At 59.0% G+C, this 64,412-nt stretch overlaps 4 protein-coding genes across 5 annotated transcripts; 2 read left to right on the top strand and 2 right to left on the bottom strand.

Annotated features, from left to right (window-relative positions):
• The first annotated feature begins 10,238 nt into the window (after positions 1-10,238).
• Positions 10,239-34,059, top strand: MMP28 (matrix metallopeptidase 28). 2 transcript variants are annotated; one of them, XR_006785408.1, is made up of 9 exons: positions 10,239-10,611; positions 20,037-20,113; positions 20,358-20,542; positions 26,175-26,399; positions 28,616-28,861; positions 30,523-30,672; positions 31,094-31,261; positions 32,136-33,180; positions 33,988-34,059. XR_006785408.1 is itself a non-coding variant. In XM_045837053.1 (8 exons), the coding sequence occupies exons 1-8, from the start codon at positions 10,501-10,503 to the stop codon at positions 32,528-32,530; spliced, it is 1,557 nt and encodes a 518-aa protein (XP_045693009.1). In that variant the 5' UTR covers positions 10,239-10,500; the 3' UTR covers positions 32,531-33,604. The 2 variants fall into 2 exon arrangements, 1 of the variants encoding a protein (XP_045693009.1); XM_045837053.1 differs by lacking the exon at positions 33,988-34,059 and having other exon boundaries at positions 32,136-33,604.
• On the bottom strand, positions 33,977-37,777 carry CUNH17orf50 (chromosome unknown C17orf50 homolog). Its single transcript, XM_045837054.1, has 3 exons — positions 36,925-37,777; positions 34,472-35,023; positions 33,977-34,091 (listed from the first exon to the last, which is right to left on the bottom strand). Exons 1-2 carry the CDS (start codon positions 36,935-36,937, stop codon positions 34,713-34,715), a joined length of 324 nt encoding a protein of 107 aa, XP_045693010.1. The 5' UTR covers positions 36,938-37,777; the 3' UTR covers positions 33,977-34,091; positions 34,472-34,712.
• A 1,639-nt stretch (positions 37,778-39,416) lies between these two features.
• On the top strand, positions 39,417-46,914 carry GAS2L2 (growth arrest specific 2 like 2). The gene is made up of 6 exons (XM_045837052.1): positions 39,417-39,888; positions 41,392-41,633; positions 42,677-42,784; positions 43,836-43,932; positions 44,545-44,794; positions 45,360-46,914. The coding sequence occupies exons 1-6, from the start codon at positions 39,471-39,473 to the stop codon at positions 46,912-46,914; spliced, it is 2,670 nt and encodes an 889-aa protein (XP_045693008.1). The 5' UTR covers positions 39,417-39,470.
• A 2,237-nt stretch (positions 46,915-49,151) lies between these two features.
• On the bottom strand, positions 49,152-59,127 carry RASL10B (RAS like family 10 member B). The gene is made up of 4 exons (XM_045836973.1): positions 58,990-59,127; positions 55,771-56,132; positions 50,744-50,868; positions 49,152-50,285 (listed from the first exon to the last, which is right to left on the bottom strand). The coding sequence occupies exons 2-4, from the start codon at positions 55,984-55,986 to the stop codon at positions 50,015-50,017; spliced, it is 612 nt and encodes a 203-aa protein (XP_045692929.1). The 5' UTR covers positions 55,987-56,132; positions 58,990-59,127; the 3' UTR covers positions 49,152-50,014.
• Positions 59,128-64,412: the final 5,285 nt, after the last annotated feature.

Below are 64,412 nucleotides of genomic sequence, written 5' to 3' on the forward strand. Positions count from 1 at the left end.
GTGCGGCGGGTTAGGGCGCAGAGCTTTAGTTTTTAGCGCTATCATGATATCTTAATTGTCAGGCACCCCACATCATCTCATTCAGTGCTCCCAGCAGGTTGATGAACCGTGTTCCCCGTGTTCAGAGGAGAAGGCAGAATTTGCTCGCTCTAGGTCACACAGCCAGTAAATGGCCAACGTGGAACTCGAGTCCTAGTAACCAGATGCCACTCTCTATGGGTTTAACCATTCGACCGGGAACTAGAACTCCAGTGTGAGACAAAGCTGTGACCGCCGAGAGAGAGCACACAAGGACGCTTTAGCCGAGGGCAAGGTGACATCTGAAGCAAACGACAGGTGGCGAGCAGAAGTTAAACAAGTTGGGGAAAGTGCTCTGGACTCGTTGCAAAACAAGTAATTCAGTAGGTCTGGAGTTGACCAGTGAGGGGAGAATGGTAGAAGAGGCCACAAAAGTAGCCGAGACCTTGCATATAGTACAGGAGAGCCTGCGCTTTACCTTGAAGGCAGTGGGAACCCCTCACTGGAGGATTTTTAAAGAAGATCAGATTTTCCTTTGGGGGCTGCAGTACAAAAAACGTATAGAGATGAAAAGTGCCTAAAAGCAGGAAGCCCAATTAGCTAGCCAGTACAATCACTCTGGAGGGAGTGGGCTCAGGTTGCATCTGGGGAGATGGAGGTAAGTGAAGAGACCCCTGAGGGACGGCCAGACCTAGTGACCGTTGTGGGTGGGAGGGTTTGGCACAGAGGAGGAAGTCTGGGCTGAGCTCTGGGTTCCCCACTTCGACAGGTGGACAGGTGGGGGTGTATCCACGGGAACGGGAAGCAGAGGGGCAGGTTGGGCGGAGGTGGAACAGCACCTTCAGAATGAATGCCTTCAGGTCAGAGAAAAGGTATGAGGTCATCTCTCCATGATACCAGTAGTACTTGTGCCTGCGGCTCTGGAGGTAGTGGGTCACGGAGCTCTCCAGACAGGTCCGAACAAGCAAGGCTGAGGGAACAGAAATTCTCGCATGACTGAAAACAATCTAGCTGTCCAGCTTGAATACCGAGGAGGGCAACCCGGACGAGGAGATGGGCTTGTGCAATAAACAGCATGAGGGAATTGGGTTATGGGGGATGGTGGGGGGGAGAGACTTCTAGATTGTTCTTTTTAATATTTTTAGAATTGGGATTTTTAAAAAGATTTTATTTATTTATTTTCAGAGAGAGGGGAAGGGAGAGAGAAAGAGAAGGAGAGAAACATCAATGTGTGGTTGCCTCTCACACGGCCCCCACAGGGGACCTAGCCCGCAACCCAGGCATGTGCCCTGACTGGGAATCGAACCGGCGACATTCTGGCCCACAGACTGGCACTCAGTCCACTGAGCCACACCAGCCAGGGCAGAATTGGGATTTTTGAAAGCACGGGAATACAGAAAGTGTTGCTCATCACCAATTCCCTAAGTTTATACCACCACTCATCGGTTCATTTACTTTTTTCCTTCATGCACATGTGTATTCTTCATTCAACTGTCATCCCCTGATGTCTACTAGGTGTCAGGTCCTGGAAGGCCCTGGACAAAGACAAATAGGAAGCACCAAGGCCCCTGCCCTTCAGGAACTGCAATCACATAACAGGGACAGTATAGACCTGTGATTCCAAGCAGCTACTAAATGTGCTCAAACTGGAGGATGCTAAGGGTGCTCTGCACACAGAGATGAAGAGCATCTAGCTGATGTGAAGGGTGGAGGGGGTTTCCTACAGGAGATACCTCCTCAACTGAGCTTTGAAGAAAGAACAGGAATTCCCCAGGGGGGTTGTACATCAGGAAAAGTGTGCTCCAAAGAGAAAGGGCTCTATTTGCAAAGACAGAGAGAGAACCAAGTTCCGGGAATTGCAAGTGGATTCGTCCGGCTGGTCTGTGGGGTCGCAGGGGAGGGGAGTGATGGTAAACGAACTGAAAGAAGTAGGCAGAAGCCTCAGCTTGAAAAGCCTTAAGTGCCTCACGGAGGAGTTTAGATATTAAATTTTAAAACATTGGGGAACTTCTAATTCATCTAATCCATGAAGTGAAATTTAATTTTCTATATCTGTTATCTCTTTTAATCTTCAGGATGCCCCGTGAAATATAGGTATTGCCGTTTCCCACATTTTGTGGACGAGAACACTGAAGGTGAAAGTCTTCACCACGTTTACACAGCCGGCTCAGGACAGAAGCAGAGCTCAGACCCAGGCCCTTGGACCACGCCCAGTGTTCTTTTTGCAGTGTCCCTGGTCTCCCAGACTTGAGACAGGGAACTCCTCCCAGGCCTGCACTGCCCTGGGGTTTCCTTCCCAGGGTCCCTGCTCTACCACAAAGGGACTCGCAGATTGAGTCCTGTGCTCTCCTGCCTTCCAGGATTTTGCCTGGGGATGATTATCTGCAACAGACTTGACCCAGTCATTCTTCACGCCACGAGACCCTGCTCCCTCCGCGACCCCAGCCTCGGCCTGCATATTTAGGGAAGACAGCAGGTGCATTTCACACACCAGCTTTAGCAGAATGTATCTGGGAATGTCTTGGTACTGGGCCTGTTAGTTAGCCCCTGGTCTACTCCCCCTACAGGGGGTGGGGAGCTGACCCCTGCAGGCTGCATTTCAGTCTCAGAGATTCCTTCAGGCCGCACCTTCCAACTAGAATCAGCCACTGGGTGTCCTCTTTTGAAAGTGGACGGTGGAAGAAAGAAAGGATCTAGGATTACTTCTCCCTGTCCCTCCCTGGAAGAGGGGCAGGGTGGGGTCTCAGGCAACACTGTCTTCTCCAGAGCTCCAGTTCCCATCCTTGACTTTGATCTTGGGCTCCAGAAACCCCACTCCCCCCCCACTCCTCCAGCCTAGGACTGGTAGAGGCATCTATTTATTGCAGAAAGAGGGAAGGATAGAAGGAAGGAGAAAAGGCCAATATAAAGTCACTTTTGCTAAACCAAGGCACCAAAGGAAACCTAATGACAAACCTAACTGCAATTTCAGCCCCTCCCAGGAGTGGAATTTTGAACCAATCAGCCTGGAATTTCCTGATCCATGTTAGTGAGGTAATCTGCCTGATAAACCACCCCCACCTTCCTCTAGGGCAGCAATTTTCAACCAGTGTGACCTATGAAAGAATTTTTAAAACATGCAGCACCTGACTACCATATTTTGCCGTGTATAATACCCACCCATGGTTTTGTGTGCATTATACATGCCATAGTATGTGATCATTGTACCCATGTATAATGCACATCCTTATTTTTCCCCCAAGATTTTGGGCAAAACAGTGCTCATGATACATGGCAAAATACGGTTTTTAGGAGCACGGCTTCTTTTCCCTTAGATTATCTAATTTAAAAAAATGACAACAGCCAGAACAACAATAGCCACCCAGTGTGAATGAGTGAAATTATACCTAATGTTCTGATGTGCCGCAGAATTTCAGCAATGCGCTTATGTTCGCCACCAGATGAAAAAGGTAGAAAATCCCTGCCCCTGGGGAAGGTGTTTTGCCTGAAACAATCCACCCTTAACTTAGTCCCACCGTCCTTGTTCCTATACGAGCCTTCTATTTTGTACAGTTCATCCGAGCACCCTTCTAGCGATTCACGAATTGCTTAATAAAGCCAATTAGATCTTCAGATTTGCTCAGTTACGTTTTGCTGTCTAACAGGAAGCATCACTTCTGACTTGCCTTCTTTCCCCGTTTGGCGTCTCAACCCCTCCACCACTGGTGTCAGGGCCTTGCAGGACGTTCCAAGGACTGACTTGACGCAGAGTGAGAAGCGAAGCCATTAGGGGGAGCCATCCAGCAGAGAGACGCCTCGCAGCAACTGACCTATTTCACCGGGATTGCTAGGGCTGCTGTCCTGAGAATAGACTGTAGGGGGCAGGAGAGGAAGCAGGGAGAGGTCCCGGTCATTGGTCCCAGCAGAGGGAAACCCCGCGCGCAGTGATTTCGCCTCGCACGCGAAAGCCAATGGAATTCACAGTTGTATCGCGTAATTCAAGGCTTGCCTACCTGATTAGAGGCCGATCTGTTCTCTAGCTGGGTTGCATAGTTCATCTCTGAACCCCTCCTCGGTGCTTCACACGGTGCCTGGAACAGTAGGCATTAAAAAAAAAAAAGGAAAAAGAAAAATCTTGTATTTAATCAATGAGTAAATAAATAGGGCGGTGAAGGGGGTGGAAAGGCATGACCTGTCTCTCTCATTTGTCTGTAAACTCCTCAGGTTCAAAGACCTTATCTAGGACTTCCCTAGTGCCCCAAGTGTTTGGCGAGTGTTTGCTGAAAGATTAGACAGCCCGCTCTGTGCCGGGTGCCACAGGCAGTAGTGGCCAACACCAACCCCCTCCCCCACGCACTGGGAGCTGCCCCTCCCTGCTGCTCCAGCCGTGCTAGAAAGCGAGCCTCCCACGAAGAATACCACTTTGGCAGGGGAAGGCTCCTTGTAAATGACCAGGCTACCCCGTCCTCAGGACAGGGGCAGGCACTTCCTGTTTGGGGTGGAAAGGAAGCAGACAGCTTCCTGTTAGCAGGTCTTTTGAGCAGAGCAGCAGATTCCTAGCAGGGACCGGCCGGGCCTTTGAGGCCAGATGCCTGGCAGTCAGATAGCCTTTATGCGGAAGGGAAGTGGGGCACAGCGCCAGACTGCCAGGCTTTTATTTTATTGTACTCCTCGCCGGTCCCCTGGGACCCGGTGTGAGTAGAAAACAGACCAGAAGAGGCTGACACCCTGCAAACCTTACTTCGCGAGGGTTGGGGGAGATGGGACCCATCTGAGCCAACGAGCACTGCCTGGTGAGGAGATGCGCATGTGACTGCCCGCGGACGTGAGCACACTCGAATACCTGTGGACGTCCTTGTTTCTGTGCCCCCGATACCCAGCATTTGATAGGATTTAACATTTATTAATTGTCCAGCTTGCTCCCCATAGCAAACCAGGGTCCCATTTTAAGATGGCAGAAACTGCTGGCTGGTGTAGCTCAGTGGATTGAGTGTGGGCTGCGAACCAAAGCATCGCAAGTTCGATTCCCAGTCAGGGCACATGCCTGGGTTGCAGGCCATGGCCTCCAGCAACTGCACATTGATGTTTCTCTCTCTCTCTCTTTCTAAATAAATAAAATCTTTTTAAAAAAAAGGCAGAAACTTAGAGACATTACCCATATGTGGCCATGTATAATGTGCACTTTTTTTGCCCAGATGTTTGAGAGGAAAATAAGGATGTGCGTTATATATACATGGGTATAACGATTACATACCACAGGTATAATAATGGGCAAAATAATGCCGTGTAGAATACACACAAAATGTGAGTGTGCATCACACACAGCCAAATGTGATCGTTGACTTGCAAGTGTCAACAGAGTGCAGAAAAGCCAAGATTCGAACCCAGGTCTCTCTTGCTGCAAATGTCTTGATTTTCTAGTCCCACACAAAGATGTGCGTGTGTACGTATGTCCAGGGAGGCGGGTGGGTGGGTGGGTATACTTGTGAATGCGACCCAGGCTGATGAAATCACATCCACATGGGCTGGAGAGGGGAAACTACTGTTTCAGAGGCAGAAGTGATTGCTAGAAAATCAGGAATCACAGCTGAAAATGCAGAGATGAGGGTCAATAATGAATCCAAATGATCAAAGCTAAACTCAGAGCTCTGGGGAGGGCCTCCTGTCAGCTCTCCCGAGCTAATCTCGTGGCCTTATCTTCTTATTCCTACTATTGTGGATTTTGGAGGTTGATCATTCTGTCAGTGCCTTTCTCTGGAGCCCAGAATTCCTTCTGATAAAAATCTGCTTTGTGCTCTGCACACTTCCTGGGGAGGAGGAAGGGGCAGAGACAAAGCTGATTGTTTCTTGCGTTAGGAAGAGAGAAACTGAGGCCCAGAGGGGCCTTGTGCAGGTCCACACATCCTGTCCGATTCAAGAGGTCCTGGTCAGGGAAACCGCTCACTGGCCAACTGGCGTCCTCTGTCAGAGAAGAAGGAATGGCCCGGGCAGCTGCCAGCCTGGGCAGGCAGCATGTTCAAGCCCCGGCTTGAGTCCCACAGAAGTCCCGTCCACTGTGGGAAGGCCAAGAGGCACTGTGGGTCTGAAGCAAGCCCAGCAGGGAGAGGGAGGGGAGGCACGCAGCTCTCTTTGAAGAGGAGGGACGGAGAGGGCAGACAGCCTGGCTGGGTCGGGAACCTGCATAGCCAAGACAGAGAGAGGAGGACAGAGCCAGATCCTTGAGAAACCCGGTACTGCCTCCCTCTGGAGCACTAGTATCTGGTAGTTGGTGATTAAGCGAGTCTGGAGTAGGGTTCCGGAAGCAGAATCTTTAAAATGTGCCTCCAAGTGACTCAGTGCAGGTGATCTAAGAATCACATTTTATAAATTTGACTTGAGGCAAGATAGTAGAGTGCTAAGGGCGCAAGGTCTAGACTTATACTCCAGGTTTGAACCCTGACTCCATCCCCAGAGTTGTGACTTTGGACAAGTGATATCTCCCTGTGCTTCAGTTTCCTCATCTTTCAGATAAGGATGCTTACAACAGTAGCTGCAAAGATTCGATGATACGATTTAGGTCAAGCACACAACACAGTCATGGCTCCTGCTCATTTCTCAACAAGTACTTACCATTGTTACTTTGTTCCCGCTCCTCACTCCCACCCCCACCCCCCTCCCACCAGAGGGAGAAACAGTGGGACGGGATGGACATAGCTGTCGGTCACCACAGTACAGTTCCAGATGTGGGCGCCCTTTGGGCTGTGCCTTGAGAATCCCCGCTCCAAAGCCATCCTCCCTCCATCACTCTTCTGATCCCCTAGCTGTGGACTGAGCCTCCTCCAGTAAACGACCCCGCCCGTCCCATCTTCCTTTCCTCCCGGGTCCCTCTCACACAGCAGGCCGCCTTCCTTCTCCACCCCATCGAAAGCTACTCGGCTCAGCGCGTGTCCTGGGTGATAAAACCAAACAGCAAGCCAGTTGTGGACCTGCGTAGACCCCTGGATTCCGGAAGAAGATCACAGAACGGGTTGCTCCGGGATTGTGAGTAAACTGCAGAGGCAGAAGGGAACAGAAACTGCTGCTACCCGGATTCCAACCATGGAAACGCGCTGTCTTCCTGGGAACCAGAGACATCCTGTGCAGAGGCCTGGTCGAAGCCCGTGGCGAGTGCGTGGGCAAAGGAAACGTTCTGCACACAGTCGTGCGGGCACTTCCAAGTCTCAATGGCATTGCCAAGTGACCAGAAGCAGAGGTGGAATGGGAAGGGGAAAGGATGGAGGGAAGTCACCCAGCCAAGGACACACAAGGAAAACAGGGGAAGTCAGCTTTCAAACACAGTAGCGTGCTCGTTTATTGAGGACCAGGGACCAGGGCTCACCTGGGACCCAGAGGAAGGCAGGGGCAGCTCTCCGAGTGGCCGAGCCTGTCTCCTCCCAGCCACTCAGCCCCCCAGAGACCCTCTGCCTCCCAGTCTCCTGCCAGCGCAGCGGAAACAGAGAATCCCTGCAATGCGCCAAAGGAAAGGGATGTTGAAATCCTTCCTGAGGGAAAAATGGGCCAATCTAGGGTCGACTCCAGCTTGGCCCACAGTGTGCTTACCAACTGCTTCTCCTCAGAACTCTCTGCCCCAAAGCAGAGTTGTATCTGGCCTATCAAAATCCACCCCTTGGGCCTGACCGGTGTGGCTCAGTTGGGCGACATCCCGCAAAGTAAAAGGTTGCTAGTTCAATTCCTGGTCAGGGCACATGCCTAGGTTGCCGGTTCAGTATCTTCTCCCAAATTGGGGCACATACGACAGGCAACCGATGTTTTTCTCCCTTTCTCCTTCCCTTCCCCTCTCTCAAAATAAATAAATAAATTTTAAAAATCCACCTATTGGTCAAAAGCACCATATATCATGCCTACTTGCAACCTTCTGACATTCCCCCCCCACACACACACAGATTGCCAGATAAAATAAAGGACACCAAGTTAAACTTGAATTTCAGATTAATAATGAATAATTCTTTGGTTTACGTATGTCCTGAATATTGCATTGACACCTACTTATTCTAAACAAATCACTCGTCGTTAATCTGATACTCAAGGTTAACTGGACATCCTGCATTTTTATTTGCTAAATCTAGCAACCTTACTGGACTGGCCTTCAGAGTCTCCCTCCTCCAGGCTGACCGCAGGACTTCACTTGAGCCTGTAGCTGTGTCACAGTCCGCCCTGGCCTTAGCTGAGAATCTTCGTTCCAGTCTAGCCCGCTAGACTGAAAGCTCTCTGAAAGTAAGGCCTAGGCCTTGTCCACAGTCTCTGGGGCTCCGTTCCACGCAAGCGCTCTCTTTACAGACGCGCACAAGAGCACCCCTGGAGAAGAGGCTGGGCCCAGAATCCCACCCTCAGCTCTGTGCCCCCAGCGGAGTCCTGGCACCGCGACGCTCAGTCCAAAGGCGCCTTCTTCTCATTGGTCTGCCCGAGGGACGTCTAATTGGTTCTCCCGGAGGAGTGTCCCATTTTCATTGGTTGACTGGGAGGTGGGTGGGGCCTATTCCAATTACTCCGTTCGGAGCACTCCTGTTTCCAAGATGTCTGTCTAATCAAAGACGAGCCTTTTAAGTTCTCCTCCACCAGCCCTGACCAGTGTGGCTCAGCCCTGACCACTGTGGCGGCGTCCTGCAAAGCTGCAGGTCTCTGGTTAGATTCCCAGCCGGGGTACATGCCTGGGCCTCGGATTGGTCAGGGTGCGTAGGACAGCCAACCAATCCGTGCTCCTCTCTCTCTCTCTCTCTCTCTCTCTCTCTCTCTCTCTCTCTCTCTCTCTCTCTCTCTCTCTCTCTCTCTCCCTCTCTCCCTCTCTCCCTCTCTCCCTCTCTCCCTCTCTCCCTCTCCTCTCTCTCTCTCTCTCTCTCTCTCTCTCTCTCTCCCCCCCCCTCCGGCCCCCGTCTCCCCCCACCTTCCTCCACCTCTCTCTAAAATCAATGAATAAAAATTTTAAACATTTCTCACCCTGGCTGGCGTAGCTCAGTGGATTGAGCGCGGGCTGGGAACCCAAGTGTCCCAGGTTCGATTCCCAGCCAGGGTACATGACTAGGTTGCAGGCCATAACCCCCAGCAACCACACATTGATGTTTCTCTCTCTCTCTTTCTCCCTCCCTTCCCTCCCTAAAAATAAATAAATAAAATCTTTAAAAAAAAAAAACATTTCTCCACCAGAGTGGCACCTTTTTCTAAATCACAAAAGCACTCTGTGTATTAACAAACCTTCTGAGGCCCTAAGCCTTAGGTCAAGAACACTTCATTACATTTGTTTAGCACTTTGTAGATTACAAATGACTGGCATACATCAACGCATCTAATCCACACAATTTCCAGAGGTGGGTGGCACTGTGCCACTTGCATTTTACAGATCAGCAAACTGACCAGAGAGACAGTCACCTGCTTTCAGTTACTAAGACAAATGATGTAATCAGGTGACTTTTGCTCCGTGTGAGTTTAGGTAACTAAGGCTTTCACGTAAAGCATTTCACTCCACCTTTACTACGATCGTGTGGGACCCATAAAGCCAGGCATTTGATACTCATTTTCTCTTTTAACCTTCGTGCAACTCCAGGAACTAGATATCATTTGCTCTCGTTTTGTTTATGAGGAAGCTGACACATTAGCTAAACCCTTTGCTAAAAGGTCACAGTGCTTGCCGGCTGCCACTTATTAAACGCGGACTTCGTGATGCCAGGCACGGTGCTGAGTGACTCACAGGCATTAATTACTCTCTCGTTAAATGCTCCCTACAGGACATGATGCTGGTATTATTACCCCTAGTTAGCGATGAGAAAAACCGGTTCAAAGAGGGTGGTTGACTTGCCCAAGACCACACAGCAGGGAGTGGAGGCAGGATTCACACAGCTTGCAAAAAAGGCAGATAGGAACTCAAAATCGGTTGTCACACTCCAGGTTCTCGTCTCCTGCAGCCTGGCTGAAACAATCAATGACCCTCAGGTAGTCCAGGGCCCCTCTTACAGAGGTCGTAGGTAGCTGCAACCGCCAGGAGAAGACCCTTTCCCACCACCCCACCCCACACCGCTGTCCCCAGGGAGATCTGAATCAACTCCAGGCGGCGAGCGAGAGAACGGGTCCGCGGGGCGGCAGCGGGCACGGGCGCGGCCAGCGGAAGAGGCTCCGGGACCGCCGCGCGTTCCAGCAGCGGAGTGGGGTGGGTGGGGCCGCAGGCAGCGCTCCCGCCCCACTCCTCCGTCCCTCCCTCGCCTTCCAGGTCCCGGGGCGGGCGACCCACTCCGCAGACACTGCCGGGGCTGGACAAACTCCGACTGGCTCCCGGCGAAGCGTCCCAGAGAAGCCGCCCAGCGCGCAGAGCCTGAGTACTGGCGAGCCCCTGGGACCCTCCCCCTCCGCTCGCGGAGGTGCGAGGTGCGGCTCCCGAGCATCCGCGGAGCCCTGGGCGCTGCTGACCGCTGACGGGCTGCCCCGCGCGCTGCAGCTCCCCACTCCCCCGCGCTCCGCCGCAGGGGCGGCGGCGAGATGGCCGCGCGGGTGGGCCTCCTGCTGCGCGCCCTGCCGCTGCTGCTGTGGGGCGGCCTGGACGCCCAGCTCGCGCAGCGCGCAGGCCGGGAGCTGCGCAAGGAGGCAGAGGTAAGGGGTGTGTGCGGGACGGATCTGCCTGACCCAGACCCGCCGGAACTTTGCATCCAGGCCCGCAGCTGTCCTATCCGAGCTGACAGGCGGCGTTACCCCTCCCCCCGTCCTCCGCACCCTTCGCGCTTGCACACAAAGAACCTGCGGCAGCCTTCTGCCCCGAGTCCGGGCTGGGACCGCACGGGCACGCGGCTCTGAGTGGATTTTCCCGGGCGGGGGAAGGAGGGAGAGACAAGATGGGACAGACAGATGAGAGCTCAGGTAGGGGGAGCTCCTGCACCCCAGTTTGGCACGGAGCCACTGCCCCTCGCCGCCTACGCCGGGGAGACTCGGAGGTTCATTCATCGGACGCCCCAAGCCCTCCCCGAGTGTGAAACACGGCGGAGGCCCCTGGGCTGGTGCGGCGCAGAGGGGACCGCTGACTGGGCTGGGACACCCGTGACAGAACTGGCTTGTCCGGGCGGGTGCTGCCCCTAACCAGCCGGGGCAAGTCGGCGCCCGAGCTCAGAACTCGTTTCTTCCGTTGTAAGATGGTGCGCTACTCCGGAGAGCTGCCTCTGCGGGGCTCGAAACGGTGCTTCGGGACTGAACTTAAAAAGAGGGGGCGGGGAGGTGGCAATGAACCTTGACGATTTCCCACCTCATTTTCCTCCTTTGCACTCAAGGGCGTGCTGTAGGATATACCTCAGGGAGAATTTTTGTGAGGCAGGAGTGGGCATGGACTTGGGACAGCTCCTTCTTAGATTCAGGCGATTGCAATAGCACACCAGTGTCGTTTCTCTCTTCTCCAAAGAAGCATTTCTGTCCGTGTTCTTAGCTCTTCTCAGGAACAGGACTGGGGTCTCGGCTATTGGGAGGTGAAGGGACAGGAGTTAAGTTCTAAATTACTGAGCCCAGCGCTCTTTCCTGAGACTCTCGCTCGCCTAATAACATAATTCCTAAAATAATAATAGTAATAATAGTAATAATAATAATTCTTTCTCTAAAACTGCCTGTTGAGAGCTTCTCAGCACCCTCTCACTCTCTTTCCCTAGAAGAGAGGCGGGCTGAATCGGGGAAACTGAGGAAGGCCCTCGCGGAGTGGCTCTTCCTCCCGTCAGCCAGCTCTGGTCCCTGCCCGGGAACGCCTTGGGTATGTCGCTGCTTCAACAAGGAGGGCCTTTCTCGAAGTTCCCTTCCAAGCACTGGTGTCTGGCTCTGCTTCAGAGCAGTTAGGAATCACTCCGTCTCTCTGAATTTAGAATCTTACAACACCAAGTGCAGAAGCTTTGTGGTCCCAGGAGAGCTTCTATCTACCAAGCCAAGTCTTGTTAAGAGCCCCACCCCACCTCCCCCCAAGTCTAGGTCCCAGGAGATCCTTGGCAGGAGAATAGAGACAGTGTCTGTGTCACCCGTGCCCGTGGCAGCCCCAGAGGGAGAGGATGTCATCTCGGGGGGTGTGCTTGGGAAATGTAGTATCTAGCAGATTGAGTCTCTTTCAGTCTTTTTAACATAATTGGGGGGGAGGGGATTTTTAACTCTGAGGAAAAGAAATGTTTTAAAAACGTTAAGATCTCTGGAAATGTGTAATAGGTGTGTAGTACCTCCATGTGCCCTCGTATGTACATATGTAGGTATATATGTCAATTGGGGTGTGCGTCAGGATGTCTATCTATATGTGTTTCTGCATGTGGCCCATTGCATGGTCTTCAGTGTCAGACAGACCCGTGTGCAAACTACAGGTTTAACCTCTCTGAAGCTGTTTTCTTCTCCGTACAAGGGGCGCTGAGAATGCCTATTGCAAAAGACCACGGTGTGGTTTCATTGGGCGGTGCTGGCTGGCAGCACCGCCCCCGGGACACGGAAAGCTCTCTGTAAACAGAAGCTACTCCCGGGGTTGTTGTTCGTGTCTTCATCGCTGTTTTAGAGAGTAGTAAGGCAGCTATTTTCAGCCTTGGACGCCAGACAGCGCAGGGCCGTGGCTCCTGAGATGCTGTTGTCGTTACTATGGCTACATCGCACATTTCCCTGAAACCCAGTAAAGTTAAATAACCGTTTATTATGTTCATAGATACCGCGGGTCAGAATTTCAAACAGAGCGCTTCAGGGCAGCCGGTCTCCGCTCTACAGCGTCTGGAGGTGGAGCCATCTGTAGGCTGTTTGCTCACCTACCTGGTGGCTGGTGCTGGCTGTCCGCTGGGGGCCTATCCACAGGGCCTCCCCATGTAGCTAGTTTGGGCTGCCTCAAACCATGGCGGCTGGGTCTCCAAGCTGAGTGTGTTCGGAGCAAGAGAAAGAGGCATGGAGGGGGGAGAGGCAGAAGCACTTGCACCCTCCTTAAGACCTAGAACACTAGAAGCTGGGTAGCATCCCTTCTGCGGGAGCAGTCACGAAGGGGAGGGGGCATGGATCCCACAATCGGAGGGAGGGATGTCGAAGTCACACCGTAAGAAGAGCACGGAAGTGGGAACTGGTGTGGCCATTTAGGGAAATCCAGCCACACAGAGTGAGCCCCGCAATGGCACCAGCTCCTGGGCAGACGCAAGTCCCTGACCGCAGTGCAGGGCCCAGACCCCAGCAAGGCAGGGCGTCCCACTGAGCTCACGGACAAAGGTCAGATTTCAGGACATAGGAGGAAAGAAATAACGCAAACAAGCGGTGGGAGCTTGTTATTTCCTTCACTTCTCCAGGCTGCAGTTTACTCCACTATAAAACAAAGGGGTTAATTTTCTGGAGAACTTTTAGGATTCTCTCTAGTGCTGACATTCTTTGGCTTTGGCGCGTTTGTGTGCCTGTGCATGCGCGTGTGTTTACATTTCATCTGCCTGTGTGTGTGCGTCCGGCTGGGCGTGTTTGCGTCCCCACGTCTCTGTGTGCACCCCTGTGCCCCGAGTGCATGGCCGTATGTGCCCCCTCTGGGCACACAAAGCAGTAAAGTTGAGGGCTTTCTGGAGTGGGCTTCGCCTGGGAGGAGACTGCCTGCTTACAAAGCTGCATTGTGAACAAGTTCATTGTCGCCCACGTGGGAAAACTAGGGCTGCTCACAACACGAGTGAGTAGGAAGGGCCTCCACTGCTGAGACGCAAGACTGAGAGTTAATGAATGACATCACCCGGCCCCGCTCCGGTTCCCAGCCGGGCCCTCCCCTGTTCTTGGGCGACACAGACGGTCCCGAGGGACCTATCAACCGTGTTTTGCTCAGACCTTCCTTAGAACCTCCAGGCAAATATATCCAGGACCTGCCTTCCACTCAGTGGTCTACATGTGTCCGCACAGCTCCTCCCCGCGTGCCGCGCTACAGGGCCTGGGGAGTCTGTTTCTCCAGGGAGACACTGGAGCTTCTGTGAGGTACCCGCCCCCCCGCCCCAGACGCAGTGTCTGTTTCCCATCCCCAGGGCCATTCACTAGACTTTTTGTGAGTCAGAAACCCAGAAGCCCGGGTGTGGAAGCCATTCGCAAGAACTCGGCTCAGTGACTCATGGGTACAGGGTGAATAGAATTGCAGGAGAGGCTCGGAAAGGTCCCAAAGGACCATGAGCTGGCAAGAAAGCAGTTGTCAAGCCAGCTTGAAAACCAAAAAATCCAGTGAAAACTGCACAGTGGAAGCAGGAGCAAGGAAGACAGAGACAGGTGGATAATGCTTCCTCAACCCAACCTTGGTTAGGGCATCATTTTGTGCCTTAAATTTAGTCCCACAGGCCTAGTGAAAACCAAGGGTCCCTACCACATGGTTATTTGACATTAGAAAAAGTACAAGAGCCCCAGCTGGTGTGGCTCAGTGGATTGAGCACGGGCCTGCGAACCAAAGGGTCACCAGTTCAATTCCCATTCAGGGCACATGCCTGGGTTGTGGGCCAGGTCCCCAGTAGGGGGCGCATGAGAGGCAACCACACATTGACGTTTCCTTCTCTTTCTCCCTCCCTTCCCCTCTGTCTAAAAATAAACAAAATCTTTTTTTTAGTTAAGATTTTATTTATTTATTTTTAGAGAGGGAAGGTAGGGAGATAGAGAGAGAGAAACATCAATATGCGGTTGCTGGGGGTTCTGGCCTGCAACCCAGGAATGTACCCTGGCTGGGAATTGCACCTGGGACACTTTGGTTCCCAGCCCGCGCTCAATCCACTGAGCTACGCCAGCCAGGGCCAAAATCTTTAAAAAGAAAGAAAATGTACAAGATAGGGCATGGATGGAGCCTGGCCAGCCAAAGTTTTCCAACATCCATAAGGACAGAAGATGGAAGAAGGAGCAGGGGGTACAGTAAGAGGTATCTAGCTAACACCCCGACAGACCTCTGTGCCTGTGAGACTAGGGACGAAGGGAAGACAAAGAGTAGACAAAGGGAATCAGAAGGAAGGACAAACCGCTCAAAATAACAGAAAGTGACCAAGTTGGTCCCATTTCCCCAAGGCCTTCAGTGGACCCCAGGGGCCAGAGAGCAAAAGCCAAGCACCCTGGGTTTGCTCTGTAAAGACGTGTGCTTCGGTCCGTCGGATACCTGTGGCTGTCGGACGGCTGGTTCGGGCTGCAACGGGAGGTGGGGTCCCAGCCTCTGCTGAAAGCCGAGTCCGCGGGCCCGGGCAGCTTCTTCCCTCTGCTCTGCCCCCGGACCTGCTGGCAGAGCAGTTAGAACACAAGCAGCCGGAAGGAGCCCCAGTTTTGCCTCTTTCCTCCTGCAGGGCTGTCTGCCCAGTGGGGAGACCCGCTCGGGCCCTGCCTGCCCCTCCTGTTTTAAAGCCCCCGAGTCCCTTGTGTAAACGTGAAATAAAACGCCCCGTGTCCCAGGAGCCAGACTCACACGCTGGGTCCGTCGCTCACTAAGATCCTGCCCTCCCCTGAGACTTCCTTGCCTCGTCTGCAAAACGGGAACGACACCTCTCCTGTCCACGCTCTCGCAAGGCGGCTGCGAAGCCCAAGGAAGCCGTAGCCCTATAAAAGCTCTCCAACAGGGAAGAGCTCACTGTGTCCCCGACTGTCAGAGATATTTTCACCCACGGGACATGCACGGCAGCGTGCTGACGGCTGCCCCTTGCATCTTCTCTCCGCTAGTAGTGCAAAAGCTGTAGGAATGATGAGCACAGTCACTGACGGTCCCTATGAAACGACAAAAATTCCGATGAAGCCTAACACAAGATGGAATAAATCAGAGGGGAAGCAACACGGTTTCTGGTTGAGCTTGCCATTTTGCAACCGTTCAATGCCTGGTTTCATTTTTGCTGCCGCGGTTCTTTGATAGGGAGGGTGTCACAGCTGCACCGTGGACCTGAGACTGGGAGCCGGCCCCTCCCAGACTTCCAGCCATAAGGCTTTGTGACAACAGAGGGGGAGATGATGTTTTTAATGGGACAATTATCATCAAGCTCCCCCAAAGCATTATCTTACTGGATTTTCATGACGCTCCTATAAGAAGCATAAGCAGTATTCTTATCCCCATTTTATACCTGGGGGGCACAGACAGAGGTTGAATAACCTTTTCATGGTTCACACAGGGAATCAGTGGCAGTAGCAAGGCCACAAGAATAGACAGAAGTGGAGTATATCTTACCTCTAACCCAACCCCTGCATTTTACAGAAGAGGAAACTAAGGCCCAGAGAGGCACGGGGCTTGCCTAGGGACACACAGCTAGCAGCAGCCCCTGGAATACAACTCAGGACGGTCAGTGCAGCCAGGGTTCTCGTCCTGCCAGGTCAGTGACTCAGAGTCCCTGACTTAGACCGGGTCCTGGGCTCAGGCCCGGATTCGTGTTGCTATACCTTATTGCTAGTCTTGCCCTGCTGGGAAACAGGCAGAATTTCCCCTTCCCCGGGGCATCAGATGGGTTGGGCCCTACACACCCTCCCCGGACAAGTCAGGACGGATGCAGGACTAGAACCCCCAGCACCCTGATCCCACCTGGCTTGCTGGGACCCAGGAAGAACCATTTGGGTTTTACCCAAACACCTCAGCCACTCCCAGGGCTTTTCAGAGGCGACTTCCCAATAAAGTGGCCCCAGCCATGGCCAGGTGGGTGAGGCAGGTTGGCAGCAGTTTTTAGGCCCAGGAAGGGTGAATCACCAAAGGGGCACAGCCTTGGCCCCCCCCCCCCCGGAGAGGAGGGGCGGAGAACCGGAATGAGAGAAAACCTGGTGTTTGAACTGCAAAGCAGAGAGGAGCAGCTCGGGCACTACCTCCACAAAGCGGGACGGGGGACTGGGGGTGGAGCTCAGGCAGGTCCTGAGGGGACACAGGGCCCCAGGAAAACCGCAGCCTGGGAAGGAGACGCCTCCTCCAAGGCCGTTAGTGTCCAGCTGGGACGAGAAGGAGGGCTCCAGCCTCCTTTCCTGGGATCCCTTTGCCACATGGTCGGTCCCCTGCCCCACAGCCCTGCTCTGACACACACAGCGGCGTCTCTGTGGCCTCTGCAGGGGTAAACTGAGGCACAGCGAATGAACTCGCAGAAGAGGGTCAGAGACAGCTCCGGGAGCAGAGGTGTCTCAACGCTGCCTCACCAGGGACGGAGGTCTACCCACCTCGACGGGCCTTTAGAGCACTCGGCGCTGACAGTATTCAGGGAGCCCTTCCTTGTAATGAAAATCTTTTCCAATTACAGATATATTAAACATAAAATAAGTATAAGGGTGTTCTTAAGCCCTGATCATCCCCACAATAACACTTCAGTGCTTTTATGGAAATACAAAATGTCAGATTCTTAACATTTCTTCCTCTCATTCTTTCGGTGTCTCTTGGCTGGCGTCGTGAACACGAGCTCCCGGCTTCCCGGGAGTTCAGGGATGCCTCGCAGCCCGCAGGGTCCCAGAGACCAGTCAGGAGAAAGACTTGCCCTTTGACGGACCCCTGAAAACGACCTCCACCCCTGTCTATCGCGCCCCCACCCCACCGTGCCTGCCAAAGTACCGGGCACAAGCCCAGCCAGGAAACAGGAGACGCCGCCGGTCAGTGGATTTCCCCTCCCTCCTCCCGCGCTGTCCGAGGCTTCTCGGTTCCAGACCCGTGGCCAACTCCCTGATAAGGGCTGGGTGGGTTTGGGGGGAGGGACGCAGGAGGGAGTGCCAGCCTGTTGGCCTGTGACCCAGTCTCTTCCAAACCATTCACTCAGCAAAACTGCTCCTATGGAGACTTTAATTCCCTGGCTTCCCTTAAAAGGCCACTCGCTCCGTCCTCACCAGGGGAAAGGAAGAGAGGGCCAGGCACCTGGCTGGGGCGAGGCAATCCCGGGATGGGGCACCTGAATTGAGAACCTTATTTGAAGCTGTTCCCGTCTTACGGATGAGCTGCACTCCAAAAGTCTGTTGTTAGTTTTCCCTGTAAGTTCAATCAGCTCGTTTAACTGTTTATTGAGCATTTACTACATACCAGGCACTATACTGGGTGCGCATTGCTTTATTTACTCCTCCTGGGCATCCTCTGGGGGTGAGCCTTGTTCTCACATTGCGGGTGAGGGAATGGGGACCCAGAAAGTTTAAGGAATCTGTCCCTAGCCACCCGGCAGGGTCAAGGTTAGGAATAGATTCTGGCTTCCAAGCCTGGTGGCTGTTCCATGAGGCCACACTAGTTTAAGCAGTAAACAGTCTTCCAGATTAAGTTGCTAGAACCCGTTTAACCCATTGTGCACCCCAACAGTGCACACAGGCAAAGGGGAAAAAAACCCAAAACAATGGTGCTGAAATTCTAATAGGGTAGCACAGCAAAACAATAAAACAGACTTGGGGAGTGTCCTGTTGTCTAGAATAAGGGCCCCGTATGGAAAGCGGGTTTACTGGGAAGAGGCCACGGAGGTCGGAGGTCACTGACGCAGGATGGAAATCCACAAAGAGAAGGCTGGATACTTGCGGAGGTGGAGGGGCTGCTGATCCTGGCCCAGTGCCTAGCTTCTCTCCCATTTCGTGCCCTTCCTCGGGGCAGCAGCTGCGACTGTGGGTGATCTGAGCTAAGATGCACAGAAAGGAAAAGCGAGTCAGAGAACAGAAGATCGTTTCTGTATGGGTGACACAGCAAGGGGGGGTAAAACAGAAGCAGCGACGTGTGTCTGTGCGAGAATTAGGCAGCCGAGGGGACATTGGAGAATCTACTCGCAGAGTCGTGTCAGTGAGAAGGGCCCGCAGGGACCCACCTGCATCGGTCCCCACTCAGGGCAGGCCTGGGGACAGGTAAGGACAACGAGTCACAAGCTTCTCTCCACTGGCTTCCAAGCGCGTGGGCCCTGAGAAAGCAGCTTCCAGGTTTACGGGGGTGGGCGGTGAGTAAAGGCGTGTGGGGGGCGGGACGTTCTTGTTACACTCATTTCCCGGGAGCATCGCAGCCAGACCCCACAGTCAGGGGCGTCGGACCTGCGGCGTCGGGCCGCGTGCAGCCCAGGATGGCTGTGAACGCGACCCGGCACAAAATCGTAAATTACTGAACACATTGTGAGACTTTCGTGCGTGCGATGACGTGTCACCGTGTATTTAATGCGTGGGCCAACACAGCTCTTCTTCCTCCAGCGTGGCCCAGAGACGCCAAAAGGTTGGCTACTCCTGAAAGCCAAGCGCTTCCAGCTCGTCCCCTGAGCTCAGGGCCACACAGCCAAGCGCCACGTGACTTAGGCAGAGTCGGTCTTAACCGCGCCGCCCACCCCCCGTCTGCCCCTCCTCCGGGCTTCCCCTTACCGTCCGTGGGCCCATCTTCCCAGGCAAAGGTTTAGGAGCCATCCAGGACTCCTCCCTTCCTTTTACTCCCCACAACTCATCCATGGGGAAGACGAAAATAAAACTCACACTTCCGACCCCAGCAGCGGCCCACCTCTCTCTCAGACGCCGTCACGTGCCCGGCTGCTCGTGCTGCCCCCTGCGCTCCAGCTTCCCTTCGGTTCCCAAACAGGCAGGGCCCCTCCCGGCCCCTCCCGGCTCAGCGTGGGCGTTTGCCGCTCCCTCTGCCCGGAACCCCCTTTCCCACCTTGCTGCGTGGCTGGTTACTTTGCAGTTTTTAAAGATGTTATTTATTTATTTTTAGAGAGAGGGGAAGGAAGGCAGAAAGAGAGGGAGAGAAACGTGGATGTGAGTGAAAAACCTCGATCAGTTGCCCCTCATGCTGTGCTGGGATGAGGAGGCTACACCTGCAACCCCCAGCACGTGCCCCGACGGGAATCGACCCTGCGACCTTTTGCTTTGCAGGACAAAGCCCAGCTAACCAGTCAGGGCTGCTTGGCCAGTTTTAAAAACGCAGAAGCTAACTTTCAGAAATATGGAGTGACTTGCCCAAGACCGTCCAGCTTGTCAGCCGCTGGCGGCCTGGGGCTAAGTCCAGGTCCATCTGCCTTTGGTCCCAGGATTTTTTCTGCCTGGGCTCTTAGACCCCGCTGGGACGAGGGGTGAGACCAGGCGTGACGTAGCAGCAGGGGCGCTTGGAAACCAAGGGCGGGAAAGGGAGCCGCGCAGGGGGAAGGCTAATGTTCCCCCCTCTCCCCCAGGCGTTCCTGGAGAGGTACGGCTACCTCGGCGAGCAGGCCTCCAAGCCTCCCTCCCTGCGGTTCAGCAACGCCATCAGGTAGGGTGAAGGGGCATGGAGCACTGGGGTGGCGGGGTGTAAGCGTGGGGTGCCTCCTCCCTCCGGGGGAAAGGCTGACCCCCCCCCAGGGGGGACCAGGGGGCCATCTCTATTGTTTCTTCCCACCCACGCACTCACGTGCTACCCTGTCCCAGCCTCCTACCGTCTCCTGGGAAGCTCCCTGCCCTCGCCCCCTTCCACCCACCCTCCCTTCGTGGTCCTCTCACTCAATTCCTCCTGACAGGGAGTTCCAGTGGCTGTCCCAGCTGCCCGTCAGCGGCGTGCTGGACCCCGCCACGCTGCGCCAGATGGCACGGCCCCGCTGCGGGGTTGCGGACACCGACGGTCAGGCAGCCTGGACCGGGAGGGTCAGTGCCCTGTTTGCTGGACGCCGGGCCAAAATGCGTAGGAAGCGCTTTGCAAAGCCAGGTGAGCGCTGTGAAAATGTAGCGAGGATGGATTCCCCGCCACCCAGAAGCCCGGAGGCCTGAACACGGGCTCAGCCTCGGACTGGGCGTGGTCAGGAACCGCCTCCCCGGGGCGGGGGAGGGGAGGCGGGCAAAGAGCCTCTCGGACGGGAGGGAGACCGTGTTTGCGAGCACGGATATTTAAACCAGACTTCTCCCTGTGCGGACGAGTTTTCACTGTGCAAGTGTTTTCCAGAGCGAGCCCCATCGAGTCCGCTTAACTCCCGGGTCACTTTGCCCTGCGTGGCCGTTAAAGGGTGGTCGACATTTTCCTTTCTATTTTACCGGAGTTATTTTCATCAGAATCCATTCTTTTTTCCTAAGAATTATGCAACAAAGATGTGATTCATCGATCAGTTTGACTTTGTCCATGGCACGTTTTTTTACAGTGTTATCGAAACCCAAGTCACACGCCATACAATTTACCCATTGAAAGCATACAATCCGCCCTGGCTGGCGTAGCTCAGTGGATTGAGCGCGGGCTGCGAACCAAAGTGTCGCAGGTTCGATTCCCAGTCAGGGTACATGCCTGGGTTGCAGGCCATAACCCCCAGCAACTGCACATTGATGTTTCTCTCTCTCTCTTTCTCTCTTTCTCCCTCCCTTCCCTCTCTAAAAAAAATAAATAAATAAAAGTCTTTAAAGAAAAAAAGAAAGCATACAATCCAGGGCTTTTAGTGTGTTTGCAGAATTGTGCAACCATCCCCACAATCCAATTCCAGAACATTGTCATCACCACAGACAGAAACCCCAGGCCTATTCGCGGTCACTCCCCATCCGCCCCCCCGCAGTAACTGTTTGTTCATCTGCTTTGCGTCTCTATGGATTTGTCTGTTCTGAACATTTCATCACAACACATCTTACCCACTACGCTTCCTGCTGCGGGGATTTAGTTTTCTTTCTTTCTTCCCTTCTCTTCCTCTTCCTCTTTTTTTGGCCAAATTCAGTCTTCCAAGGTCAAATGTTCCTGATCTAAGATTTTTTAAAAAATATTTTTTTTATTTATTTATTTATTTATTTTTAGAGAGGGAAGGGAGGGAGAAAGAGAGAGAGAGAGAGAAACATCAATGTGCTGTTGCTGGGGGCCATGGCCTGCAACCCAGGCATGTGCCCTGACTGGGAATCCAACCTGCAATGCTTTGGTTCCTAGCCCGAGCTCAATCCACTGAGCTACGCCAGCCAGGGCCTGATCTAAGATTTATAAAGCTTATATTCTTTTGTCAATTCTTTGTCACCAAGTTTGCAGTGTAGGATTTTAACATCCTGCTTGTGTTAAATTCTAAATTTTCTCTAGTCAATTTTTGCAATTTCCAAGATTTCTAACAAAATGGGGCTCCTGAGTCAGCTTTTCATGTGTAATTCATTTTACCACCAGCCCTTTGGACTGCTGCCTCTTTGAATTTGCGTTAACTTGGCTTCTACCGGCGACAGCCAGGGCAGAGGGCGCATTGCTTTTGTTTCTTAGCTAATCCGCAAGGAAGTCGTGGGCATGTCCCACCCCAGCTGCTTCCAGGCGTTTGCGAGTGCAGTGCGACTGTGTCTGTCCCCCAGCCACTCTGGGTCCCCGGTACTGACCCCCGTGCTCTGGACAGCAGAGCAGGCGGCCAGGCAGGAGCATGGGAGGCGCCTGCAGAGCAGGAAGAGTGACGGCCGTGGGCTGGTCTCTTTGCTCCGGCTCCTCATCTGAGACACAGGCCCTCTCAGCTGGCAAAGGAGAGCTGAGCCCTGGCAACCAGTGGGGAAGGGCCTGTGAGGATGCAGGGGAAAACGGGGCAGTGCCAGACGCAGTCTCAGCATCACCTACACCTGCAGGCTAGAGTTTGTGGAGAACTGGCACCATGCCTCCTGGGCATTTTGGGCATCGTCTGAGCACCCAGAGTGCCTCCTCGTAGTAACATCTCATCTTCTCATGCCCCAAGGGAGAATGTGATGGAGTCTCCACCACTGTCCACTTTGAAGCATCCCTAAAAATAGCATCCCTAAAAATAGCATCCCTGCTATTTTTATTGATTTATTTTTAGAGAGAGGGGAAGGGAGAAAGAGAGAGAGAGAAACATCAATGTGTGGTTGCCTCTCTCATGCCCCCTACTGGGGAGCCGGCCTGCAACCCAGGCATGTGCCCTGACTGGGAATTGAACTGGTGACCCTGTGGTTTGCAGTCCTGTACTCAATCCACTGAGCCACACCAGCCAGGGCTGAAGCATCCCTTTTAGATGGAGGTTTGCGCTAAGGCTCCTCCCAGGCAGGTGGCTTTCCCCCACCAGCCTGGCCCCATGTCCCTGTCTGACACTGACCCCTGGTCCAGACAGCGGTGGCCGGTGGCCAGGTTGGGGAGAGAATTTCCCTCCTGGTCACAATATGACCCACGGCAGCTTCGCTTCTTTCCCTTCTGGGTGGGAAAATATTTCCTAGAAGGAAGCTGTGGGCTTGGCAGGCGCTGAGCACTTCCTGTGCCGGAGGAGAGAAAACGTGGTAATAACAGCGAACACTTACTGAGCATTTGCGACGTGCCAAGCACAGTCGTAAGTAGATGAACTCATCTGCTCCCGTAACCATGCTGCGGGAGAGCTGCCAGTTTTACCCTCTCGTACAGAGGGGCAGGCTGACGGGCGACCTTCCCAGGGCCGAAGAGCCTCCTTGTCGTTGGGAGGATTAAGTGGGCTCCCAGATGTGGAACCCCCCAGAATATGGGCGGGTGCTTCAAAAATGACGTGGCTCCCTAGCCCGGGACTCTCCGTTACGCCGGTGAATGCCGTGCTGATGAAGCCGGCCTCCGGGGCGGCGCTGCCAGAGAAAACTCGGAACTCCCAGTCGAAGTCAACTTCAGGTCAATGACAAATAAGAGGCTTGTTTTTACATACTTATACTTAGAGAAATTACTTGTCGTTGGTCTGAAATCCAAATGTAACCAGCCATTCTATGAGACTTATTTGCTCAGTCTGGCAACCTCAGTCCCAGCGCCTGTGGCTCTCTGCACCTGCAGGGCTGGTTTTCAATCCCCCGCCCCCTCACGGAGCGGGGGTGGGGGGCTCAGGGGTGCAAAAGGGGTGGAAAAGGAAAAAGGGAAAAATGGCTACTCCCTGAGCACCCAGCCCGTGCCAGGCAGCTGCGGGCTGCTATTTCATTTCTACCATGAGATAAGTCTCATCAACCCCACTTTGCAACTGGGGACACAGAGGCTTGGGGGGGATGGTGGTTCTGTAATTTGTTACGTAAGGGTTGTAAGTCCAGGTACTGAGATTCCCACCCTGTTCTTTCCACGGTAGGAGGTGCCCGTTGGGAGCCAGGACCCCAGCCCAGGTCCTCCCCACGCAAGGAATCTAGCTCTCCTCCCTCCCCATCTTTTGTTCTTTCCTCTTCCCTTTTGGATTTTGGATTGAGGGTGTGGGGTGCTGCTGTGGACTGGGGGTCTCCATGGAAACCAGCCCTGCTCAGCCAGGAGACTGGAATGGGGCCCGCAGTGGCCAGCCTGCTCCAGGGACACAAGTCAGGGGACAGGGCTCAGGCTGCTGGCCAGGGAATTCCTCCCCTCCTGGAAGGCATCCCAGCAGCCTTCCACCCTGCTCCTGTCCTGAGGAAAACCAGTCATTTTCTCTCCATTCCTGTTCCTAGTTGTCCTCCTTATCCCCGCCACTGCCCTGCCCCCATGGCCCCAACACACACACACAGATTCACAGAGTTTTACCCCGAGGGCCGTCACCTTCACAGGCTACCTAGGACGACAGGATTGCCCTCTCTCCCTGTTCCCGCCCTTGGGGTGAGGGGCACCCCCAACTGCAAAAAAGCTGCAGGAGCTGCCTCACAGTTTTCTAGAAGCTGGAAAGTTGAGAGTGGGGAGGAGGAGTCTGGGCGTCGGTCACCCACGGCAGGGTGTGGAGGAGCCGGCCCCGGCCGAGCCAGCACCCAGGGAAGACTCACAATGCACTAGGAGTGTCCGTGGCGGCACCTCTGGACGCCAGGCCTCTCCTCCCTTAGAATCCTCCTCGCTTCCCTCCCTGAGGGCTGGTCACTGGCTGGGAGGGGCTGGGTGGCTGCCAGGCCAAACAGGCTCGGGAGGCAGCATTGCCTTGAATGGAGCTTGGCTCAGGGGTGAGAGAAGGGACGTTCCCCTCCCCCACCCCACAGGGGACGGGAAGAGGGAGAGGGTGCCCAGCTCCTCCGTTCCCTAAGGCCCTCCCTCCCACCCAGAGAAGGTTAGCTCTTGCAGGGCCCCTGCTCTGACCCACGGGAGCCTTGTTCAGGCAAACGTACGAGCCATGAGTCTTAGCAGTTATGCCTTCGAGCTGCGTGGTGTGCAGAAAAATGCAGTGAGTTAAGTTGCAGGGCCCGGGCTCTTGCTCAATCTGTGGCCCTGGGGACACGTCTTCCCTGGTCTCACATCCCCCCAACGGTGGAGAGGTGGAACCAGGCAGTGGCTGCATTTCTGGGACACCTCCCCCCTCGAGTGGCCCAGGCAAGGGCTCCCTGGGTCAAAGGGCAGGGGCCCCGAACCTTCAGCAGCCCCCCGAGGGGGCGCGGGCTGTGCCCACGAGCCCACTCTAGGACATTCAGGCCTGCCCTGCCCACTTGTCACCCATGCCCCGGGGATGTGGTCCATTTGGGAAACGGAGGCCCCAGAAGCATGAGTCTTGTGTGATCCTGAGCCGGGGAGTCCCGCCTCCAAGCTGTGAGTCTTCCTCTTGGGGTCGCAGTCTCTTGGGGTCCCGACCCCTGAACTTGCAGGGCTCAGGAACAGCCTGCAGAACACTCAGAACACGGGCCTCCTGAGTACCCTAGTCCCGGGGGAGCGGTGGGGGACCGGAGCTGGGCCCGGGCTGGCTGACCTGGGGCTCGGGCAACAGGCCTGAGTCTCAGGCCTCGGGGGGCCCGTTGCGGTTCTGGGCAAAGGAATAGAAACACTTCACTAAGGGGAGATGGAAAAATTTCTCTGGGTCATGGACCAAACACACCCTTTGTTCTTATTTGTTTTTACCTCGGAGCTCTCGGGAGTCCCTGAGGAAGTGAGGGGGAGGGCGAGGGCGAGGGGTCAGGGAAGGACCTTGCATACATGGGTCTTGTGGTCACTGCCCCAGGCTCTAGAAAGGGAGGCAGAGGGAGGGCGTGAGGGGTGGAGAGGGGAAGGGGGCGGGGGCAGGCTGTGACCCTGGCAGGGGGCCCCCCCTCCTCCACCCTGACACAGTAGGCAGGGGCTGGGACTCACTGCTGCAGCGGGAGGTGCAGAGGGCTTTTCGGGCTGAGCCCAGGCCGTGGGGCGGGAGAGCCCCGACCTCAGTGCCCTTCAAGCCGGGGACTTTCCTGGGCAGAGGCTGCTTCTCCCCCATCGTGCTTGGGAGGCGGAGGCAGCTTGGCCAAGGTCCTAAGGGACCTCCTTAGGCCAACCCAGTAGACTGGGGACTGTCCGGGACAAGGGTAGCCCTATCTGTCTGAGAGCAGTGTGTCTCCCTGGCCAGGTGAGGGGCTCCCGGGGCCACGGCTGCTGCGTCTTCCCCAGGAGATCAGGGGCTCCCTGTGGGGGGTGGGAGGAGTGGTTACCTCTCTATCAAACCTGCCCTGGGCCCAGCCCCGGGTTCTGACGGGGCCTCTCTCGGTGGCAGGCAACAAGTGGTACAAGCAGCACCTCTCCTACCGCCTGGTGAACTGGCCGCAGCACCTGCCAGAGCCAGCAGTCCGAGGGGCCGTGCGCGCCGCCTTCCAGGTGTGGAGCAACGTCTCGGCGCTGGAGTTCTGGGAGGCCCCGGCCACCGGCCCTGCTGACATCCGCCTCACCTTCTTCCAAGGGGACCACAACGACGGGCTGAGCAACGCCTTCGATGGCCCAGGTGCTGACAGAGCCTGCCTCCCACGTGGCAGGAGGGGAGCCCACCCAGGAGGGCGGTGGGGCGTTGCTCTCCCTGTGGCCCTGGCCAAGCTGCACCCCCTGCAAAGAGTCTCCTCATCTATCAGGTGGGAACGGCGGCCTCTGCCCCATCACGCGCCCTACGGCTGTCGGGTCAGGCGAGATTCCGCACGGAACGTGCTTTGCAAACTCAGGAGAGTAGTAGCTTCTCCGGAGAATCTCCTGAGGTCCAGCCATCCATCCCCTGCCTCCAGACAAGCCCGTGCCTCTCTTGTTCTCCAGGAGTGCACGTTCCCCTGACCAAGGCCCTAAAAAACATCCCAAGGCCCTCACTACCCTCCTCCTGCCCTCCCCCAACCCGCTGTCACTGCCTCTGCCCCAGAGCAAGAGGCATCCCGCCCGCTACCTGACACAGAGGCACCTCACATGCCCACAACCCACCTGGTTCTCCCGTTTGCCTCCAGCCTGAAGGCTCCTGGCTCTTTAAATTTAAACTGTTCCCCCATTCGGCCCAATGCTGGCCTTCAGAAGCCGACTGTAGGTTATCTATGCACCCTCCCGCTCCTCCCCGCTAAGGAGTGCGGAAACCTGGTCAGACCTCTCTCGGTGGGGACTTACGCCCTCGTGTGGCCTGGGAACTCGGGCCCCCACGCCCCCACACTCCCCCTGCTTTCCACCAAGCCCAGTCAGAGCAAAGCCACTTCCAGGCCGGGGCCAGGGTAGGTAGGGCTGGCAGAAATCGGGGCTTTTTGAGAATCCACATCGTAGGACACACACAGGCTTGTGTGTAACTCATTTCACCCCGTGACATCTACGTGAGATGTTTATGTCCGTCCCCAGGGGGCGGCTGGTGGCTAAGACAGCACCGGGCTGGGAGTCAGGGCTCTGGTGTGGGACGGGCGCTTTGCCTTTTTGAGTTCAGTCACACCCCTGCCTGCGGGTCTGTGCCTCCAGGTCTCTGTGAGAGCTGAATGGAGAGGACAGCAATGCTCTGAACTGTCCATTGGAAACGGGAGGCGCGCATCCCTTCCACACAGGGCCGGCTCTCCACGCCCCACGGGCTCTCCTTTACCTTTTTTTTTCTCCTCACTCAAGGATATGTGTTCTTAAAAACTGATTTTATGGAGGGAGGGAGGGAGAGAGAGAGAGAAAGAGAGAGAACCATTGATCAGTAGCCTCTTGTACATGCCCCAACTGGGCATCCTAGGTAGGTGCCCCACCCAGGGATCGAACCCGCAACCTGCTGGTGCACAGGACCAACTGAGCCACCTTTCAGGGCCATGAGGCTCTCCTCTGAGGTCGGCCTCCCGGCCTGTGTCAGTCCCAGCTGGCCTGGGCCCCTTGGAGGCAACACTTACTGGCAGGAGCCTCAACAGGCCTGTGGGCCAACATCACCACAGTGCAGCTTGCTGCCCCTGCCCCTGCGCAAAGCGGACTGTGAGGGTGGGCCCTGAACACTGCATGACTGACGAGCCCCATCCCGGGGGCACCTGCAGGCTGGAGAATCACTGGTCCAGCCCAACTCCCTCCGCTCACTCCTACCCCCGGCAGGGAGGTAGGGAGCCACAGAGGGGCTGTGGCAGAGGGAAGGCAAGAATATGTACACTTTTCGTAAAAGAAACTGTTCACAAACACACACACGCACACACATGCCCAGCACCCAGCTCAAGAAACAAACATTATTGACACCCCAGATGGTCCCATCGTGCTGCATTTGGGGGTAGCCACTGTGCCCACTCCTAGACCTTTGAGAAATTAATTCCCATGTAGCACTTATTATGTATTTATTATGTGCTAGGCACTAAGTATATGTGACACACGCAGAAACACACGTCCCTTCTGAATCCTCTGAAAAAAACCCTGTGAGGAAGAACCTCATTATCATCACTGCTACTTTCAGATCAGGAAGAGAGGCACAGAGGGGCTAAGACACTTGCCCAAGGTCGCACAGCTAGTAAACGGTAAAACCAGGACTGGAACCCAGGCAGTTTGACCCCATGCCGTATGTGCACCACGCTGCCTCTTCGCGTCCATCCCCCACAGCCTAGCCATGTGTCCACTGGTCCACACTTCAGCTTCTGCCAGACTTAATGAGGAGGGAAGTTATGCAGCAGAAAACAGCCCCCCACACCCCGTGGGCGATGGGAGCTTGGGGTCGTCGCGGGCGGTGGCTTCCCTGACTCTCCGCGCCGCCTGCAGGGGGCGCCCTAGCGCACGCCTTTCTGCCGCGCCGGGGCGAAGCTCACTTCGACCGAGACGAGCACTGGTCCCTGAGCCGCCGCCGCGGGCGCAACCTGTTCGTGGTGCTGGCGCACGAAATCGGCCACACGCTCGGCCTGGACCACTCGCCCGCGCCGCGCGCGCTCATGGCGCCCTACTACAAGAGGCTGGGCCGCGACGCGCTGCTCAGCTGGGACGACGTGCTGTCGGTGCAGAGCCTCTACGGTGAGCCCCTGGCCGTGCCCGCCGTGGTCCCGCCCCTGCCTCCAACCCCCACCCCGACCCCGACCCCGACTCTTGCTTGCAGTGCTTGGGTGCCCGCTCCTCCGATTGGATCCCCCATCCTCGGCTCAGGAATCTGGCCGCCACCGTCACGGGTCCTTCCCAATGTGCAGGCTCCACTGAAATCTGAGAAACTTAGAGTTACCTCGAGCTCCTGCGTGGCCTCCACGCTTGCCCCCATCGATGCCAGCGAATTCCTCGGCACAGTCCTTTGCATTCCAGTTCCAGATTCCTGCACCCCCCGCCCCCCTACCCCGCACCGCAGTTCCTCTCACGGCCCTGCCCACCACCCAGGCCCAGTCCTCAGTCCCACCTCTTCCCCCACCCCAGGCCCCGGGACCCTCATTCCTGCTCCCGCTGTGCTTTCTGTCTAGTCCCCAACCTTCCCCCAAGCTTGGGCCTCTGCCTGGTGGTGGATTCGGAAAGATCTCCCCCGTAACGAACTGGCCGGCTCTGCCGCCCGGGGACCGCCCCCGGCCCCAGCGTCTGTGGCCGTCTCCCTCCGAGTGCCATTGCTGACCCGTAGTTGCTTTGGGGCAAAGCATTTCCCTCTGAGAAAGTTTTACCTTCTGAGAAAATGGATGATACTTGAGGCCCTGCTAACCTCATAAGCTCGTTGTAGTCACGTGAGTATGAACGTGCCCCGTGGCCCAAGAAACCGACACAAATATAGTAGCAACTGCCATGGCGCCGTAGGCTGCCGTGTATAATGCGCTCCCGGGCATAATGCGCAGCCGCGTTTTGGGCCCAAACTTTCAGGGGGAAAAAAATCTTTTAATTTTTTAATCCAATTATTTATTTATATTTAAAAACAAAACCGATGATCCTATTCCAGGGTATTATTTTGCATACGGATATTGTTTTTGCTTTCTAGAGCTACATTTTTAATGCATAGCATAAAAGAATTAAAAACATTTCTATTGATACGGAAGTAGTACTACCCATGTATCATGCGCGTCCTTACTTTTCCCTAAAAAAATTGGGGCAAAAAAGTGCGCATTGTACACGGCAAAAATATGGGTATTTCATGAGTGTCTACCACGGGCCAGGCCCTTCACATACAGCACAGCCGAGAGGCAAGGGTCTTTCTGTCCACAGACGGGGAGAGTGGGGGCGAGAGAGGTTAGGTGACTGTCGGAGGTCACGCAGCTAGGGAGTTGCAGCCCAGGATTCAGGAGCTGCTGCCACATTCTAAGCTTATCATACTCTGCCTCACTCTCCTAAGTGTAGTGCTGTGATTATTTTAAGTGCTGTCATCCACACAGCTTGGGCCGCTGAACCCTGCCTTCACGCCATCTGCTTTGTCCTGGACTCGGGGGGGGGGGGGGAGTATTCCCTGCCCCTCTCCGTCCCTAACCCTTGCTGGGTCCCCACTCCAATTTCATCTCAGTTGGCGCCCCTTTCCCAGACTGTTGGATAGGAGAGAAGGCTTCTGAATGCAGTGCTGTGGTTAACATAAACGAAGACATTGGTACCCCCCAACCCCTTCCCCTCATCTCAGAGAAGGATGAGAGGAACCAAGGACGGGTTCCCTTGAGCCCTGGATACACGCCCCCCCCCCACCCACACGGTGCATTCTTTCCCTCTTCTCCGTACCCATGCAGGGAAGCCCCAGGGTGGCTCTGTGACTACCCAGCTGCCAGGAAAGCTGTTCACGGACTTTGAGGCCTGGAACCCCCACAGACCTCAGGGAAGGCACCCAGAAACCCAAGTTCCTAAATATTGCCACTCTTCCTTCGATGCCATTACTGTCGGTAAGTGGTTCCACCCTCACCTGCCTGCCTTCTTCCCTCCTCGCCCCACAGCTCCAGGGGTCTGCAGAGCTGGAGTTCAAGGTACCAGAAGGTATAAATGATAAAATTCAGAAATCCCAAGCCGCAAGGATTCTGCAAGGTAGCAAGCCAGGCAAATCCTCTGCTTTCTCCTGCGCGATTTCCCTCCTGCCCCTGCCGTGCACGTGGCGCCCTCTCTGGTCAGTTTGGGAAACTGCGTTCTAGGAATGTACCTTTCCTGGAAGAAAGGCAGGAGGCTGCGGCTCACTGCTCTACTCTCTCTCTCTCTCTCTCTCTCTCCCTCCCTCTCCCCCTCCCCCCCCCTCCCCTCTCCCTCCCTCTCTCTCTCTCTCTCTCTCTCTCTCTCTCTCTCTCTCTCTCTCTCGCTCTCCTCTCTGGGCAGACGGGCAACAGCGACTGTACATCTTTCAAGGGAGCCACTTCTGGGAGGTGGCAGCTGATGGCAACGTCTCAGAGCCCCGCCCCCTGCAGGAAAGGTGGGCCGGGCTGCCCCCCAACGTCGAGGCTGCTGCAGTGTCATTGGAGAGCGGAGACTTCTACTTCTTCAAAGGTACCGACCCCGGGGCGGGTGAGAAAGCTGAGACCAGAGAGGAAAGGCGTGCAGCCGAAAGACGGGACGGCTCTCAATTCCAACCCGAGTCTGGGGCTCCTCAATTCCAACCCGAGTCTGGGGCTCGGGAGACGCTCCCAGGAGGTTCCTTTTGTGGTGGATTGAGGAGGGGGGTGTCAAGGTTGTCCTAGAGAGACGAGGTGGGAGGGTTTCAGAGAAGACTCTAGAAGGAAGCCAAGGACCACTCCTGAGCTCTGCAACTCAGCAGAAAGTCATTCCTTCCTTGGGATTCTGGCTCTGCAAGGTCGGGCGTGTCCCTTAGCTCTCGGAGCCTGACATTCTTGAATGGGGAAACCAGCCCCTCAGGCACGTTGGGGAAGAAGGATGAAAAGAACATAATGCCTGAGCAGTGTGCAGTCCATTCGGTAAATAGTTCACTCATTCACTCAACAAACATCGAATGCCCTCTGTGCCCTAGACACAACGGCGGTGTTGGGATACATGAGTGAACGACGCAAAACCCCCTGCCCTCCTGGAACTGTTAGTAGTGATGGCAGTGAGGGGAGCCTGTGGCCTTGCCTGGAGTCCGCTCCTTACCCAGGCTGGGGGCCGACATGTCCCTTCAGCACTGTCTGCCCTCTGCTGGCACCTGCTGGAAGTCCAGGCCACAATAGCCCGTCCCCTAGTCTCCAATATTAGCATGTAACTAAATATTAGCATGTAACTAAATATTAGCATGGCCCATTTTATCAGCAATACTAACCGCCTTGGGCTCCAACACCAGAGGGAGTAGGGGGGTGCAGGGGACAGAGTTGGGGTGAGGACCAAAGGCTGAGAGCTGCCAGCTCACCCCAGCTCTCGCAATGCCCCACAGGGAGTCGATGCTGGAGGTTCCGGGGCTCCGAGCCAGTGTGGGAGTCCCCACAGCCATGCCGTGCAGGGGGCCTGCCCCGTCACCCCGACGCAGCCCTCTTCTTTCCTCCTCTGAGCCGCCTCGTCCTCTTCAAGGGCACCCGCTACTACGTGCTGGCCCGAGGGGGCCTGCAGGTGGAGCCCTACTACCCCCGAGGCCTGCAGGACTGGGGCGGTGTCCCCGAAGAGGTCAGTGGTGCCCTGCCCCAGCCAGACGGCTCCGTCATCTTCTTCAGAGATGACCGCTACTGGCGCCTGGACCAGAACAAACTACAGGTGACCGCCTCCGGCCGCTGGGCGGCAGAGCTGCCCTGGATGGGCTGCTGGCACGTCAACTCAGGGGGCGCCCTGTTCTGAAGGCACGCCCGCCTCGCGGTGAACTGTGGGTGCTCTCGTGGGCAACGTGGGTTCCCTGCCCCGGGGACAGGAGCTGCTGCTGAAGCCTCGGAGCCTCCCTGCCGAAGACCCAGCACGGACGGAAGTTTGTCCGCGTTGGCTCCCTGGAGAATGCGGCATCGTCTTGGTGCCGTCCCCACCCCAGGGTCAATCCCAGGAGAAGCCGGAACGGGTCCCAGACTCCACAGCCTCTTCGCCAGAGACTCTTTCCTCCCCAGGCCTCGGGGATTTTGCTTTTTTTCTGGGAAGGGCTCAGTTCCTGCCCGTGAGGCTGCAGCACGGGGCGACCTAGGAGGACGCAGATGTCGGCAGAGGGGTTGGGACCACACCGCAAGGCTGTCGCCTTCCCTTCAGGACCTTCCGGCTCAATTCTCGGAGAACTGTGTTGTATTTAATCAGAGGCCCGGCCCCCAGGAAGCCTGGAGGGTTGGGTACAAGGATTTCCCACCTCAGAGGCCCTGGGGAGGATCAGGACCCAGAGCAAGAGGGAGACGGCTGCCGTGCCCCTGGGCCCCAGTGTTCTGCAGGAGCCTGGAATAAAGAGGTGTCTCCGGCTGGTGGGCCTGGAGGCACCAATCAGCCTTCCTTGGAATGGTTTCCAGTGCGAGCAGGTGGGCGTGGGTGCTGGAGAGGCGGAGACCATGCTCTTCCCACCAAGCAGGGGCTGGCAGGCTGTGGGGGCGGGTGGTTCTGATGGGGAGAGGGGCCCTGCCTCTCTTCAAAAAGCTAAATGTCCTTGCCCCGCACCGCCGCCCCCAGCCCTCAGGCCAGACGGAGAACCATGTGTGGCAGGGAGAGGGCAGGGGCCTCTCCGGAGGTCTGCACGGCTGCCGGCGCTGTGGGCTCTGCAGGCCGGGGGAGGCCTTGTGCGCACAGTGGCCCCATTCTCCAGGCCGCACACGCTGCATTCTGGGAGCTCCTGCTGGCTGCGCAAGAATAGCTGGGATTCCTGTAGAAGGAACCAGCTCCCGGCGCCGCCGCGCCTTCAGCCTCAGCCAGTCTCAGCGTTTTAGCATCAGGTCTTCAGGTCCTCCACCTCCCGCACGCCCACCCCCCCGCCCCGCCCCCCCCCCGCCCCGCCACATCTTCCGGTGCCTCGTTTGCGCGCTCATTGACCTCAGCCAGAGAACGGGGAGAATGGTTTGGCAAGGTTCAGCCCTCAGCTCCCCACGGGCATTCCTGGCTCGGTGCCTTCACTTTTTATTTTATTTTTCTGCGCAGTGGGGACCGTGGCCCTTGACTGCCCTTGGATGCAAGTGCTTTGCGCCGCCCTGCCCTGGGGGAGGCGGAGGGAGGAGGCTCTCTGAGTGCCCTGTTCTCTCTGGCTGGAAGCCCTGCAGAGGGCAAGGAGGGTCAATGTCACCACCCCTCCGGGGCCGCCTCACCCCCACCTCAAGGCACTGACACTTCGCTTACAGCTTTATTGAATGATCTGAGCGGAAGAAGCAGGTTTCTCAGAGGAGTGAGACGGCCCCGAGGTCATTTTCTCCAGGCATGCTTCTGCCCAGCGAGCCAGAAGGACCTGAAACACCCGAGAGATGAACGTGAGGCTACGCCAGGGGCCGCCAGGGGCCGCGAGTCAGGTGGGCAGTCGGCCCTGGGCGCTGCCAGGGGACGGGAGCCCCCAGGAACTCTACGGGAGGAATGGAGCTCCAGGTGACGTTGGGTCCCGCCATTGGCCACACAGAAGGTGGGTCAGCTTGTGTAAGAGGGGGCGTTCCCGGAGAGCGACTCTGAGAGGGGGCGGCGCTGGCACGTGCTGGAGAGCGCTCGGCGTCAGGGGACAGGAGGGAGTTTTAGGGAATCGGATCGAGCGAGAATGGAGGGCACAAAGGCATTGAGGGAGGGGGGGCGCTCCGGGGTCCCCGGCCGCCCCCACCCCGCCCTAAGCCCTTGCCTTACCCAGATCCGAGTGCTCCAGAATGCAGTGCGCTATGTAGGCCGGGTTGCTGTGCAGGTTCCCGCATTTCTTGCAAAAAAGGATCTCGCAGAGCCCGCAGCCCCCGCCGCGCGGTGGCCGCTGCCTGGTCTGCAGCACGCACTGCTCCTCCGGGAGGCTCCGCCTCCTGCGAACAGGGACCCTGACGCTCAGGGCGCCGCGCCGTCCCCTCCGGTCCAGCCGAGTGGAGGGGCGCGCCCTCCCTCACCTGTCGGCCTGGGCGCTCAGGCCGCCCAGCAGCGCCAAGGGGAGGAGCCAGCCCCAGAAGCCGAGGTCGGCGCTTCGCAGCAGCGCCACCTGCTGGGTGCTGGACTCCTGGCGCAGCGGGCAGTAGGACACCGAGCCCTGCTCGCGGCCCTCGCCGCCCTCCGCCTCCTGGCCCTCGGCCTCGCTCTCGGTTGTGCTCTCTTGCGACGGCCTCCCCTCGTCTTCCTCCTCCGATCTCTCCTCCGCTGCCTCCTCCTCCCTGACCCCGGTCTCCTCCAGCTCCTTCTTCCACAAGGGGGTCTTCACGCCTGCGGGCGGGCGGAGAGGTCAGTGCGGACTGACTGCCCCTGGGTACCCTGACTGTGACCCACGACCCGACTCCCCTCGTCCCCCGGCCCCTCTCCCCCAAGTCAGGCACCTAAAGGATGGCGCTTACGAGCCAGCAGGACCCCAAGAGAGTTACAGTGCCCAGGACTTCCAGGGCCGGGAAGGGCCTGCCTGGCTGCCCGCCCCGATTTCCCGGGTTTCTGTACGTCCTCGGGTTAAGTCGAGTCACGTTGCCCCTGTCAAGCCCCGTTTCCTTATCTGTGCAACGGGGGAAGTAGTGCCTATCTCAAGGGTAGGTGTGAGCTAGGTATGAGGTCACTGTGGGTAAGGGGCCCAGCTCCTGGCTGGGAAGCCATCCACAGGAGGCCGCAATGAGAGGTGCGGCCCTGGGACCGAGGGAGGCTCCTCCCCTTCCTTCTGATTGGCCCGCAGTGGGCACTGGTCCCTGTGTGGCTTATCCATGAACATTAAGTGCACTGGTTGGAATTCTAGCATGTGGCGGAATTCTAATTCTTTAAAGATGGGACTTCCTTCTTTAAAGTAGGTCTTGCCTTAAGGAAGCCCAGCATCACCTGGGGCGGGGTGGGTGGACAGGTGGGCGCGAAGCACCTCCCTGGGACTGGAAAAAGGCACCTCGCATGGGCAGAATAATCAGAAAAAGTGTCCCCTGTGGGCAGACCAATTAGGAGGAGGTGTCTCTTTTTCCTTCCAGGCTTGAGCCCAATTTCGGGCAGATATCAGCGCCTGCTGACCCCTCTAGCTGGTGCCTTTGTCCACAGCACAAACCCCACAACTCCAGGTGGTAGCCCCTGCAGGCTGGAAGTTCCTGGGCCCCCAGGGAAAGGAAACTGCCTCACTGGGAGGGGTCCACCGCCCCCGCAGACACTGGCCCTCGGCTGCATCTGGGGAGCTGGCCTCGAGATGGGAAGGGGGAGGAGGGCAGAGAAGGCACGGCCCCTGGGGTTCACCCCAAAAAGGTCCAGGAAGATTGCCAGGGACCCCGCCCAGCCTAAAGAGCTTGGAGACAAAGGGGAATGACAATGAAACTCGTGTTCCAGCCCACGGGTGTTAGGCACCCACCACAGGCCGTCACCGCCCCAACCTCGTTCACACGTTGCGTCCCCTCATCTTCACGCCCTTCTGGCAAGTGACCAGGTGGGTTGCAGAGGGGCCTCTGAATTTCCTCCGAGACTTTGGGAAACCTTTCAGGAAAAGTTACTCCCAAGACTCTGCCAGCTCTTGGTGTTGCTCAAGTGGGAGACCTGGGGCCCACTCTGCTTTTATTTAGGAAAACACATCTAGGGGCCCTCTGGCTGTGAGAGGCCGGACCGAGTGTGCGGCCAGAAAGGGGTGCTGGGCACTTTTGGGGGGTGGGGGGGGATGGGAAAGAAGGTTGGGACTCTGGGTGCCGGGCCATGGAGTTTGGACTTGAGCAGCCTCTGGAGCTCCCAGGGGGACTCAGCCAAGGGCCCAGAGCTGAACTCGCGTGTCTGGGCTCCACTGCCGAGTCTATTTCACGCCCACCCTACAAGCGCTCACGCAACCCCAGAGGCCGCGTGGCCCTTCGGCAGTGGGAGGCCACAGGGCATTCCGACGCAGGGACACACTCAGAGCCGTGTTTTAGGTCGCTCCCTCCCGCAGAGGGAGACCCACTCAGGAGTCGCTACAGCGGTCCAGGCCGGAGAAGACACAGGCCTGAACAGCAGGAGGTCAGGACAAGGAGCAGATATCAAGACATTCTGGAAAGAGCAAGGAGAGGGTTTGTGCGTGGAGGGGCAGCATCGAAAAAAGGCTGGCGTCCACCCTGGGGGTGAGCTGCAGCGTCCACCCCGCCGTCAGGGGACCTGGTCCCCTGGGCCCACCCTGCCTGCGGCCCACTCACCGTGCTTATCCATCCTTCCCGAGGCCGTGCCGCCCTCTTCTCCTGACCAGAGCTCGGGGTCAGAGGGGGCAGCCAGAGCCCTCGGAACCTGGTCCAGTCTCTAGGGCCTCTGTCGGGTCACAAGGGGTGGGGCCAGAACCTCACCTGCCCCCAGGGTTCCACTCAGGCCTTTTCTAGAACCTCCCAAAGCACTCCAGATCCAGACGCCCCCTACCTCCCCTCGTGAAGAGGCATTCAAAGAGAATAGAGGGTGGGTTTGGCCCCCAATAGGCAGGGCTCACACTCGCCCATACACATGAGAGGCGTCTGTGCCTCCGCGTGTTACCCTTCTGACACTGTCTCTTCCTCTGTGAGTCAGGTATGGGGGGGCGGGGGCAGGGAGGGGGTGCACACCACTTCCTCTGGCCCACGGAAACCACTTAGAGCCTTGTTTACTGGCACCATTCTTTCCTCTCCCCCCTTTCTGTTCTACCGCGGGCCTTCCTCAACCCTGCTCCCCGCTGCGCCCCCTGCTGCATCATTGCCTTAGCTCAGGGGAGACCCCCCCGCCCGGTCACGAGGACGCGCAGTCGACCCTGCGGAGAGGGTCGTGAACGTGAGGAGCTGAGGCCTCCCGCCCGCTCCGGTTTCCTTGGTCCCTCATCTGGACCACGGGCACCGCAACCATGTCCGGATGCCTTGGAAGGTCCCTGAGCCCTGGCCCGTGTGGCTCAGTTGGTTGGAGCATCACCCCCGTGCACCAAGAGGTTGGGGGTCTGCCCCCAGTCAGAACACACGCCTAGGCTGCAGGTTCGATCCCCGGCTGGGGTGCATATGGGATGCAACCAATGGATGTTTCTCTCTCACACTGATGTCTGTCTCTCTAAAATCAATAAATATATTTTTTTAAAAATTTAAAGATTTTGAACCATCATTTTTTTTTAATAAAAGAAGGAAACTTCCCTTCTCAATGAAAAAGAAAAGCCCCGCGTCATCTGAGACCCACTTCCTCTCTGCCTCGTGTTTGCTGTGCCCGGAGCAGGCCACGAGCCCCCCCCCGCCCCGCCCCCCTCACGGCTGTTCCCTCTGCCCGAGTGCCCCTCCCGCAGACAGCCTGCTCCCGTCCTTCTCCCCGTTCACTGCTGTCGCATCCCGGTGGCCTTTCCCGGCCACCGTACGGGAGATTCGGCACACGCCCCCATCTCCCAGAGCCCTTGGGTTTGCCCCCTGGCACGGATCAGATCGCTGTCCGACTTTCCCCAGATTTCCCCGTGACCCATCACCCCGCAGCCGCTGATATGCAGGCAGCCTCCACGAGGCCGGGGGCCTCATTTCCTCTCCGCAGTTAGGCCTGTATTAGTGCGGGTGCACAGTAGGTACTCAAGACATACTGGTTGAGTGAATGCACTGCTGTGGCCCTGGGCGACGGTACTGAGACCCACAGCCCACTGCAGGGGAACCCTGCAGTTGGGGAGGGGGGCAGGCAGGCTCTCCAGGGAAAGGGGGGCTGGGGCGCACAGACAGGGTGGCCGGGGAGTCGCTGACACCTGGGACCCGCCTAGTCCTGGGCATGTGCGTGTTCTCACGGCCTGACACTGTCCATGGATGTTATACCTTTTATTTACTTACTTATTTTTAGAGAGGGGGTAGGGAAGGAGAGGGAAACATGAATCAGTTGCCTGTCACACACCTCCAATCGGGGTCCTGGTCTGCAACCCAGGCATGTGCCCTGGCCAGGAATCAAACCGGCGACCTTTCAGTTTGCAGGACAGTGTCCAACCCACTGAGCTACGCCAGTCAGGGCCACATGCATTATACCTTTGTTCCTCACACCCACACCGCCCCAGAGAGGTAGAAATTATTATTCCCACTTTACAGCTGAGAAAACTAAGGCCCGGAGAGGCCAGGTAGCGCATGAGTGTCACAGGGGTTTAGCCAAGGGTCCAGGGCTGAACTCCTGTCGTTAGAGTCCATCGCCGTGTCTAGTTCATCCCCACTCTGCAGGGTTCACTCAACGCCAAGGGCCACAGCACCCCTGGCCCCACTTTCCCTCCCCCCACTCCCCAGGAGCCCCGCTGTGCTCAACCCCACCTCTCCTCCGGCTCCAGGGCGGGCCGTGCAGGGCCGCCCTCGCCTGCCAGGGAGGGCTGACCCGGAGGGAGTGTTTGTAGCAGCTGCAGCCGTCTCCAAGGAGAGCAGGGGAGAAGAGAGTGGAGAGGAGAGTGGAGAGGCTCCGCTGCCCCCCGGCTGGCTGTCAGGGGTGGGAGGCGCCCAGAGCGGCCTGTCCAGCCCAGAGGGGAGACAGGAGTGTCCTCACCTCCATCCGTCCTGGCGGGTGGCCTTCGAAGGGTCTGAGGTCACCGAGGGCCCCCCAGCAGGGAAAGTTCTGGCACAGACTGAGGAATGCCGGGGAGCGGGGGTTGGGCAGGGACCCGGCCGGCCTGGTGGAAGCAGTGGAAGCCAGGAGCAAGTGGCTGAGCCTGATTCCCAGGGGAACCGGGAGTCGGGGGGACCAGCCAAGACACAGCAGGCGGCGGGACTGAAGCCGAAGCAGCAGGAGAAAGGAGATGCCCACCTCCTCCCCTGCCCAGGGTCAAGCCATGTCCCAGACCGGGGGACGAGGGAGGAGGCCCAGGTCCCCAGGGCCGCCGCTGTGCAGCATCCGGCCCTTTAAGTCCAGCGAGCAGTACCTGGACGCCATGAAGGAGGACCTGGCCGAGTGGCTCCGGGACCTCTACGGGCTGGACATCGACGCGGCCAACTTCCTGCAGGTGCTGGAGACGGGCCTGGTGCTGTGCCGGCACGCCAACGCCGTCACCGAGGCCGCCCTGGCCTTCCTGGCGGAGGCGCCTGCCCGGGCCCTACGGACCCCCATGCCGCGGGCTGGGGTCTCCTGCAACAGGGCTGCCCAGCCGGGCACCTTCCAGGCCCGGGACAACGTCTCCAACTTCATCCAGTGGTGTCGCAAGGAGATGGGCATCCAAGGTACCCTCCCGGCCCTCCCCTCGCCCAGACCCGTACCTCGCTGGGTGCCCACCTCCTCTCCGAGGCCCAGGCTGCCCTGAGGGCTACAGCCAGGGTCTTCCTTCCAGAGTTGCCTTGGGCCGGCTCACCCCTTCCCTTTCATTCTTCAGTTTCCCTGTCTCATGGTAAATCCTCACTAAATCGACGTGTTCATTGAATGATTCATTCATTCCTTCAACAAGCACATACCGAGTGCCCCTCCGTGGTGTAAGGCGCCGTGCTGGGCCCTGAGGACGGGACACTGACGCCCAGCGTCCCAGGAGCTCAGGGTGGAGGAAGGGAGGTGGCCAGGGTGCAGACTCCTAAATCCCAGTCGCGTGTGACACACGCTCAGAGCAGAGGCGTGTGGGCTGGGGGACCGGGGGGGGGGGGAGTGGGACGGACACGGCGACCCAGTGGGGTGGAATATGAGGGCGGAGAGTGGCCACAGAGAGGAAGGGGATGTGAGCTGGGTCCTGAGGCATAAAGAGAAGTTTGGGGGAAGGGAATTCCACTCAGGGGAACCACTGGGGCAAAGGCGTTTGGTGACTGGGAGACACTGCGGGGGTGGGGGGTGGGGGGGGTGGAGCCTGTGGTGGCGAGAAAGCAGGGGAGGAAGACTTGGAGGTTAGGCAGGGGCCAGGCTCGCTGGGGCTCATGAGACTCAGGAAAGCGACACGTCGTCGGGACGCTTGTCTCCTTGGCCTTGGACTCAGTAGTGGGATGGAGCTAGATGTTGTCACATCCTCCAGGTCAAAGGCCACAAGGTGTGCATGGGGGGGGCAGGGTGAGGCGGGGCTACTGGCTGGTGGTAAGGCCGCGAGGGGCAGGACTGGAGGGGGGAGCAAAGCCAGGGTTTTATCGAGCACTTATTACGTGCTGCGCTTCCTCTGCAAACACCAGCAACTGTCCTCACAACCATCCACTGAGGCAGACTGTGTGCCCATTGCACAGAGGAGGAGACCGAGGCTCAGGGACTGGCCCCAGGTGGCACGGCTGGTGGGAAGGAGTGTCAGGGGCCCCTGTCAGCCCGGAGGCAGAGCCTGCGCCCCCACCCGGCCTGGTTGTGCGTGGGCTGCAGGCTGAGTAGGAGGTGCCTGGCGGGTACTGAGGGCAGAGGAGCAAGCGGAACAAACTGCTTCTCGCTCCTGGGCCCGTCCTGGCAACCGCGTGGGGAGGAGGTGGAGTTAACCCTTCTCTCACCCCGGCTCACAGCCAGGCCCCGGGGTCCTGTGCTTGGCTGTGTCACCTCTTCCCACCCCCACCGCCGCCACCTCTCCTGTCCTGTGGGCCACCTTGTCCGCCCTCAGTGCCCGGGCCCCTCTGCCCGGGCCCCTCCCCTAGGGCCTTGGGAGCCCCAGGGCCAGACTTCCTGCCGCCCGGACCAGGAGTGGCCCCTGGGCTCTCCCACCCGCTGGGCTCCGGGAAGGCCAGCCGCCGCCGCAGGCTGCCCACCGCTCCCTACTCCCCCTCGCCCCCCGCCAGAGGTGCTGATGTTCGAGACGGAGGACCTGGTGCGGCGCAAGAACGTGAAGAACGTGGTGCTGTGCCTGCTGGAGCTGGGCCGCCGGGCCTGGCGCTTCGGGGTCGCCGCGCCCACCCTGGTGCATCTGGAGGACGAGATCGACGAGGAGCTGCGGCAGGAGCTGGCCCTGCCCCCGCCCGACCCCCCGCCGCCCGCGCCCCCCAGGCGGCGGCCCTGCCACTTCCGAAACCTGGACCAGATGGTGAGCCCCTCGGGACACGCCCCCCAGGCCCCGCCTCCCAGGGCCCGCCCTCCTCTGTCCTTCCCCCTCCACACTCCTGCCCCGCCCCCGGCCGGCCACCCCTTTCTTGAACTCCACTCCGCACCCCCAATACTAATCCACTGCGTGGCTTTAAGTCCTGTCTTGTTCTGAGCCTCAACCTTAATACATATAATATTATGTATTATAATAGCAGCTAAGCCGCCTGGTACGTTTTTATTACAAATCCAGTATTCTGCACCTCCCGCACCTAACGACCCCCGGGAGAGCGCTTTGTAAGAACCCAGCCGCTGGCACCGTCTCTGACCCCTGGGGTCGAGCCTGAGCGCCCCTGCTTCGCAGCGGGGGGCTTGGGGCTAATTATTTAACCTCTGGGTGCCTCCGTTCCCTCCCTGCAGCGAGGGGGCAGTAAGGAGTACCCAGCGCCTCCGACCGACACGTGGAGTGTTCGGGACAGGGTCTGGCCCAGGCGCACGTGGGCCGGAGCACCTCGCTCTCGCTGGGATGAACCCCGTGCCACCCCCGCGGAGCTGGGGGTGGGGAGGTTTCTCAACTTGCCCGAGGCCTGTTACAGCCGAGCGGCAGGGGCGCTGATCCACCCCGTGCGATTCCAAGGCCCACCTCTTCGCCGTCACACCCCACACCCCACCGCCGTCATCAGCTGACCCCAAGGGCACTGGGCCATAGGTCTCCGTTCTCGCTGGGTCGTTAAAATTCCCCCCTACCCGGCCCTGGCTTGGGTGGCTCAGTTGGGTGGAGCGTTTCCGGTGCACGTGAGGCCTCGGGTTCGATTCCTGGTCGGGGCACATGCCTGGGTGGCAGGTTTGGTCCCCGGGCCCGGGCGTGTGTGGGAAGCAGCCAATTGATGTTTCTCTCTAGAAGCCTTGGGGTGGCTCTGGGGGCAGGCAGATCTCCCCCCCCCGCCCCACTGGGCTTGACCTGGCGTGGGTGGTGGGGAGCTGGGGCACAGGTGCGCAGGTGCACAGGTGCGCAGGGAGGGCTGAGCCCACACGCACTGCCCGCAGGTTCAGAACCTCGTGAGCCACTGCACATGCCCAGTTCAGTTCTCCATGGTCAAGGTGTCCGAGGGCAAGTACCGCGTGGGGGACTCCAACACCCTCATTTTTATCCGGGTAAGTGCGGGGACAGAGGTAGTAGGGCCCCCAAGGTCAGCAGACTCGGGGTTCCTTCCATGGGACCCTGCCCAGGCCCGAGGGTAAGGACAGGGAGTCACCATTCACCCCTTGGGGCTTGTTCTCTCTCCCTGGAAAAATTCCAGAAGATTCCTCACAGTTGGCAGGCCTGTCTATCCCCCTGGTCCCACGAGCGCAGCCAGAACCACCCCCCACTATCTGCCTGCAGCTCAGCCTGACTCTCAGGGGTCCCCAGGCAGAAGCGGGGTGTGAGGGGTACTCCTTATTCCCATCACCTCTACCCCGGCTACAGGCTCAGTCCGAGCGAGGGGCTTGGGAACTCCAAGTCTTCATGCAGTGGGCGACCCAGGCACGTGGACCTCACGGTCCCCCTCTGAGGCCTGACTGGGTGCATTCTGCAGAGCGAGCGGGTGTAGGAGCCAAAACGTGCCGCCCACTGCCTCCCCCACCCCTGCGCAGGCCGATCCACCGCCGAGACAGCCTGTACCCAGGGGCGTGGCCGAGCCCCGGAGGGCGCCAGCCACTACGGGGGGGGGGGGGGGCGTAGCCAGCTCCGGCTGGCCTCCCTGACCCTGAGCCAACAGCCCCGGAGGCAGGATGGGGCAAGGGACTGCGGAGGCAGGACGGAAGCCTGGAGAGGCGCTGCGACCCAGAGCGCCGTGGGGCTGAGATCCCCCCCATTCTCTGACACACACACACACTGCAGGCAGAGCCCGGGCCCCATTCCTAACGCAGGCACGTGCAGGGGAACCCTGCAGCCGAGGGAGAGAAGAGCGGGCTGTGAGGGCCCCTGTCGCGTTGTGGGCCACCTTGTGTTTGTCGGCCCGCCCCCACCCTGGACAACGTGTGTCATCTGACGCCTGTCCCGGAGGAGACAGACACTCGCAGCCACACACGCGAGCCAGAGAGCGTTTGCTTGCTGCATGCGCACACGGACTGGGACGGGGGCGTGCGCTGGAAGACGGCAGGCTGGTCCGGAAAGAGGGGACACTCCCTACTTTGCCCTGAATCTCACCCTTGCCCCCTGCAGGTCCTCCGGAACCACGTGATGGTGCGAGTCGGGGGCGGCTGGGACACACTCAGCCATTACCTGGACAAACACGACCCCTGCCGGTGTACATCCCTGTGTGAGTGCCTGGAGAGTCCCCTTCCTGTGCTGTGGGTCGGGAGGTCGATAGTGGGAGTCAGGTTGGGTCTCCAGGGGCAAGAGGTGTGGAGGGGTGTACGGAGACTGGCAGGTGCTGCAGATCCTACCGTGTAGAAGGCACAGGTGGGGCGCGGCCGCAGCCCTAGAAGGAAAGCCGAGCTGGCATCGTGTGCAATACCAAGTGTAGCCACAGGATGGCGCCAAACACCCAGCGAATCAGCGTTTGCTGGGGTGCCTCTTAGGCAGGGCTTAGTCCGGCTCTGACGCCCACAGGGGTGGCACCAAGCCTGACCTGAAGGGTCTTTAGCCCTCCAACAGTGTCCATCAGCACCTCCAGCCCACAAATACGCATGCTCTGTAAGCAAAACGCGTGGACTTGCAATACAAACACAGCTTTAAACAAGAACCCCCCCCTGCTAAGCCCTCTGACCAGATTTCATCCCCTGGCACCGCCCCCCCCCCTCGCCGGGAGGAAATGCTGGCACGGGGGCTGTCCCCGTCACTGCCGCCGTGGGCCCCCTGTCTCTGATGCGGGGTGTGGGGCAGGAGTTGAACCCTGTCCTCCTTTCCTCCCCGGGGGCTGGATTGGCAGCACACAAGCCAGGCAGCTCCCTGAAGCCCCCGGGGCCACCGGCGCAGCACGAGGTGAGGGTGCAGGACGAGCCCTGGCAGCCGCAGCCCACGATGACCGTCAGCCGCTCCCAGAACCCGCCGCCCCCCGTGGACTGGAAGACGTACACCCCTGCCAACCGAAAGCTGAGGCCCCCTGCCCCCTCCCCCAGACCCCGCAGTGCCTGGGGAGTGGGGGCGGGGATCCCCCGAGAGACAGCACCATTCCCGAGGTACTGGGGAGGGGCAGGGCAGGGCCTCTTTCTCCCTGGGGGTCCACATTCTCAGACGCCACCCCCCCTCCCCAAGATAAAGGGAGCAGGTCTCCTGGCAGTGCCCCTGTCCCCTGCCAGGCCTCAGGCATTCAGAACAGGAAACGCACCCAGTGCCTTTGGGGTCCTCTAGTGACTTCACGTGCCCTCCCGTTTCACGGGTGAGGAAGCTGAGGCCCACACAGGGAACAGCCCCACCCAAGGCCTTCCTGCCATCTCGTGGTAGGGCAGACACTAAGACTCCCCTGCCGCCCGAGACTGGTGACCTGTGGCTGCTGCACTTGAAGTAACCCAGGGTGCAGACCAGGCTGCTTTCTGCCTGCCACACAGGGAGGGGTGGAGCATGAAGTTAAACAGCGTCTGCCATGAGGGAGACTCTTGGACAGGCACAGAGGCGAAGGGAGGAGTATCTGTGTCCTTCATGAATCTGGCCCCCTGGGAGTTCTGGCTGGGAAAAGGCCCTTCCCTCCCAGAGCCAGGGGGCTGGACTGGGTGGCCCTGCCAGCCTGGTCATTCTCCCTTTCAGGTGCCAGGAGAAGCCACTCACCCTATCTCGGGAGCACCTGGCAGCTGGGGACAGTCTACCCAGCCCCCAATCCTCACCCACCCCTAGGGGACATGACCCACGATGCCCCTCTTCAGGGAAGAGGGAGGGTGGAGGGAGACCCTCTGAACTCCCCAGGGGGAGGACCCCTACAGCTTGGATTCGTGAGGACACAGACGGCTGGGGAACCCACTCCACGGTCCCCACCCCACAGCGACTTGGAGCTCCTGAGGCCACCGCCACAGGGACACCAGCAAGAGGACCATCCCCCCCGCCTCGTTATTCCAGTTTCACCACGCCCCTGGGCCCCAGGCAGCCACCCCAGGGTGAAGCTGAGGGTGCCTCCTTCCAGCTCAGGGAGCCAGCATCCGTCTGTTCTCCATCGCCTGGTAAAGGGCCCACCGAGACCCCTGTCCAGCTGCCCCCCGCCCGACCGCCCACTCCAGGAGGAAGCTTCCCTGGTACCGCAAGCAGAGGTCCCGAGACAGAATCAGTGAGAAACTCCGTCACACCAAAAGCTGTCATCGGAGTCTCGGCTGGGTCCAGACAGGGGGGCTGCTCTGTGGGAGAGAGGCAAGGGGCCCAGAAGCCGGAGACCTGGGTGCCGGCAGCAGCTGGAGAGTCCCCGGGCCGGGGCCCACAGGAGCAGGGGCGGGGGTGCACTCCCCCGACCTCAGATGGGACCAAGGAGCCAGCAGTCTACCATGGCCTTGAGGAGGAGCTTTCGGCCCACGTGAAGCTGCTGGAGGTGGGGACCGCTCGTCCCCGGGGCCCAGGGTCTGGGCTCATCCCTCGCAGTGGGGTCTACGTCCCCAGCCTGGGTGCGCGGTGGCCTGAGCCTGGGGGTCCTTATGACAAAGTCATCCAAGAACTGGCTCAGGGCCCCCCACCCCTCCATAAAGTCGACCTGGGGGCCTGGAAGGCTGCCTGTACCGGATCCCCTAAGCTGGCTGTTACCACCAGCCCAGGAAGCCCACAAGGGCAGCCGGGAGCCAGCGAGAGTGCGCCAAGGACAAAGGCAGCCGTGAACACCTGGGACACCGGGATGAGGAAGGTCCCGGCTCCAGGAGACCCGGACTGCCCAGTCCTGACTCTGTCTGCCAGCCTGGAGGCCCCCACACCTTCGCCCCCGGACCCAAATTCCGACAAAGCCAGGGCCTGTCCGGGCAAGGGCAAGAGGACACTCCGGAAGCCCCGGAGAGTGCCATCTATTTACAAGCTGAAGCTGAGGCCCAGAATCCGGCCCCGGAGAGACCACAGGCCCGAGAAGCAGCCTTCACGAATCCCCAAGCCCCTGGCCTACCTCCGCCTGGGTCCCGCCAGGGCGCCCCCTAGGGGCAGGCTGGAGGGAGCGTCGGCGCGGGGTGGCCGGGGAGGAGAGGCGGCCCTGGTGGGTGGAGCCTCGGCGGGGGAGGAGGAGGGGGGAAAGGGGAAAGAGCCCTTCGCTCCCAGGGAGAGCAGAGGGCAACCTTCGGGCCTGCGGCCTGGGCAGCCTGACCGAGTCCCACTCCCTCCTGAGGAGGAGTCCTGGGTCTAAGGAGGGGCTTCTCCTCCTGGAGCCTGTGGGGAGCAGAGGGAGGGTCCCACGCCTCGCCACGGGGCCTTGGCAGGAGAGACAGACACAGCCTCCGTCGGCCCGGACCGGCGAACGGGACACCCATCACTCCCATTCCAACGCAGTTAGGATGCGGGCAGCGGGGCCACCCTCTGTGCGATCAACACCCTCCCCGCCCCGCCCCAGGGCCCCTCCCCGAACTCCCGTCTTCTGGCCACGCCCACCGTCCGTTCCCACGACCCTTGTAAGTTATCAAACACTCGGGGGTCTGTCGTTGAGTCTCCATCCGGCTCGAGTCCCTCTCTCTAGGACCGCAGCGATGCAGGAACGAGCAGCCTCGAACGTTCTCCCAGCGCAGGGCCAGGGGACCAGGGCAGGGAGCTGGGGGGTGAGGTAGCCAGTCCAACGTGGCCCCGCACAGCCGAGCCGGGGGAAGCGGCTGGGGCGTCAGCACCACGGACAGGGGCACAGGAGCCGGCTCTTCCTGCGCGGCTGCAGAGCTGCGCCCTGGGGCTCGGGAACGGAGATCTCCGAGTCCACAGGGACGATCGAGAGAGTTCACACGTCCACAGCCTCGAGGTGAGGACAGAGGCCACAGAGGCTCGGCAGCAGGTGAGACAAGGACGCAGGCGCAGAGGCTAGGGCCGAGAGCAGTTATTAAAAGGTTTCCTGAGACAGTGGTGGAGGGAGACGGACGCCTCCCCTCTGGCGGGGTTGGATCAGGGAGGGAGGGCTCGGGGGCAGGTGGAGAGGAGGAGTCCCAGACTCGTGCCCGCAGTCCTCCTGGGTGACCTGGGTGTGGGGGTTCAGGGCCACCCCATCACCCTCGCCCTCCTTGCCCAGCAGAGCCCTTCCACTGCGAGAAGCTGAGCCAACGCCTGGGTACAGAAACGAGGGAAAACACTCCCTGATTTTTAATCTGACTTCCGATCATCGCGCAATGGGCATCACACACACATCCAGACCCTGTGGTGGGGAACCCTGGGGGCGGGGTGGAGGGGGGCGGGGAGGACAGAGAGACTCAGAATGAGGGTGCAGGAAATCAAAATCAAAGACCTGGGGTGAAGCGGAGGGGGTGAGGTGGGCCAGCCAGGCAGTACCATCCAGTGGCTCCCACAGGGGCAGCCAGAGGCCTGGGCCCCCACCCACCCCCACTTCCGGTGCCTCAGAGCCGGGGGCCACGGTGACAGTGAGGTGCTGCCATCCCATCCCCTTCCCACCCGGAGAACCAGGCAGCAGGGCTCGGGGGAGGAGGGGGCAGGCCCTCTTCCGTACCCTCCCAGCCACTCCAAGGTGTGGGGAAGGGGAGCCACCTCCTCTGCTTCAGAGGGAGACTCAGAGGGCAGTCACTCGTCTGGTCACGTAGCACGTCAGGGACTAGAACCCGGGGATGCTGGACTGCCCCACCAAGGCCGTGGTGGTCACTGCAGGGCTGTGCTACCCAGGTGGGTGGAGGGGCATCAGCTGGGGCATTCACAGATTCCCTCTCCCCCTGGATCTGGGTGACAACCCCCCCCCCCCAGATTCCTCTCTATCACGGATCCAGGCTCCGATTCCCTGGTTTACACGGTGCAGCAGGGCCAGGCCGAGGCTGGGTTGTTCCATGGGCCTCTCTTCTCACCAGGGATTTTGTTCCGTCGTCACCAGACCGGGGCAACGGGCTCATCCTCGAGAACTCTGGCCACAGAGCAGGGGACACGCACTGCTTTGTGCCCTCCAAGTCCCCCAGGAACCCCTCAGGCTGCTCCTGGTGTCTCCGTTATTTTTGTTATTTCTGAATGGGTACAAAACTGACAGTAATCAGCTCCGGGGAGGAGAGGTAGAAACCCGGCCAGGCAGCCGGAGAAAATGGGGTGGAGTGAGCCCGGGAACGGAGCCAACTGGGGTCGGGACAAGGACACGTAGGTCCTGGGGGCCTCCATCTAGAGGTGGGAACACAGGCACCTCTCCCTCCGGCAAGGGGTCCCCATAATTCTTTTGCTGGCCCTACCCCTCCCCAGATGAATCAGGGTCATCTGGGATTCAAGCGGGTGGAGTCTGGGGCGTCAGCCTGGGATGGGATGGGGAGACAGAGCCTGCAGTCCCACCACCTGGCCTCCAACCCCCCACCCCCGGAATCGGCCTGTCCCCCACAGCCCCCCAAACCCAGCATCCCCCACTCTAACAGACCACCCAGCGCTAGAGCCCAGCGTCCAGGAACTAAATCTACCCTTTTTTTGGGGGGGGGGTTCCCTCTTCACACGCTGCCAAGAAAAAAAGTTTTAACCCAGGGGGTGATCTGGCTTTGGGGTCAGGAAAGGGGCGAGGGGCACCCGGCAGGGACGGACCATCGAGTTAAGGCTGGAAGGTAGGTTTTTGTGTCTGTGGGGGCTGCTGGGCGGGGAGGTCTCCCTGGAGGGGGTACAGCTCAGTGTTCTCCCCCTGACTGATCTGGGACCTCAACCCTCAGGCCCGACTGCGGCCGGGCCTCGGGCCACCCGCATCTCTCTGTCCTGTGCCGGTGGCGCCGACGGGTGGGAAGGCGGACCTCACGGAGAAGCCGCCAGGGGCTGCAACAACGGGATGGACGAAAGGCGAGCCCTGTGAACGGAGCTGGGGGCGGGGCGGGGCGCCAAGGGGTGGATAAGACCGCGAAGGACCAAGAGACACTTGGGCGGACAGATGGACACAGGAAAGGAATACACGGGAAAACGACAGACACACTCTCGGAGAACACGGGTGGGGGCCAGCTAAGGCAACACCTCCCCATCCCCACCCTCCATTCCCGGCGCTCACCCCAATCCCGCAGGGCTGTGGTGCCCCTAGGGGCCGGGCTGGGAACTGCACTAACTACAGCCCTAAGGGAGGCCGTCCCAGGAAGACAGATGCGCGAGAGGGGAGGACTGGGCAGTTACGGGGTGGCTCCCTCTCTGCCCTCTGCCTCCCACGGGGAGACGCGTGGCCACGGGGGCATTTCAGGCCCGGCACTTGAGAGTTCTCTTCCCGCCACTCGCAGCTGCAGCCCCGCAGTGCCATCAGGAGGCGGCCCGGGCTGTGGCGGCCACAGCCCGCGGGCGGCCTCGGGGCTGGCGGGATGCGCGCGTCACATGATGGCGCAGCGGTTGCGGCGCAGCGCGCCCTGGAAGCGCAGGGCGGTGTGCACGTGTTTGCAGCGGGCGCAGCCGACGCTCTTGAGCAGCTCGCTGAAGAGCAGCAGGATGTGCCAATTGTACTTGGCCGAGCACTCCACGTAGCCACACTTCCAGGTCTTGCGCACCAGGTGAGACACGTTCCAGCGTGGGATCACACGTCCGCGCTGAAGGTCCCGCTTGTTCCCCACGATGATGATGGGCGTCTCGGAGGTGCCAATCACCCTGGGGAACGAGGTGGGACTCTCAGAACTCCACCCGTGTGGCAGCCTCTGGACTTCCGTGAGGGCAGCCTGTGCCTAGTCAATAACAGAACTACCACGTGTCTGTTCCAGGAACAGGGCTCGGCTCTGGAGACGCATTATGCTCTCGGATCTGCACAGCTGATCCAAACGATGGGTACCACGGTTACCCCCATTCTACAGAGGAGGAGCCTGAGGCTCGCAGTCACTGGCCTGAAGTCTCCGTCGGGAGCCCCTCATCTAACTGCCGCACCAGACTAGCCACCCAGTGTAAGGGTCCCAAAATGAGTTCATAGCAAAATGCCACGAGTGCGTGTGTATGGGAACTGGAGGCTACTTCGTCTGCACCCCCCCCACACCTTCACTGCACCCTTTTCACGGGAACTGGCTAGCACTGGGGCACCCACTGAAGTAGCAATGGACCGAATCCCGGGCCCTCACCTCGTCTCTAGGATCTGCTGGCGGATGGTCTTGACGTATTCAAAACTGTCAAAGCAGCAGATGTCGTAGACCAGGATGTAGGCGTGGACACTCCGGAGTCCCCTGCAGCAGGCATCTGCCCACTCCTGCAACACCCCCAGTCAGTGCCAAGGTCAGAGCGGCCGTGAGGGCTCCCTTGGGCCCCAGCCACAGACCTACAGCACCCTTACCAGCCACTGCACCCAAAGCCTTCTGCACCCACTCATCCCCAGGAGGCCAGGGCCAGTGCAGCAGAGTGGAGCTCAGTGCTGTGGCTTCCCCACCCCGTGCTCGGACAGAGCAGGTCACATGGTCTGACCTCGAGGGCCACTTCACGGCCCTGTGCATGTATGGGGCCGATACCTGCCTTGTGCCATTTTGCCCCCCAGTCCATCCATCCATCCATCCATCTTTGTTCGGGTATATTTATAGTGTCTCTAAGAACCCAGCCCTGAGCCCTGGCTGGCGTAGCTCAGTGGATTGAGTGCGGGCTTTGAACCAAAGCATCACAGGTTCAATTCCCAGTCAGGGCACATGCCTGGGTTGCAGGCCACGGCCCCCAGCAACCGCACATTGATGTTTCTCTCTCTTTCTCCCTCCCTTCCCTCTCTAAAAATAAATAAGTAGATCTTTAAACAACAACAAAAAAAGAACCCAGCCCTGAGCTAGCTATTGAACCTGTTGAAGTGGTCTCTAGCTTCTAAGGCACAGCTCAATGCCTCCTCCTCCACGAAGCCTTCCTACAAGCAGGAGGCTCCTCCCTTGGTCTTCTGTGAGCATACCCTGGTTAGGGCTGCTGCCATCCCCAGCTCCCCTCTTCTGCCTTGAGCTCCTGAGAGGGCCAAAGCCAAGCCGTCCTCGTTTCTACATGCCTCCCCCCTCCCCACTTAGTGCCTTGCACTGTGTGGGCTCTTAGCGGGCTCCTTAAAAGTCGCCTGACTGGGTGAGCTCTCCATGGTCCTGAAGTCCAGCTGGGCCATGCTGGGATCAATGCAGCTCCTGCCAGTAATTCCTGCCCTTGGATTGTGCCCCTTCTGTGCGTTCCACCGCAACGCCGAGAAAGAGAAGGCCCGAGGACAACAGACCGAGACGGGATGCATCACGGGGGCTGATGCAGAGCAGGGCCTGAGGCCAGCTCCAGGGAGCCGGGGCTTCCTGCGTGCTTATGACAAATTCTCAGGGTGGGGTTGCAGCTCGAGATGAATAGACCCCTAGAAAGGCTGAGTGCACTAAAGAGAAGGTTCCTCAAGAATTAATTAGCTAATTAACTTGCCAGCAGATGGCAATTACAGGAGCCATTGAAGGCAGCCAGTGTGTGGAAAGAAGGTGGACTCTGAAGTTGTGGGAGGTGGAGACTTTCCAGGATGAGGGCAACCAGGGTCTTCCCCCTTGAGGGGCCAGGCAAAATATCAGAAGGAGAGGCAGGCGTGTCTCCTGGGCCAGCTTGTGAGTTGGGGCAAAGAGCAGGCACGCAGGAAGACTGTAGCTGGTTCTCCATCTCAGAGAGCGAGTGGAAAGGGGAAAGACTTTGGTGGTGGCGACAGAGTTACGTCTGACTCCAGAAAAGGACTTCCCAACTCACACACTTAGCAGCTGGTGCAGTCGATTTCCTTAGAGAGATGATGTGGCATCTTTTCTCTGTGCTGAGTCCTAACTTTGGTGCAGGGGGGAGATGCTGAGGGTGAATCTAAAACTGTAGGAAACCAGTCACCGGCGTCTCAGGCCAGGGAAAACGACACTCAGCAGGTCACAGTGGGCTCTGGCAGTGTAGGACCCACACGTGTATGTGGCCCCTCCCGCACCCACACACGAGTGGAGGATAGTGGGAAGTGGGAGGGATGTGGAAACGGGCACAGTGGCTCCCACCCTCTTCTGCCGGGAGAGGAAACAGCTGCCAGCCTTCCGGGGTGACAGCCCACCTCTTCCCCAGCGTGCCGCCTCCTTGGGGAGGCCTCCAGGCTGCCTCCCTCCCACTTGTCTCTGGGGGCTCCTAAGAGGGACAGGAGGATGGCTCCTGGATGGCTGGCTTGTCCCTTCACCCTGGTGGATGGGAGGGATCAAGAGAGCTCAACTTCCCTTCCGCCTCACTCTGCGCAGGGTTCCAGGCTGTTCGGGGTTGGCCAAAAAGTCTGGTGCATTTGTTACGTACAACAAAAGACACGCTTTTCATCTTCACCAATAACATTGTTCATTTGGATATTTTGAGTGTGGTGGCTATCTCCAGCTACGGGCTTCTAGCGGGAGAGGCCAGAGGTGCTGCTAAACATCTTCCAGTGCATGAGACAGCCCCAGAGCAAAGAAATATTTGGCTAGAATGTCAACAGTACTAAGAAACTTTGGACACGTCCGATCAGTCACAGCACCTTCTCTGTACACTGCACGAATCTTTTTATATTTTTTGCATTTCGGCTGCATTTTTACTTTTCTGGAAATAATAAAGCAAAATACGCTGAAAATGTTGCATATTTTCTTCCATCTTCAATATTAAAACGGCTACACAAAAATCCACCAATTTTGATGTTTTTTTTTTCCAATGGACGATGACAGGAGGGACAGCTGTCACAACACAATCTAACAAAAGTGTTTTAAATGAAATTAAAGACAGCTAAGCCCCACTAGAGCCAGCGTATGGGAAAAAACGTAACGGGCTTTTTGGCCAACCCAATCAAGGATCACCGTGGGGCTGTGTCGAGACAGGGAAGGAGCGATGAAGGCAGGGGGCACCTCCAAGGAGGGGGCGCGGAGGGGGGGCGACGGGGGGAGGGGATGAGGCAGGTTCAACACCACGCCGCTCCCGCTCACCGCTGGGGGGCGCTGCACCGCCCTCTAACTTCAGCCTCCTCCTCTGATAGGAGGAGAGGGGCTGTGGGAGGAGCAACCGAGGCTCAGACCCGGGAAACAGCACTCCCCTGGGCTGCTTTTCAACTGGAGTTGGGGAAGAATGTATTTTTATCCTATTTTCAGATGGTGACCAGCAGGATTCTTGGGGTTTTTTATTTTGATTTCTGCTCAGCGTCCCTTACCTGTGCCCTAGGGGTGAGGTCTCGGACATCCTGAAGAATCCAACCCTCGGTCAGAAAGAGACAGGCCAAGAATCCAGTAGGAGGATGGGCAAAGGGCACTAACAGTTGTCAGAAAAAGGAATTCAAAGGCCATTGAACACATGAAAAGATGCTCCACTTCGCTCGTAATCAGGGATGCGAATAAGAACTACACCGAGACGATCAGATCTCATTCATCAGATTGTCCAAAAATCTGGAAGGTGGACAACAGACTCTGGAAGCAAGGCTTTGGGGAAGCAGCGCTCGCTCACGTACACTGGAACCTTCTGGACCAGGAGGGGACTCTGACACCTTCCAAACTCCGGCTGCATCTGCCCCTTGATGTAAGCACGGCCTCTCCAGAGATCCACCCCACAACACTCTTCCCCACGCACCAGGCTACCCCGCCGTAGCACTGTTTGAAACAGCCGAAGACCGCAAACAGCCCCCTTGTCCAGCGGGAGGGGATCTCCACAGCCGGTCTCTGCGGCAGGGTCCAGCACCGTCGGGAGAAAAGAACAAAGATGCCCCAGTCCCCGGGGTACTGACGTGGGGAGCCCTCCAGGTGACAGCGGGAGGTGAAAAAGCAAGGCACAGAGGAGTTCTTCTTGAACGGCAGAAAGGGAGTGGAACGAGACTGCACTCCCTCATTTGTGTGAAGACACGCCGGAAGAGTGAGCTGAGAACAACGATGAGAACGGCCGACAGAGAGAGGGGCAAGAACCGGGGTGAGGAGGGCAGGGGCGGCCTGAGATTTCACGTTGCACCTTTTCACCAAGTCTGCACTTTTAATCGTGTCTCACCTCTGCCAAACTTGAAATTAAGTTAAAAGTAACTACACAACACAGAGTGGAAACTACGCAGAGTGAAAACTACGCAAAGCTCGACATGCAGGACAGCAGTGCGAACTGAGTGTCAGGCTGCAGGCCGTTCAAGTCTCCCGTGAACTAGGCCCTGACCTCACTGCACCCGAGGGGTGGGGGTGGCGGGGTGCGTGGGTCAGGTGTTTGTCTTTGGTGCTGACCGCCTGCACCTGGGACGGCAGAAACGCATGTCCCTGGGGTTGGGCCAAGGGCCTCCTGCCCAAGGCTGTGGAGCAGAGCTGAGCCCACGCCCCTCCCTAGCCGCTACCTGAGAGATCGCTGCCTTTGCACAATCACAACGAGCCGACCACAGCCCCGCCTTCCTGTCTCCCCCGCTGTGCCCACCCTTCTGAGCAAAGTCTCTGCACACTCGGGTCAGGGACCGCCTTCGGTGGGCAAACGTGTCTCAGAGCTCAGCTTCCCCATGCACCCACCCCCTCTCCGGCCGGAGGCAGAGGGAGACAAGGAGGACCTGGTCCCTGCAGCCCAGGGGAGGAGGGCTGTCAGCCAGCGCCCTGGGGGCATCTGGAACCTCCCCCTGCAGGGAGGGGGCACGGCAGGCAGGCCAGTCCTGAGGGCAGGGGCAGAGCACCACTTAAGACCCTTGGGCAAGAGACCTGTCTCTGAAAACACACCTTCACCAGGTCCTGGCCTTTTCTTCTGCTGTCCCTTCTACAGACCATCCTACCCCGGTGCCTACTACAGGGCCTGGCACACATGAAAACACTCATCAGATGTTGGTGGAATTCAGCCCTGGCTGGCGTAGCTCAGTGGATTGAGCTCGGGCTGCGAACCAAAGCATCGCAGGTTCGATTCCCAGTCAGGGCACATTCCTGGGTTGCAGGCCACGGCCCCCAGCAACAGCACATTGATGTTTCTCTCTCTCTTTCTCCCTCTCTAAAAATAAATAAATGAAATCTTTTTTAAAAATGTTGGTGGAATTCACCAGCACACGAATGGATTCCTGGGACGGATCTAAGCAGGGTGGCCCAAAGGGCAGCGTGGAGCTCTCCAAGCCCCAGAGGGAGGCCTGGCCACGGGCCAGGGCGAGCAGGGAGAGGATTGGAGCTCAGCCTTTCCCCGCCCCCTCCGGGGCCCCGCCTACCTGCAGCGTGTTGACCGGGAAGGTGCTGATGGGCGGGAAGTCCAGGATCTGGAGGTCGTGCACGTGGCCGTTCATGACCACAGCAGGCAGGTAGAGGCGGCGGGCGGTGGTGGGCACGCAGACCTCGCTGAACTCGTTGTACAGGAACTGGCGCACGATGGCACTCTTGCCCACGCCTCGAGCCCCCAGCACGGCCACCCGGTAGGTGGAGACCATGCCTCCCGCCCCGTGCCGCCACCAAGTCCTCGCCGATGCGTGGGGCTCCCCTGGGCTGCATATTCCAGGGGCTGGGGGCTCAGCCTCCGTCAGTTCCAATCATTGCTGCCCTGCCCGCCCTGGGCCCTCCGCAGGCTCCACCCGGGCTGTGGGGACAAGAGGTGCGCTGGGTGGGCCGGCTTTTTCCGGGGCACGGCCGCGCTTTTCCACCTTCGCTGCGGCCGCTCCTGCCATTCAGAACGCCCTCCCTTGCCCAGACCCCTGTCTCATCTACCAAAACCCTCTCCATCCTTCCTTCTCCATTCCCCCCTGCCCTCCACCAGAGGAAATCCATCTTTCATGACTTGTATCATGACCTGACTACAGGCCCGCGGAGGCAGGCTGCGGAGCAGCGGGGACAGCACAGAGCACTACAGCTGAGCTTGCCTGCGAGCCCGGGGCCAGGCCTGGGGGGTGAGGCCAGGCCAGTGCCTCTCAGTGGAGGCCCTCCTGGCATGTCTTAGAGGGTGAGTTCGTCGTTGGGCAGGACTGCTGGCACGCTGCAGGAGGTTTTACATTGCCAGGGCCAGCAGCCTCCGGTCACCATGACGGCCCCAGATGCCGCCCCCTCCATTTCCCCATGCCCCCATTGAGAACCCCTGCACTGGATGACCACTTGGCTCTGGAGGACACCGCTGCTTTCCCACCTGCTCTGTTAGCATGAGTGCCCACAGCTCGTCCTCAGTGACTACAGCGTGCCTAAGCGCTGGGTGTTCCCATCCCGAGAGAAGGCTCGGAGGGAGTAAGGACTGGACCCAAAGCCACACCACCGGGAGTGCCAGCCACTCCTTCCCACAACGCCACAGGACTTCCAACTTCCCGTTCGGTGATTCCGGCTGATGTGTGCCCACAGGCCAAGGCTGTGCCGGACTCCCTGGCAGCCCCCGAGTGTGGAGGGCCTGGCACAGCGCAGGTGCGCCAGCGGCCAGGAAAGGGCCGCTACGAGGTTGGCCCTGCCATCCATTCGTTAGCTCCCTGCTTGCTCCGTTTCAGCGACTTCAGAGCTTGGTCTCGACCCCCGCTGTGATGTTTCCAGCTGTGCGTGAGCTGGCGAGCCAGCCGCCTGGCCAGGCTGGAGGCGTGCCCTGCACATGTATTTAATTGGGGGTCAGCGGCCCGAACTCCTGAGATAATCTACGTAAATGTTTTAGCTGGGTGCCTTCTCCTTTCAGGGGGAGATGGTGACCAGGGAGGCTGCAAGCCTGGGACTCCCTGTCTGGGGACTGTTCCCCGGAAGGGTGACACCAGCACCTGCTAGACGGGCCCCGGGCAGGTGGGTTTGCTGGGATTTGGTAGGGCCGTGCTCGCCAGGCTTGTGCGTGTTTCCCGTGTGGACACATGTTCTTTCCACGTGTGCGCAGCGCACAGCTAGCTGAAAGTGCCTGGGCTCGTCCTGGTTCCACGGGCCCGGTCCACCAGACGTGCGGAAATAGTATAAACAAAGGGCAGGACGTGGAGTGAGAGCCATCAAGGTTGGAGTCCCAGCTCGGGCCCGTCGCTTCTACTGTGACCTTGGGCAAGAAGCTTCCCAGGCTGGAGGGAGGCTGTGCAGGTAAAGCCCGGGGCCTGCGGTGCCTGGCGCAGAGCGGGTGTTCCAGGAGGAGTGGCCACTGTTGTGTACACGGTCCTTCCTTCATCGGAGGCTGCTGGGGCCTGCTAGCTGTCCCCGAGATGGGTCCCTATCCACTGCTGTCCCATACACTTGTGTGTGTGTGTGTGTGTGTGTGTGTGTGTGTGTGTGTGATTCTTTCCCCTTTGCATTCAAGGTAAGAAAGCAAGAACCAAAAAAACAGAGACTTGGGGAAGTCAACACCACAGAGGGAGCTGAGCTGTCCACTAAGGATAGGGCCTCGATGCCCTTCCTGCCCCATGCAGGGGCCTCTCCTCAACAGGTGCTCCTGGGCTCCCCAAAGGGGGAAGCACGAGCGCCTCCGCCCCATCACCCCCTCTGGGTCCTCAGCCCCTCAGGCCTCCCTGGACACGGTCGCGTGACAGAGAGCCTCAGCCGGGTTAATTACATAACCAGCACCAGCAGGTGGGGAGGGGGACATCCTAGGGGAGGAGGAGAGGCCAAGGAACCCTCTCTCTGGGTGTGGCAACTTGGAGGGATCCAGGATGTCCCCCACCTGCAGGTTCTCACGGACACCACCCTTCCTGCCCAGAGGTCAGCCCCTTTGGGGGAACGGCCGGCCGGGGAATAAATGCGGGGCCGGTGCTGGAGCAGGGAAGGGTGCACGCAGGAGAGGCCCCTGTGCTGGGGCCGCCTCCTGGAACTCACCAGGCCCAAGTGGAGCCCTATCCCTGCCTCCGAGGTGACTGGGGCCCCCTCCCTCTTCCCCAGCGAGGTCCTGGGTCCAAGTGTCTATTAACCCATCATCCCCAGCAGGGTGGAGGTGAAAGGGGGCTGCCCAGAGAAGCAGGGCCCAGCCCCTGAGCGCTCCCTCCCCAAGGCCTGCGCGCTCTGCAGTGAGTCTGCAGACAGCGTCCGCTTCGAGAGACTGGGGACGCACACAGGGGCCAAAGCCCGTCCCTTCCCCTCCACCTGGACACCTGAGTCTCTGCCCCGGACTGTGGACCGGGCCTCCTTTTTTGTCCCGATGGGCCGAGTCACACGTCTGCCTGCTGTTTGTCCCCACCACGTTCGTTTAGGAATGGGAGGGTGGGGGCTTCGAAGGATGCTGGGCTCCCCATGACCTGATTGGTGGGAGTCTGGGGGGCGGGGGGATGCCGGAGCCCAGTCTGCTCTCCGCCTCCAGCACCTTGCAAGCACCCCCAACCCCCAGCTCCAGCTCTCACGTGGCCGCCCCGCGCCGCTTCCCCGCCTGCCCGCCCGCCGGCCCCCTCCTCCGTCCTCGCCCCGGCACCAGTCGCCCTGTCGTTTCCCCCTCACCTACCCCGACACCGTGCCTCCCCCGGCCTGACCCAGCCCGGCCCCACCCGCGTCCCCCTCCTCCGGCCGCTTACCCGGGGCTGTCCTAGCTGCCCCTAGCCCTGGCCGGCGGGGCCGCGCTCCCCCCGGGCTCCGGCGCTGCGCCCTGGCTCCCCGGCCCGGGGGGAGAGGGGAGGGGGCGCCCCAGCTGCGCAGTGGGGGCGGGCTCCGAGGCGGGCGCGGGGACAGTGCGGGCGCCGAGGGGGTAGACACCTCCAGCCCCGCTCTCCCTGCGGAGCGCGCCGCCCGCGAGCGCTGGAAGGAGCCGGGCGGGGGGAGCGCGGACGGGGCGGGGCGGGGCGGGGCGCGGGAGGGGGGGGGTGGTGCTGGCGTTCCGCTGGGTCCCTGAGCCTGACACATTTACTTGGGCGACCCTAGACGAATTCTTCTCTAAGCCCTAGACGCGACCTTCACCTCCTGACCCTTCCTACGATATTTGTAGCTCTAACCTGGAGGGGTGGGGGACAGGGACCCGAGGGGCCCTAGTGCCTGTCGCTTCACTCGGGGCTAAGGCAGCTCAGAGCAAAGCTGGTGACCTCCGCAGCCCTACACACGACCGCTACCTTCTCCTCTCCGGCCTGGGAGATACCAGGGGGCTCAGGGCAGAATTACTCAAGCATTTCTTCTAAAACAATCGTCTTCAGCGCGTTATGATCAATAGCTAGTATTTTACGAGCATCTGCTACGTGCCAGATGGCGCGCTCCGAGCTTTGCCTGTATCCCCAAATTTCATCCTGGTAGTTCTGTGAGGTCCAGTCTCTCCCCCGTTTTACAGAGGACACAGCTGAGGCCGAGAGAGGCTGAGTACCTCGTGTCACTGAAGTGCATGAGGCGCGACGCAAAGGCTGGGAGTCCCTAGCTGGGCACCCGCTGCGCGTGGGACCGGTGCTCACAGCCCAACGGGGTGACCAGGAGCAGCCCCGCCGCGCGGACCGGTGCTGCGTGCACCGTCAAGGTTCTGGGGGAGAGCAGAGGGCGTGGCCCGACGAATGAGAGGCGACTGTCAGGGAAGGAGTCTTGAAGGAAATGGACTCGGCTTGGCAAGGTGGGGCACGTTGTGGGGGCGGGGGCGGGGGCGGGGGGGGGGGTGGCGCTTGCAGGTGAGGCTTGACAGTGAGTGCGGGAGCCAGACCTGGCCCAGGGGGCAGGACCACGGAGAGTGACAGGGAGGCTCAGGGGCTGGTTGGGGCGAGTCACAGGGGTCTTCATTGCGGGGCCAGCGCGGATGGAGCCTGTGGGGACCGAAAGGCATGGAGAGGTTTGAGGCAGGCGGCCACAGGTCACAGCTGTGTCACTGCAGCTCCCTGGAGGGCTGGGAGGGGGCCGTTCTGAAAGGTGGTTTACCTCTTGGGTCCAGCACCCCCCACTAGGACTTTCTATTACTTGCAGGCCACGGCTTCCTCGTGGTCCCCAGTTTTCCTCCTCCCTTGGGGCTCTGCATTTTGGGCACCTTCCTGACTGCGCCCTGTTCCCTCCTGTCCGGACAGAAAGCACAGTGGCTCTGAGCCAGGGTTCAGAAGCAGGCCGACCTGGATGTAAATCGTGACCTCACCACTTCCTATGGACCCAAGGCGACTTGACTGGGACTCCCCCAACTCCAGCGGCCTCATTTATAAAATGGGGATCCCCACCGTGAAACTAGGCTGCAGTGTGCGCAGCCCTGAACGCCATGCCTGGCGTGTCGGAAGTTTCAACGTGTGGCCTTCATTTTATTTTATTTTTCTCTTTTAGAGCCACATGGCCATTCGCAGAGGAGCTTGAACACTGGAAAGTTTCCAATGTGTTCTGGGTGGGCTCCCAGGAGGTTAGCGTGAGGGCAGGAGGAGAAAGCTCAGGGCAGCAGCTAAAAGCAAACGCAGGTCAGAGGAGGACACAGCTTCCCCCTGGAGTGCCGCTTCTGAGTGTGTGGTGGGGGTGGGGGGCAGATTTACTGGCCCCATGGGACCACAGTGGTCACCGAGTGCCTCCTGATTTGATTCAACCGCCCAGGGCACCATCTAGCCCTCCAGTGTATCTGCAAGTCTTTAAACCTCACTCTCTGGAGGACCCTAAGCTTTACCGCTACTCCCCAGGGGCCATGACCCTCCACTCGGGGTCTATTTCGGGCCAAGTGGACTGCGAGCGAGACACTGGACAACACTTGTGCCTGGGGGCCAGGCTTCTCCAAGGCTCCCGACTTGTTTCATGAGGGAGCACAGGGCCACGGGTTAATTATGGAGCCTCCTACTGGCCTCCGGTGGTAGGTCATTTAAAACATTCTTACTTAAAAAAACAACCATCAGCCCCCACTGGAGTGGCTCAGTGGATTGAGTGCCGACCTGCGAACCAAAGGGTTGCTGGTTCGATTCCCAGTCAGGGCACATCCCTGGGTTGTGGGCCAGGCCCCCAGTAGGGGGCACTCAAAAGGCAACCACATATTGATGTTTCTTTTCCTCTCTTTCTCCCCACTCTCCCCTCTCTCTAAATCTTAAAAAAAAATCGTATTAACATAAAATACTATTTGCTTGAATTTAAGTGCAGTTACAGCATCTTGGTTTGCTGAGTGTCACTTTGGGCGAAGGACCTGCGCCAGCCAGGGGCCTGCTCATTGCCTTCGGCCCCCGGGATTACCTCGGGGAGTGTTTGAAAGGCACTGTCCTTGGGTCTGTCTGACCTTAATCAGGCCTCAAGTGGCCGTGGTTCAGCTGAGGACACGAGACAGCTGAGGCGCAAGCCCAGGTTCCCCGGGAGACACGCGGGCCCACCGGAGGCATCTGAGACCCAGACGCACAGCATGACGGGACAGACAAGGCCAAGCCTGCCCACGCCGCCTTGTTCTGCCATGGCTGAGGACCCCGCCGGCTTCCAGGGGCCGTGAGCCACATCCTGGAGCCTCTGACCACTGAGTGGGGGCGGAATGAAACGGGAGGGAGAGCCAGGGGCTGGGGTTGAACACCCTCCTCCATCACCAGCACGGTGGGAGGGGGGCAGGGGAGGGGTGGGATTCTCTCAGTGCCCGAGTATTGGGGCGCCCCATCTCCCAAGGGCACTGCCGGAAGTGAGGTCCCTCTGCATCGCACGAGCCTCTCCGGGTGTGCTCTGGGCTCTGCCCTCGTTGGCAGCATCCTGGATGGCGGGGCCAACGCTAGCCGAGAAACCCGGACGGGGAGTCTGGAAACTTGTCAGGAAGCATCGTCCTCGTTCCTGGTAACATGCACGGGGGCTGCCTGGGGCTCCAGGGTTAGAGCTCAGGAGATGGCAATGGGGGACCGTGGGAGAGGTGCCATCTCTCCCAGGCGCCACACCAGGTATTAAAATAAACAGGCTCCTGCCTCCTGGAGCCGGGGGTGGCAGGGAGAAGAAATCTGGGTCCCGGCAACGTCAGAAAAAGCATCCGTGCGTGCGGTGGGAGTGGGGAGGCTCCATCCGGCCCGGGAGTCCTCGGCTGTGTTCGGGCCTTGGTACTGTGGTGCTGGCCCTTCGAGGGCAGAGGAGGACCATGCAGTCGCAGGTGGAGTCTGGAGTCGGTGGGCCCCACTTTTGGGGAGGGGACGTGCCGCTGTCTTGGGGGCTTAGCAGGGGTGGCCGCTGGCTGGTGGCCGAGTGCAGGGAGGGGAGGGCCTGTAAGGGGACCTTCGGTGGAAGGAAGGGGCAGCTGCAGGGCGGGGGGGTGGGGTGGCGGGCAAGGACACAGGAGGCGCGGCTCTGTGGCACCTTTCCCAGGAAATGAAGATGATGCTCACACCCTGGCCAGGCAGCTGGGTTGGCCGGAGCGTCGCCCCAGGTCCGCCAAAGAGGGTGGGGGTCTGATCCCTGGCCGGAGCCCGTGAGGGAAGCAACCCATTGATGTTTTCCTCTCGCATCCGTGTTTCTTTCCTCTTGTCTCTAAAATTAATAAACATTATCTTCGGGCGAGGATTAAAAAAAAAAATGCTCAATTCATGGGACGGTCAGGTTATTCTGAGCATAAAAGTGCGTTTGCCGCTCTCAACCCTGCAAAGCCGTGGGCATTGCTGCAGAGGCGGAAGTGGACAAACCCCAGCCGGCCGGCGGCGGCGGTGGTGGTCTCGGCCCCCCCGACAGCTCAGAAGCGGGGTTCTGTAGAGCGCAGACCCCCAGGCCCACCCAGCCCAGCTAAACAGAACCACCAGCCTGTCCCGAGGACTCAGGTGGGATGTTCAGGTGCACCCGTGAGCCCCTGCCCTGAGGAGACTCCCTGGGCCCCACTGACGCGCTTAGCTGGTGAGCGAGCCAAGGTGACCTCAGTAAGGTCCACCCCCTTCAGAGCTTTGACCCTGACCCTCAAGAGGCTGCTCCTTCCCAGGTGTCATTCCCGGTGCGGTTGGGGCTGACAGCCACCAAGGCAGCTCCTTCACCACGTCTGGGTCCCGGGCAGGGAGGACAGTTCCTGTTCCGAGCGCCACGTGCAGAGACTGTCTGTCTGTCTGTCTGCCTCCACCGACTGGACCGGCGGAGGGGCGCAGGGACCCACCCCTCCGAGGGCGCCTCGGCACTGGACTCCCCAGCCTCGTTCCTCTCCTCCGGGCCGGCCGCGGGAGGCTGCAGGGGCTGTCGCTCATCCGAACGCCGGGGTGGGGCCGGCGTCTCGACAGCACTGGGGGCCGCACAGGCAGGCGGCCCCAACGGCTGGGGAAGCCCGCCTGCAAGCAGCAGCACGTCCGTTCACGTGGGAGCACGCGGGCCTGAGGCCAGGTCTGAGGCCCTTTTGTCAAATGAGGGGTCAGTGGCACATCCCGGGCACCAGGAAACTGGTGAGCCTCCTCCCCGGGGACCACCTGCCAGGGGAGGCAGCCTGGGCCCCCTCACCCCCGACCCCTGCCAGGGAAGGGCCTGTGGTGGTGATGGCGGTGCAGGGCTTGCTCGGTTCAAGGGGCCTCCGGATTCTTCCTGGGGCCGACCCGAATCTCACCCTGGGAGGGTCGCGTGGTTGCTGACGCCCTACTCCCCCGGGGCCGCTGTGTTTTGCCCCGGAGTCGGTCTGAGAACAGAGCACACACACCACAAACCTCACTTCGTGTGAATGAGTTTACTGAGGAAGACACAAGGTCAAGCTCCCCCAACCCCGGCCCTCCCCCAGAACAGACCCCCACAACAGAAGAATGGCACACATTCTCGGGGTGACACTGACTTTCCCCTCCCCGCTCCTCCCGGAGCCCCAAGCTCCACCCCACAGGCTCCCGGGGCGGGCTCGGGCGAGGACCGACACTCGGGCACTCTCTGACCAGCAGAGTTCCGGGCGTGCGTGCGCTCCCCTCGCCCTGCGCACGGCCCGCTGACCAGACACAGACGTGCGGGGGCAGGGGACAGGGGCCACGGGGCAGTCCCCGCTCCGGTCCCGTTCCGTGGAGCTGGAAGGCTGGGTGGGAAGCTGTGGTGCAGGCCCTGGCTCTGCTCTGCAGGAGAGAGGCCTCCCTCCCTCCCTTGGTGCAGGGAGCGCAGGGCGGAGGCGGCCTCCCCG

This window comes from Phyllostomus hastatus, unplaced genomic scaffold (assembly GCF_019186645.2).
Source record: "Phyllostomus hastatus isolate PE091 unplaced genomic scaffold, TTU_PhHast_1.1 phas_contig_210, whole genome shotgun sequence".
NCBI classification, from domain to species: Eukaryota; Metazoa; Chordata; class Mammalia; order Chiroptera; family Phyllostomidae; genus Phyllostomus; species Phyllostomus hastatus.

Excerpts from the sequence above, each read along its gene's own strand:
- GAS2L2 (XM_045837052.1), top strand. The coding sequence starts at position 39,471 with ATGCCCACCTCCTCCCCTGCCCAGGGTCAAGCCATGTCCCAGACCGGG. Across the intron at positions 42,785-43,835 it reads ACACCCTCATTTTTATCCGG|GTCCTCCGGAACCACGTGAT; the intron begins GTAAGTGCGGGG and ends TGCCCCCTGCAG. Across the intron at positions 44,795-45,359 it reads GAGACAGCACCATTCCCGAG|GTGCCAGGAGAAGCCACTCA; the intron begins GTACTGGGGAGG and ends TCTCCCTTTCAG.
- RASL10B (XM_045836973.1), bottom strand. The coding sequence starts at position 55,986 with ATGGTCTCCACCTACCGGGTGGCCGTGCTGGGGGCTCGAGGCGTGGGC. Across the intron at positions 50,869-55,770 it reads TCCCGGTCAACACGCTGCAG|GAGTGGGCAGATGCCTGCTG; the intron begins GTAGGCGGGGCC and ends GGGGTGTTGCAG. Across the intron at positions 50,286-50,743 it reads CAGCAGATCCTAGAGACGAG|GGTGATTGGCACCTCCGAGA; the intron begins GTGAGGGCCCGG and ends CTCGTTCCCCAG.
- MMP28 (XM_045837053.1), top strand. The coding sequence starts at position 10,501 with ATGGCCGCGCGGGTGGGCCTCCTGCTGCGCGCCCTGCCGCTGCTGCTG. Across the intron at positions 20,114-20,357 it reads CGGTTCAGCAACGCCATCAG|GGAGTTCCAGTGGCTGTCCC; the intron begins GTAGGGTGAAGG and ends TCCTCCTGACAG. Across the intron at positions 28,862-30,522 it reads GTCGGTGCAGAGCCTCTACG|GGAAGCCCCAGGGTGGCTCT; the intron begins GTGAGCCCCTGG and ends GTACCCATGCAG.